The sequence below is a fragment of the Capra hircus genome, chromosome 2 (assembly GCF_001704415.2).
Source record: "Capra hircus breed San Clemente chromosome 2, ASM170441v1, whole genome shotgun sequence".
In the NCBI taxonomy this organism is placed as follows: domain Eukaryota; kingdom Metazoa; phylum Chordata; class Mammalia; order Artiodactyla; family Bovidae; genus Capra; species Capra hircus.
The window spans coordinates 10,311,347-10,364,446 of record NC_030809.1 but is presented as its reverse complement, the minus strand read 5'-3'; the positions used below and the strand labels follow the sequence as shown (position 1 = coordinate 10,364,446).

The 53,100-nt window shown below is 42.3% G+C and overlaps 1 protein-coding gene across 2 annotated transcripts; it reads right to left on the bottom strand.

Annotated features, from left to right (window-relative positions):
* FAM76A (family with sequence similarity 76 member A) lies at window positions 2,012–36,908 on the bottom strand. 2 transcript variants are annotated; one of them, XM_018056841.1, is made up of 9 exons: window positions 36,589–36,908; window positions 35,100–35,164; window positions 32,643–32,697; window positions 31,762–31,914; window positions 23,108–23,265; window positions 17,109–17,195; window positions 8,384–8,519; window positions 5,449–5,550; window positions 2,012–4,299 (listed from the first exon to the last, which is right to left on the bottom strand). In XM_018056841.1, exons 1-9 carry the CDS (start codon window positions 36,667–36,669, stop codon window positions 4,213–4,215), a joined length of 924 nt encoding a protein of 307 aa, XP_017912330.1. In that variant the 5' UTR covers window positions 36,670–36,908; the 3' UTR covers window positions 2,012–4,212. The 2 variants fall into 2 exon arrangements, with proteins under 2 accessions (XP_017912330.1, XP_017912332.1); XM_018056843.1 differs by lacking the exon at window positions 17,109–17,195 and having other exon boundaries at window positions 36,589–36,876.

Here is a 53,100-nt window from a genome sequence, read left to right as displayed (position 1 = left end):
CAAGATTTGTATGGAAATACAAAAAACCTCGAATAGCCAAAGCAATCTTGAGAAAGAAGAATGGAACTGGAGGAATCAACTTGCCTGACTTCAGGCTCTACTACAAAGCCACAGTCATCAAGACAGTATGGTACTGGCACAAAGACAGACATATAGATCAATGGAACAAAATAGAAAGCCCAGAGATAAATCCACACACATGTGGACACCTTATCTTTGACAAAGGAGGCAAGAATATACAATGGAGTAAAGACAATCTCTTTAACAAGTGGTGCTGGGAAAACTGGTCAACCACTTGTAAAAGACTGAAACTAGATCACTTTCTAACACCGCACACGAAAATAAACTCAAAATGGATTAAAGACCTAAGTGTTAAGACCAGAAACTATAAAACTCCTAGAGGAGAACATAGGCAAAACACTCTCAGACATAAATCACAGCAGGATCCTCTATGATCCACCTCCCAGAATTCTGGAAATAAAAGCAAAAATAAACAAATGGGATCTAATTAAAATTAAAAGCTTCTGCACAACAAAGGAAAATATAAGCAAGGTGAAAAGACAGCCTTCTGAATGGGAGAAAATAATAGCAAATGAAGCAACTGACAAACAACTAATCTCAAAAATATACAAGCAACTTCTGCAGCTCAATTCCAGAAAAATAAACGACCCAATCAAAAAATGGGCCAAAGAACTAAATAGACATTTCTCCAAAGAAGACATACAGATGGCTAACAAACACATGAAAAGATGCTCAACATCACTCATTATTAGAGAAATGCAAATCAAAACCACAATGAGGTACCACTTCACACCAGTCAGAATGGCTGCGATCCAAAAATCTGCAAGCAATAAATGCTGGAGAGGGTGTGGAGAAAAGGGAACCCTCCTACACTGTTGGTGGGAATGCAAACTAGTACAGCCACTATGGAGAACAGTGTGGAGATTCCTTAAAAAATTGCAAATAGAACTACCTTATGACCCAGCAATCCCACTGCTGGGCATACACACTGAGGAAACCAGAATTGAAAGAGACACATGTACCCCAATGTTCATCGCAGCACTGTTTATAATAGCGAGGACATGGAAACAACCTAGAGGTCCATCAGCAGATGAATGGATAAGAAAGCTGTGGTACATATACACAATGGAGTATTACTCAGCCGTTAAAAAGAATTCATTTGAATCAGTTCTGATGAGATGGATGAAACTGGAGCCGATTATACAGAGTGAAGTAAGCCAGAAAGAAAAACACCAATACAGTATACTAACACATATATATGGAATTTAGGAAGATGGCAATGACGACCCTGTATGCAAGACAGGAAAAAAGACACAGATGTGTATAACGGACTTTTGGACTCAGAGGGAGAGGGAGAGGGTGGGATGATTTGGGAGAATGGGAATTCTAACATGTATACTGTCATGTAAGAATTGAATCGCCAGTCCATGTCTGATGTAGGGTGCAGCTTGCTTGGGGCTGGTGCATGGGGATGACCCAGAGAGATGTTGTGGGGAGGGAGGTGGGAGGGGGGTTCATGTTTGGGAACGCATGTAAGAATTAAAGATTTTAAAATTTAAAAAATAAAAAAAATTAAAAATAATAAAAATAAAGAAAAAAAAAAACCTTTCATTCATACCATATGAAGGTCCATCCCATATTGTGAATAATAATGGTAAATATAAAATCAAGGAACAATGGCATTGTCCAATATTCTATTAAATGGGGGTCTCATGAGGAGAGTAAGTTTGTCAATTGTCTTCCCTGCTGTATATTCAGTGCCCACCAGAACTTACAAGCAAGCAACTGAATTGAATAAATATAATCACAGAAGAAAGAAATCAATTTGTTCTCTGATGGACATAAAACTCCCTATTAGCGCCATTAGGCTTTTAATTGTTTAAAGTCTACAAGCAAGACAAACTGACTCTTTTCTAGGTTGAAGGGGATTATGGAATATGTCTATTGGTGAACCAGCAAGAAATAAATGAAAAAACAAAGAAAGCAATAATTATACTTGAGTCCATATGAATTTTTATTAACACACATTTTTCAAAGTCTGTACAAACCAAAACATTCCTGTGTTTTAAAATGTCCATTATTACAAACATACAAATAAACAAAAGGTGTTACCAAAAGTTAGCTACTCAATTTTATGGTAAAACAGTATCATGATTTTTAAAAACCAAAATTTCAAGACTGAGGTTTCTTCCTTCTCTTTTTGGAACTCGTGGAAAGTTAGAAAATGTATGGATTTGCTTTATATTAAATGCCAAGACCTTAAAAAAAGATTTAGTATAAAACTAAATATGTTTTTACATTGTCACTTCAGGTAACAGAATTTCTCAAGTCTTTAAAATTAAAAAAAAAAAAACCATGACTGCAACTTTTTTCACAATCTTTTCCCCATAGTCAATGTAAATGCATCTGAAAAATATTATCTGACAGTTTGTCTTTACCTAAAATTTTCTCATTCAAAAAGTTACAAAACTATTTAGCACTGCCATTCCCTTGCTTAGAAGAGAAAATTACATCCCCTACCAGAGTGATAAGCAACATGATCCATTGTTCCTCTTATCTGAAGGAAGCCACTCATTTCCACGTCTCTGTCCAATTAAGTGCATGGCTCCACTCGTGAGAATGTTCACCAATTAGAAGCCTTTGCTCCTGGGAAATGCCTAGTAAGTTAAACTTACTGCTACACTTCTGGTAGTCTGAGGTACAAATGTCATCTGCCCTTATGATAACCTCTAACTCCAGTATCGACCCCTGCGTTAAAGGATTCCAAAGTAGCTGGTTTTACTGTTTCATGGCACACCACACATCTCTAACTTTCACAAACATCACAGAGGACCTGAGAGTATGGCTAGAAATGCAAATCTACCCTCTCACATGAAAAGTAAATCCATGTGCCTGCTGGGTCAAGAAGGGAAAACAGGACACAATTCAGGTTGGGGCCAAGCTGCTTTTGAGAAGCACCTGCTTGCAACACATTTCCATTAAAAGCAGGGAGTGTGCAGGCGGCAGTGGGTGAGGAAGAGGGGAGACCGTGCATACAGGGACATCATTCTCCCAGTCACACTCAGAGTCCGTACTTGAGCAGCTCATACGAACTTCCAAAATGCTCTGTAGTCCAAATCTTATCCCATTTTTAATCATTTAAAAAAAAGCTATCCGACAATGGCCCAGTATGACAGCTGATATAAGAGTGTTTTTTTTGTTTAAAAAGAGGTGGCAGTGTGAGAAGTTAAAATCAGTCACATAAAACAATCAAGGAAGGAGAGGGAGAGGGAAGTGTCCAGTACAACCTGGACAACCTTTCTTTCTGCCCTTACTTAGAAAGACAGACTCTCCAAATCTTTGCTACCTCCCTTAAGCATCTTCTTACATGCTCTTCCAAGAAACCCTCCAAAAGGCACTTAACTCCATACTTATATATTGAATTGTTTCACCTTAGCAATCAGTTTTTAAGACTCCAAGGTAACAAGAAAGAAAAGATCTGATTCTTTCACTAAAAGCTAGAGAGTAGTACTTTTTTTTAAAAAAGAAGCATCACTTTTACAAGAAGAACAAGCTAGGCTACCATTATTCCTTTATCAAGAAAAAGTTTCTTTTTTTAAAAAATAAATAAAACTCTGGCTATACATAGTACAAAGTTCATACATAATATACCTGGAAAAAAACCCAAGGGTATACCCTGAAGCAAAAGGTTTATTGGAGAGAAAAAGTCTCTTCCATTGTACCAAGTCTTAAGGTGGCAGTTTTCAAAGTTCAGAGGGTGGCAGTGATATGTAATTAATGCCAAATTGCTTGCTCATGGGTATGGCAGGATGCAGTGATGGACCAAAAAAAAAAAATCATTCTGCACATAACACTGAGCAGTGACCACCACAAAAAGGAAAAAAAAAAAGTAGCAAAAGAGAGACAATAGTACTGAGAGAAGGGCTGGGGGTAGAGTGGAGAGAGGGGAGTGGGAGTGAGAGAGTAAGAGAGAGAAAGAGAGGGGAGCTTGAAACCCCAAACATTCAAGCATGCAGTCATAACACAGCACAAACCAGGTGTTTCCATTCAGCCTAACGCAGTCACACAAAGAAAGATAACTGTAATAATATAGAGATTTCTTAAGGAAGCTTGCAATTCCTAGAGAACAGCCAGGTTGCCACCCTAACCGAGGAATCCATTTGCTGTTGCCGGGAGCGTTCCTGTGGTCTCTCATGGAGAGGTTATAGCTCCTGACTTCTCTGACTTCTTGCTCTTGGACAAGGCAGCTGCCTGCTTCAGGAGCTCCCGGTTTTTGGCCTTAAAAAAAATAAAAATCAGTGGGCAAAGGAAGTTTTAGCAGGATAGGATGTTTTTCATGCAGATGCTAAGGGAAACAATGTAGAGGTCAGGAAGAGGTGAACAAATTCTAGAGGCAGAAAACAATAGAAAAGCTCTAGGGTTTGGTTGAGAGGGAAGAAAGTATTTGCTGGAAGTTAATCAGAGTACTTGCATCTCCTGGGATCCACTATTATAAACGGATGCTCTATGCAACACAAACAAACCATGGAGTGCCTTAGTGGGCTAGATAAACAGAATTTACAATTTAGACATCTGGAATCACATCTGGTTTATCCAAAAATCAAAGAACACTTTTATTAATTCCACTGTTTTTTGACGTAAAAAGATTAGAACACATTCAAGAGAAAATAATAAAAGTCATCTATAAGGTGATTTAATGTTAACTGACATGTCAAATTTCTGAGGAAAAAAGAAATCTAAGAGAAGATCACTTAAAATATCAAGATGGGCAAACAGTGGAAACAGGGTCAGACTTTATTTTTTGGGGCTCCAGAATCACTGCAGACGGTGATTGCAGCCATGAAATTAAAAGACACTTACTCCTTGGAAGGAAAGTTATGACCAACCTAGACAGCATATTCAAAAGCAGAGACATTACTTTGCCGACTAAGGTCCGTCTAGTCAAGGCTATGGTTTTTCCAGTAGTCATGTATGGATGTGAGAGTTGGACTGTGAAGAAAGCTGAGCACCGAAGAATTGATGCTTTTGAACTGTGGTGTTGGAGAAGACTCTTGAGAGTCCCTTGGACTGCAAGCAGATCCAACCAGTCCATTCTGAAGGAGATCAACCCTGGGATTTCTTTGGAAGGAATGATGCTAAAGCTGAAGCTCCAGTACTTTAGCCACCTTATGTGAAGAGTTGACTCACTGGAAAAGACTGATGCTGGGAGGGATTGGGGGCAGGAGGAGAAGGGGACGACAGAGGATGAGATGGCTGGATGGCATCACCAACTCGATGGACGTGAGTCTGAGTGAACCCCGGGAATTGGTGATGAACAGGGAGGCCTGGTGTGCTGCGATTCATGGGGTCGCAAAGAGTCGGACACGACTGAGCGACTGAACTGAACTGAAATACACCAGAGTTACCATATTAAATAAACAGAGTTACCTGCAATTGTTCTGTGACTTCTTTGTGGGTTTTCTCCATCTGGTTCATTTTGGCTCTCATCTGAGATTCTTGGTATTGAAAATCAGCCTTCAACTCTGTGATCTGAGGGGGAAAAAAAGGCAGAGTGACCAGAAGAAATTTCTGTGCAATGAAAAATGTTTTGGTACCAGAGAGCTAAATAGTCCCCTAAATTAATGAAACCCAGGGCTCTCCTAAAGAGCCATACCTAAATCAAAGCCAGGGAACTGTGGCTTTGTATCCTATTTTTTTCTATTGATTTCCTGAAAATTATATAAAATTCTGCATTAGCATGTCTGCTACTGACCATTTGCTAGAAGGTTTTAGATATTTCATGTACTCGGTATAGGCAATAATCTTTCAAACTGTCAACTCCAAGTAAATCAATGATTATAACAAATATGACTGATAGTTTGAGAGAAGCCATGAAAATAACAGCTGCTGTCATTTACTGAATTTTTGCCCTGTTCCAGGCAAACTGTTTGATTATATTATTTTATCCAATCCTATGATAACCTGTGGGATAGTAACATTATTCTTCCCATTTTATAGATGGGAACATCAAGGCTTAGAAAGGATTAAGCAAAGTGGTTAGCAAGTAGCAGAGTCAGAATTCAAACTCCAAGCCTTCTTCTATTGACTATGCTATTTAAGGAGCACAGACAAGAGGTATTAAATCAGAGAAATGAGGTGTGAGCTAAGTTTTGAGATACAAGTAGCAACTAGCACATGAGGCACAGAAAAGGGCATCCAAGCAAAGGGAACAGTATGGGCACAAGCAGAGTGCAAGATAATGGAGAACTTATTCAGATGACTGATGAGTGTGTCGGGAGATGAGGCCACAGATAGGAAGGCATGATGCGGAAGAGCCTGTGTTCTAGCCAAGGAATGTGATCTTGATCCTGAAAGTTATGGGAAACAATCTACTATTTGTTTTTGCTCCTTTTAAAACCCTAACTTTGCAGGAATTCCCTGGAGATCCAGTGGTTAGAACTCGGTGCTTTCACTGCTGTAGGTAAGGGAATTAAGATCTTGTGACTGCAAAGCACTAGAGACGAGTATTCATTTTGTCTCTATTTTGCAAAAATCCTTTCTTTAATGTGCCATTCTGATCTAGTTCATAAAGAAAATATTCTTGGGTCTGCTTTCATCTGACAGTCATGTAGTAAACTGAAAAGAATACTGGTCTCTTCCCACGAACTTCTACCTTACTGGCAGAGTAGAAATGCAGCTCAGTAGAAAGAACAGGAGGGTCAGAAAGATTTGGGTTCATTCCTCTGTTCTGCCTTTCACCAGCTGTGTGATTTGGATGGGTCGTTTAATCCCTTTCAGTCCATTTCCTCATCTATAAGATGAGGCAGGAATCAGATACAAAGAATGCACATAAAGATTTTAACATTGCAGGACTTCCTTGGTGGCCCAGTAGATGCGAATCTGCCTGCTAACGCAGGGGACACTGGTTCGATCCCTGATCCGGGAAGATTACACATGTCGTGGAGAAACTAAGCCCTACCACCCTAGCTTCTGAGTCCACGGGCAGTAACTACTGAGCTCGTGTGCCGCAACTACTGAAGCCCAGTACCTATAGACGCACTCTGCAACAAGAGAAGCCACCAGAATGACAAAAAGCCCACGCACCACACCAAAGACCCAGTGCAACCAAAAATAAGTTAAAAAAATGTTTTAACATAAATGTCTTTGTTAGCACTCATCATAGCATTCCGAACACAGTGCAAAACAACATTCAGCCTCGGGGAGAAAACAGAGCTAGAGGAAGGAACCCTAAGGGGAAAAATATTGAAGGCACTGTTATCTATGAATGATGATAACAATTCCTACCTCAAAGTGATATGGGGATAAATGAGTTAGTACATATAAAGCACTTAGAATAGGGATAAGCAGATAGAGGTGTGTTAGTCGCTCAGTCGTGTCCGAGTCTTTACAACCCCCTGTACTCTTCTGTCCATGGGATTCTCCAGGCAAGAATACTGAAGTAGGTTGCCATTCCCTTCTCCAGGGGATCTTCCTGACATAGGAACCGAACCCCAGTTTTGTGCATAGCAGGCCAAAGCATCCAATAAAAGTTAACTATTATTATTAGTTATTAGAATAATAAGGTAAAAACGAGACATTCTCTAAGAATCTGAAAGTAAGAAATAATAGAATGAATCAGAAAAAGGACATAAAAAAATTCCCCTAAAGAGGGGAATATGATTCTTAGACCAGAATAAGACTTCACTGAAGAAAATAACGAGCTTAGAGAATAGGTCACTCAGGAAGGGAGCTGTCACCAATGGAAACAAAGTGATGTAGTGACTACAGGAAGGCCTACCACAATATTGTCCGGGGACGAGGCAGACTTGGTCTACATATTTTGAGTACTACTGTCCCCTAGACACAGCCATCCCAATAATAGAGATGGAGGCATCAGGTTCCCTTAGCCTGAGAGCATTAAAAATTCCAACTATGTAACTACTTCCTCTTGTCCCAACTCTAGGCTCACTCAGCACCCTCTGATTACAAGCTCCCTGAACAGCTTACGCTGAGAAGAGTAGCACTCTGCTATATGCCCCACTATGAAATAAGAGGTGGACACTGTGGTTTTACACATCATCTCTGCAAGCTTAGTGAACTTCAGTCTTCCCTTAGAAGTGCAAGCTTCTTCCAAATGAAAGAAAGAAAAATCAACCCTCTAAACCACTTGACGGAAGGGGACTGACAACAGTAATGCCATGTCACGATCCTGACAGACAGCAAGCTGCTCCCTAGGACATCCCAACCTTGCCACTGGATATCTCTCAGAGCTTCAGTGGTATGTATCCAACAAACATCCATTAAACAGCTAGCATCGTGCCCTATACCACATATCTTACCCGCTTGCCTCACTCTGACCTTAGAAGCGCTAACTAAGCAGTACCTTCTTCTCTTTCTCTAAAATCATTTGATCCTTTTGATGCAGCATCTTCTTCAGAGTGGCCACTTCCTCCTTCAGTTGAGCAATGATGACAAAGTGGTCAGTGCCTGGTGAGTCCAGAGCCAGATCTGGGGAAAAGCTGAGGGGGAAAATGGAGGGGGAAAATATCAGTTGGATGCATAAACTTTTTTCTACCTGAGGTCACATTACAGGCCACTTGACTGCAACTTCAAGAGCAGAAGCAACTAGTTGAACCCCAGCCATCAAGCACAATACACGCCCGATCTGAGAGTATTTGCTAAACTGCACAAGCAAGGTGGCCATCAGATAACTATACCAACCAAAGCCACAGCCTGCAGCATTCCTGCAGCATCTTTGCTCACAAGCATGCTGTGCATGCGTGCTAAGCCACTTCAGTCGTGTCCGACTCTGCGACCCTATGGACTGTAGACTGTCAAGTTCCCATCCATGGGGATTCTCCAGGCAAGACTATCGGAGCGTGTGGCCATGCCCTCCTCCAGGGGATCTTCCCAACCCAGGGATCGAACCCCTGTCTCCTACATCTCCTGCACTGGCAAGTGGGCTCTTTACCACTAGTGCCACCTGGAAAGCCCATCTTTGCTCACATTCGGGACTAAAATAAATGCCACCTCATAAGAGCCAAAGATATTTTGTTTCAGGTTCATTGAAGATCCCTAGTTATTGTAGGTGAGAGTTATAATTTTTTGTGATTAGATAATTTCCCTAGAATCTGGATAAATTGTAATTTCATGCATTTTTATTTAAAGATCCCCATACAGATTTTGACTCTTTGTTTTCTGCTCCAAAGCCCATGCTGTGGTACAGCTGGGGAGAAGCTATTGCTTTCCACCTCAGGTACAATCTTTTTAAAAAGTGATAAAAGAAAGAAGATGAAATTAACAGCAAAGAAGCCAACTTCCCCTACTACAACTGGCCTGTGCACTGTCACTTACAGTATCAAGAATTCTGTGATATTTAGTTAGGAAAGGAACAAAAAGGTGGCAAACTGCAAAATAATATCACAACCTGGGTCTTCAACAGAGTCCTCCCTGTGATGGTCTCTGAGCACTACATTTTGTCAAAGTGCCAGGTGAACTCTGTCCTTTTAGTCGAGTGCCTTAACCAGGAAAGTTTCAGGGAAGTTGTAAGCCCCTGAGATTGTATATCCAATTTTATGTATACATACAACAGGGTGGTTTCTAGGATGGGGATCCAAGGCTCTCCTTAGTCTGGTCAGAGGTGTCTTAGACCCATACAAGTTAAGAAATCACTGCCAAGAGAGTTCAGTCCTACCCTTCTCTAGAGACCTACCCAAAGGAAACTCTTTACTTTTCACAGGGCAACCTGTAAAGTAAAACACAAACCGGTTTTTCCTAGAAAACTGCAATACTGATTCCCAACACCCTGTATCAATATAGCAACTACTCCAGATCCCCCTTGCTGTTGGATCTTTCCTACACCTTGAACAACATCTAATAACCATCAATTTTCTACACAGGTAGAAACTCCAAATAACATGGGGAACTGCTGGACAAACCTCCTTATAGTTACCAAGTTAAGTGTTTCTATGGCAGGAATGGGAAGACAGTCCATTGATAAAAATATTCTGCCCTCAGTCTACACAAAACATATGAGAAGGATGTCAGAGGAACAATGGATCACTGCTTTGCTAACTAATAAATATGCAGAATTACTGGGTAACAAAAACAACATGTAAAATAATAAAACAAGGCATGCAGGAGAAAATATTAAAAGGATCCATCACGGTCTCCACCAGTTTTCAAACTTGCCGAGGGACTGTCTTCCCTCAACCCAACAGAATCTATTTAAACCCATGACCAGAGTGACAAATGAAATGGAGTAATGGGCTAATATGCTCCACCTGCTTTTTAAACTGAAATATAATTGACATAAAATATTATGTTAGTTTTATACATAATTTGACATTTGCATATATCACAATCACTCTAAGTCTAGTAAACGTCCGCCCATATAAAATTATTATTGACTATTCTTTATGTAGTATGTTACATCCCCATGACTTACTGATTACATAACTGGACGTCTATAGCTCTTAATCTCCTTCACCTGTTTTGCCTATCCCCCCACACCCAACCTTCTGGTAACTACCTGTTTGTTCTCTGCACCAATGTTTCATTTTGCTTTGTATATTAGACTGACATATATGTGAGATCACGCAGTATTGGTCTTTCTCCAACTTATTTCACTTAGCATAATAGCCTCTAGGTTAATCCAGGTTGTTGCAAATAACAAGATTTTGTTTTTTATGACTGAGTAATATTTCATTGTTTGTGTACACACACACACGCCACAGCTTTTTTAGCCATTTGTCTATCAACAGTCACTTAGGTTGCTTTCATTATCTTGGCTCTTGTAACTAAAGCTACAGTGAACACTGGGATGTATATATCTTTTTCAAATAGTGTTTCTGTTTTCTTTGGATAAATAACTAGAAGTGAAATTGCTGGAGTATATGGCAATTCTATTTTTAATTTTTTAAGGTACCTCCATACTAGTAGCTTCACCAACTTACAGTCCTACCAAGAGAGCACAAGGGTGCTATTGTCTCCACATCCTCGCCAACATTTATCCGATAGCCATTCTGATTGTGAGGCAGTAGCTCACTGCCATTTTGATTTGCATCTCCCTGATAATTAGCGATATTGAGCATCTTTTCAGGTGACTATAGGCCATCCAGAGAAGACAATGGCACCCCACTCCAGTACTCTTGCCTGGAAAATCCCATGGATGGAGGAGCCTGGTAGGCTGCTGTCCATGGGGTCACTAAGAGTTGGACATGACTGAGCAACTTCACTTCACTTTCACTTTTCACTTTTATGCATTGGAGAAGGAAATGGCAACCCACTCCAGTATTCTTGCCTGGAGAATCCCAGGAATGGGGGACCCTGGTGGGCTGCCGTCTATGGGGTCGCACAGAGTCGGACATGACTGAAGTGACTTAGCATTACCATAGGCCATCTGTATGTTTTCTTCAGGGAAAATGTCTATTCAGGTCCTCTGCCCATTTTGAAATAGAACTGTTTCTTTTTTTTTTTATGTTAAAATATGTGAGTTTTTTGTAGATTTTGGATATTAACCCGGTATTGGATATATAATTTGCAAATATCTCCTCCCATTCAGTGGGTTGCCTTTTCATCTTGTGGATCATTTCCTTCATTGTGCAAAGGCTTTTGAGTTTGATATAGTCCTTTGTAAAAGCAAAAGTAAACAAACAGGACTATATACCCTGAGGATACATATCCAAAAAAAACTGCTAAGACCAATGTCAAAGAGCCGATGTTTTCTTCTAGGAATTTAATGCTTTCACAGGTCTTACATTTACGTCTTTAGCCTACTTGGAGTTATTTTTGTCAGCAGTGTGAGAGAGTAGTCCAGTTTGATTCTTTTGCATGTAGCTGTCTAGTTTTCCAACACCATTCAGTGAAGGGGCTGTCTTTTCCCCACTGTACACTCTTGCCTCCTCTGTTGTAGAGTGACTGCCCATATAAATGTGGATTTGCTTCCGGGCTGTTTATTCCCTTCCATCAGTCTCTGTGTCTGTCTCTGTGCCAGCACCACACTGGTCTTCTTGTTTTGTTTTTGGCTGAGTCGGGTCCTAGCTGTGGCACATGGGGTCTTTCACTGTGGAGTGCAGGCTCTTCATTATGGCACATAGGTTCTCTAGTTGCAGTGCGTGGGCTCAGTAGCCCAGCAGCATGTGGGATCTTAATTCCTCAGCCAGGGACTGAATTCATGTCCGCTGCATTGGAAGACAGATTTTTAAATACTGCTCCACCAGGGAAGGCCCTAACCCCATACTGTTGACTACTGCAGCTTTGTAGTACAGTTTGCATCAGAAAGCATGACACTTTCAGCTTTGTTCTTCATTCTCAAGATTGCTTTGACTCTACCTGCTTCTTGAGGGAAGACTCTTCCCATACCAATAAATTGCTGACAATGTGTCTTTCCTGTGTTAGGGACTGTACTGTCTAACTCTGTAACTCCTGATGAATAAGAATCGCTGGGAATCAAAATGAAAAAAGATGGCTAGGTTACTAAGGCAGAAAATCAGATCTAATCTCTCTCTAAACACCACCAAAGACAGGGAACTTGCTATTTATCCAGGAAGCTCAACATTCAGAAAACAAAGATCATGGCATCTGGTCCCATCACTTCATGGGAAATAGATAGGGAAACAGTAGAAACAGTGTCAGACTTTATTTTGGGGGGCTCCAAAATCACTGCAGATGGTGACTGCAGCCATGAAATTAAAAGACGCTTACTCCTTGGAAGAAAAGTTATGACCAACCTAGACAGTATATTCAAAAGCAGAGACATTACTTTGCCGACTAAGGTCTGTCTAGTCAAGGCTATGGTTTTTCCTGTGGTCATGTATGGATGTGAGAGTTGGACTGTGAAGAAGGTTGAGCGCCAAAGAGTTGATGCTTTTGAACTGTGGTGTTGGAGAAGACTCTTGAGAGTCCCTTGGACTGCAAGGAGATCCAACCAGTCCATTCTGAAGGAGATCAACCCTGGGATTTCTTTGGAAGGAATGATGCTGAAGATGAAGCTCCAGTACTTTGGCCACCTCATGCAAAGAGCTGACTCATTGGAAAAGACTCTGATGCTGGGAGGGATTGGGGGCAGGAGGAGAAGGGGATGACCGAGGATGAGATGGCTGGATGGCATCACAGACTCGATGGACGTGAGTCTGAGTGAACTCCGGGAGATGGGGATGGACAGGGAGGCCTGGCGTGCTGTGATTCATGCGGTCACAAAGAGTTGGACACGACTGAGCGACTGAACTGAACTGTCTTTTCCAAAAACTTAATAGTTTTTGGAATGTTTCCAAAAACATCTTTTCTCAGGTTGAGCCAAAATCTACCTGTCAGTCTCATCCACTGGTCCTGGATCTGTCCTCAAAGGCCACAAAGAATTAAGTCTAATCTTTCAGGTATATTTTAGAGGAAGAACACAATAAAATGATAAGGAAAGGAAAAGAATGTCTTTTAGAAACAATAAACCACAAGGTGTGCCTGGAGGTCGCTCACTGTTCATTGCCCATCAAACAATAAACAAAAAAGATTAAAAAGTGCATTTCTCAGGGAAGGAAAGCTAGGAATGAACTTGGATTTTCTTCAGATTGAAGGATTTTTGTTATAATTTTGAAAAACTATAAAATATTGAGATGGAAGCTGTGAATTTTATAGGATACTAAAAAAGACTAAGGCATTTTCTAAGTATAAAACCATGAGAAAAAAAATTTTTTTTAACTCTATAAAGTAATGGGTTCTCTCTGTATGATACGGAAGGCTAATAAATAAAGAAAAAGAGAAAAAATAAATCAAATATGCCTCAATATTTAAAAAATAAATAAAGAGGACTTTCCTGAAAGTCTAGTGGTTACAATTCTGCACTTCCACTGCAGGGCTCTCGGGTCTGATCCCTGAATAGGAAACTAAGATCCCACATGTCATGTGTGTGGCCAAAAAAAAAACACAAAGAAATATGATAGTATATGGTCAATGGAAAACTGTTAAGAGAACAATCTTTTGAAGACAGGAGAGGATAAAAATGAAAGAATAGAAGCATAAATTTAAAAGTGGATTGTGATTAAAAACTGAGAGGGAGTCACAATAGATAGTAAAGAAACAAAATTGGTAATATTTACTCCAGAACTGAATTCAAAATAGATAATCAGCAAAAAAAATTTTTGGTTTCCATGATATTAAAAAAAGGACTGTTCATGGCGAAGGAAATGGCAACCTACTCCAGTATTCTTGCCTGGAAAAGTCCATGGACAGAGGAGCTTGGCAGGCTGCGGTCCACAGGGTTACATGAGTGAGCACGCATGCATGAGGGTGGAGGGAGATGGGCTGGTAGCAGTAAGCTGGTAGAACCAAAAAACATAAAGGACAGTTCAAAAAACGTCTTGGACCTCCTCAGTGGTCCTGCGGTTAAGATTCCATGCTTCCATTGCAGGGGATGTGGGTTTGATTGCTGGTCAGCCAAAAGAGAAAAAAAAATAATTAAAAAAATATTTTTCAAGTCCTGTCAGAATGTTCCCCAAGTGAAGGAAATGCAAGAAAAAGTTTTACCCTCTGAGCCACTAGGGAAGCTCCTAGTAAAAAGGGAAGAAAAAATGTAATTTACCTTGTATATAAACTTTTAAAAGAAATGTAAACAAGTGAAATAGATTAAGATTGCTAATGCAGGAACAAAAAGCCTCCTGATGAAAGTGAAAGAGAAAAGTGAAAAAGTTGGCTTAAAGCTCAACATTCAGAAAACTAAGATCATGGCATCTGGTCCCATCACTTCATGGCAAATAGATGGGGAAACAGTAGAAACAGTGTCAGACTTTATTTTGGGGGGCTCCAAAATCACTGCAGATGGTGATTGCAGCCATGAAATTAAAAGACAGTTACTCCTCGGAAGGAAAGTTAAGACCAACCTGGATAGCATATTAAAAAGCAGAGCTATTACTTTACCAACAAAGGTTCATCTAATCAAGGCTATGGTTTTTCCAGTGGTCATGTATGGATGTGAGAGTTGGACTGTGAAGAAAGCTGAGCACCAAAGAATTGATACTTTTGAACTGTGGTGTTGGAGAAGACTCTTGAGAGTCCCTTGGACTGCAAGGAGATCCAACCAGTCCATCCTAAAGGAGACCAGTCCTGGGTGTTCACTGGAAGGACTGATGCTGAGGGTGAAACTGCAAAACTTTGGCCACCTCACGTAGAGTTGACCCACTGAAAAAGACTCTGATGCTGGGAGGGATTGGGGGCAGGAGGAGAAGGGGACGACAGAGGATGAGACGGCTGGATGGCATCACCGACTTGATGCACATGAGTTTGGGTAAACTCTGGGAGTTGGTGATGGACAGGGAGGCCTGGCATGCTGCGGTTCATGGGGTTGCAAAGAGTCGGACACGACTGAGTGACTGAACTGACCGGAATGCAGCAACAGTCAAGTGCAACTTGCATATGTATCAAAATAATTTTCGTGGCTGCAGAGAAATTTTTTCCAAATTTTCAAATTATTAGGTTGCTTTCAAATATACATTATCATGTATATTTAAAGAGAAATTTATTTTTAAAGATCTTTCCCAGAGGACATTATGAAAGATCATGCGTCTGAGTTAAGGATCAGCATCCTAATCGAGGAAAACAATCATGGCTGGTAACCAGATGCAATAAAACACTGAACAGACAGTTTAAAGTCTTTGGCTTGGTGAAGTCATAGCAATAGTTGGCAAAAACAGTGGCAGTATCTCAAAAACAAAATGACCTAACAGAAGGCAAACTTTAAGGCCTGTTGGTTAGACTAAAGGCTATGAATGAGATTTTTCGGGTCATTCAAACATAGCGCACATCATCAACAGCACAAAGCAGAAATGATGAGTCTAAAGGCTGTGGGTCTTGGCTTAGGCCTTCATAAAGCAGGGCATTCAGAATGGTTCAGTCCCTGAAAAAGTTTTTACAGGATCATGCATCCTGGCAGATGTGAGAAGACAATCAGCGCCACATCCATTTTCTTCAGAATGGTCAAACTAGCTGCTCAGAGAACAAACAGTAACAGTAAAGCTAACCAGAAAGATGGTCTTTATGGTTCCTTCCCCTATGTAATTAGAATATCTAAATCAAGCATTTCTAGAAGGATCAATTCAAGAAGTTTGAGGCCAATGATACCAGAAATACAAAAAAAGTCTGCAGAGTCTCAAATCAAGTTAATGAAAAAGCCAACTTCATAGATGCTATGCATACCCCTAAATAAACAAAATTCAGCCCCAGTAAGCCTATATGCTGGTCTGCTCCCATATCTACCACTGTCTGGGAGAGAGAATGGAGAATGAGAGTTTTCAGAATGGAGATGATTCTAAGGATTTTAGGGATGAGTGTGCCAGGTGGTCTCACTTCAGAATGCCCAGCCTGGAGGAACAGGCCCCAAGACTCTGTTGAGAAGCAGCCCACTACACCAACATGGATGGGGCATCCTGGATATGAGGAGAAAATAGCTTGGAAGCATCACTAAGAAGGAAAGGGGAAAGTGAGGAATAAAAATGCATTCAGAAAGGCTTAAAATGAAACAAAAATATTCAAATGCATCTCCTTCCCTCCTGATTCAGCATCTGCAATGGGTTATCTCCCTTAATGCTAAGGAAGCATGGATTATCCCTCACAGACTGAGCAATACTGCTTTAATTCTAAGTTGTCAGGAATTCCCTGGTGGTCCAGTGGTTAAGACTGAGCACTTTCACTGCCACAGCCAGGGTTCAATCCCTGGTCAGGGAACTAATATTCCGAAAGCTGTGCGGTGTGGCCAAAAAAGAAAAATTTCCAATCTGTCTCTGTTTTGCCTCTGCAGACCAACTCCTGCCCTGCCTGGAGAAGGCTATAGGCACAGATCACAATAAAAAGTCTGTCTTTGAATTCTTGTGAGGAAGTTATTTGTGGACTGCAGAAAATTCAACTGCTATTAAATCCAGTTATATGTTCTAGACAAGATTATATTTATAAACTAATAGCAGTATTGTTTATTTATCAGGTAAGTGGCTAGTGTAGTATCACTGAGAAGTTCACTGACAACCATAAACTAGCTCCATGACACACCCTAAAATGTATTCCTGCTTCAGGAACTGTGTATGCATTTCAAACAGGAACATGCACACACACTTGAACTGGCTTACCTATCTCCATTGGTTGTGATCGACTCAAACTTGGATTTTTTCTTTGGGATTTCATTTTGAATTGAAGACGTAGAAAGGGTTTTCTGACTTTTAATGGCAAAAAAGAAAAAAGAGAGAGAGAGAAAGAGAGATACACACACTTTAGAAATCAAAGATTAATAAAACATCACAAAATGAAAGTCCTGTCAAATGGGACCAACATAATATTGTACCTATTCTATGCAAGAGCTAATTATTTTTGATCATTAAAATTCACCCAAGTCTTAACTCCATAGATGCATGGATAGCTCGTTTCTATAGTCCTTCCCCAATTTTTAGCTGTGATTAAATATTATCTGCTTTATTCATAACTATGAGAACAAGTCAATAAAACCTTAATCAGAAGCATAATCCATCTTACAATTTAAAAAGTACTTTCACATTCATTGTTCCCCACGCATCTTATAATACTGTAAGGCAGATACAAGGGATTATTTCTGTTTTGCAGAAACTGAGGCTCATCAACACTAACTTACCTACCCAGGGATATACAGCTAGTTAGTAGTGAAGCTTTATGTATCTGAACACCAAGTCCAGTTCTTCTTCCCTCTGTTTCTGTAAATCTTCTAGTAACTAAGAGTCTCATGACAACCCTAAAGATCAGTTTTAGTCTCTAAAACTCGTCTACAACCCTTTTACTTTGATGGATATAAAATTGCCAAGCCCAGAGGATTTTCAAGACCTTTTCTTATTGGCCTCTTTTCAATATTTGACACCACTGATCATGCCTTCTCCCTATCACGTCCAATTAATAACTGACAAATATAATTGTACATTAATTAAAATGTATGAGGTGACAATTTTATATATATTATAGAATAATTACTACCAAGATCAAGATAATTAATACACCTATCACCTTGCATACCTGATTTTATTTTTTGGCTGTGCCAAGTGGCTTGTGGGATCTTAGTTACCCAACCAGGGACTGAACCTGTCTCCCCTACAGTGGAAGTGCAGTGTCCTAACCACTGGACTGCCAAGGGAATTCCATTTTATTTATTTTAGTGAGCATGCTTGAGATAGCATCACCAACTCAATGGACATAAACTTGGGCAAACTCCGGGAGACAGTGAGAGCCAGGAAGGCCTGGCGTGCTGCAGTTCATGGGATCGCAGAGTCAGATATGACTTAGCAACTGAACAACAGGCTTAAGATCTACTCTCAGCAACTTCCAAGCACACAGTCACTGAGCTGTACATCAGAACTCAGAACTACTTCTAATGAAGTTTGTACCCTCTAACCTACACCTCCCCACTTCCCTCTCCTGTTGCACCTGGCAACCACCATTCTATTCTCTATATCTATGAAATCAGTTTTTAAGATTCCACACAAAAGTGTGGTGTGTGTCTTTCTCTCTGCCTCATTTCACTTAGCACATGCCTTCCAGGCTTATCTGTGTTGTAGCAAATAGCAGCATTCCCTTCTTTTTTTATGGCTGGATATTCCAGTGAATGTTTATATCATATTTCCTTCAACCATTCATCCCTCCAAGGACATTCAGGTTGCTACCATATATTAGGTACTGTGAATAAATGAATGGAAATGCTGATCTCAGTTCCTTCAGATATATACTAAGAGTGATTGCTGGGATCATATGATAGTTTTATTTTTAATTTTTTGAGCAAACACTATACTGTTGAGTTCTCTATATATTTTATTAACCCTGATTAGAGATTTGGTTTTCAAATACTCACTCCATCCTTGAGTGCTTCTATAATGTTTTCAGTTTCCAGCCTAAGTTGTATCAGTCAAGAGGATGGTTTTAACAACTATTATAGTGGGTGGAAATGATGTTCCCCTGATCATCTCCATGAGAATCATCTGAGAGGTTTATAAAACAGATTCCTGGATTCCATCCTAGATCCTACCGAATTAAACTCTGGGGTAGGGTCACAGAAATCCACATTTTAAAATTAGCTCTGCTACCACCGACTCTTTTATGCTACCATGGCTCATGTTCAAACCTCTTCTGAATTATAGCCTAAGCTCCTACTAAATAATAATCTTTTTTAATATCAGATCTTAGTTTCTTGCTACTTCCAGAACATCTTATTTTTGACTGGGCACAGACACAGAGGTTGAAGCTCTCAGAGGATTGCTTCTGTTCTTGACAATCTGTTCCTTGCACTTTTCTTTGGCCTCCCTTGTTCTCTTGGCCCAAAGTTTAGCATATTCTGCAGCCTCTTCCTTATTTTCTTAGTACACTGTTTCTTCAGAGCAATATGCTGACATTTGTGCTGCAGAACACGCGGAGTAAAAAGACGCTGAATTTTGGGTGCTTTGGTCCTGGTTTTCTCATCATCTCTGCTTCAGGGCTTCCTCACAACATACTGGTGGACATTATCTTCAGTCAGTTCAGTCGCTCAGTCGTGTCCGACTCTTTGTGATCCCATGGACTGCAGGCTTCCTTGTCCATCACCAACTCCCGGAGCCTGCTCAAACTCATGTCCATCGAGTTGGTGATGCCATCCAGCCATCTCATCCTCTGTCATCCCCTTCTCCTCCTGTCTTCAATCTTGCTGAGCATCAGGGTCTTTTCCAGTGAGTCAGTTCTTTGCATCACGGGGCCACAGTATTGGAGTTTCAGCTTCAGCATTAGTCCTTCCAATGAATATTCAGGACTGATTTCTTTTCGGATTAACTGGTTTGATCTCCTTGTAGTCCAGGGGACTCTCAAAAGTCTTCTCCAACACCACAGTTCAAAAGCATCAATTCTTTGCCATTCAGCTTTCTTTATGGTCCAACTCTCACATCTATACATGACTACTAAAAAAACCATAGCTTTGACTAGACAGACCTTTGTTGGCAAAGTAATATCTCTGCTTTTTAATATGCTGTCTAGGTTGGTCATAGCTTTTCTTCCAGGGAACAAGCATCTTTTAATTTCATGGCTTCAGTCACCATCTGCAATGATTTTGGAGCCCAAGAAAATAAAGTCTGTCACTGCTTCCCCATCTATTTGCCATGAAATGATGGGACTGGATGCCATGATCTTTGTTTTTGAATGTTGAGTTTTAAGCCAGCTTTTTCACTCTCCTCTTTCACTTTCATCAGGAGGCTCTTTAGTTCCTCTTCACTTTCTGCCATAAGGTGGTGTCATCTGCATATCTGAGGTTATTGATATTTCTCCCAGCAGTCTAGATTCCAGCTTGTGCTTCATCCAGCCTGGCATTTCGCATGATGTACACTGCATAAGATAAATAAGCAGGGTGACAATATACAGCCTTGATGTACTCCTTTCCCAATTTGGAACCAGTCTGTTGTTCCATGTCCATACGGTTTTAACTGTTGCTTCTTGATCTACATACAGATTTTTCAGGAGGCAGGTAAAGTGGTCTGGTATTCCCATCTCCCTAAGAATTTTCCAGTTTGTTGTGATCCACACAAAGGTTTTGGCATAGTTAATGAAACAGTAGATGTTTTTCTGGAACTCTCTTGCTTTTTCAACAGATGATCCAACAGACGTTGGCAATTTGATCTCTGGTTCCTCTGCCTTTTCTAAATCCAGCTTGAACATCTGGAAATTCTCAGTTCACATACTGTTGAAGCCTCGCTTGGAGAATTCTGAGCATTACTTTGCTAGTGTGAATGCACTGGTCATAGCAAACACCCTCTTCCAACAACACAAGAGATGACATAGATGTCACCAGATGGTCAATACCGAAATCAGATTGATTATATTCTTTGCAGCTGAAGATGGAAAAACTCTATGCAGTCAGCAAAAATAACACCAGGAGCTGACTGTGTGTGGCTCAGATCATGAACTCCTTACTGCAAACTTCAGTAAGTTTACATTGAAGAAAGTAGGGAAAAACACTATACCATTCAGGTATGACCTAAATAAAATCCCTTATGATTATACAGTGGAAGTGACAAATAGATTCAAGGGATTAGATCTGATAAGAGTGCCTGAAGAACTATGGACAGAGGTTTGTGACATTGTACAGGAGGCAGTGATCAAGATCTTTACTTCAGAGATTATAAAGTTTGCAGACTCTAGCTCTTGGGCCCCGGGTGGAGTCCCAGTATTACCAGTAAATCTAGGAATATCCTCTTCTCCCTTTTTGACAATGACCAAATTGAGGACACTCAGACTGGCATTCACAGTGCAACCCATGCAGATTTGCTCTTTCCTTCTCCAGTCTTCCTTGGCCTGTAACAGAATACTCTTTAACTCAGTAGTAGGTGAACACTGCCATGGGTCGACACCCTGCTTCGTGGTCCTTTGCCTGTCATTCCCACCACTGATTCAAACACATAATCCCTCCATTCTTTACCTGGAGCATCAGCAGCAACTTCCACGGCCACTAACTTCTCACAGACGGTACAAAGTCTGCGTTCACTGTCCACTGTATTGAGTTTCTGGCAGCCAGTGGCTGCGAAAGAGATATTCTGCTTCACCTTGGAGCAGCTGATAGCCTCAAAGGTGCCACAAAAAAGAGCTAAATAGTTCTTGACACTTCAAATTCAACTTTCCAAAACCGAACTTCTTTTTTCCCCTTCTGATAGTCTCTCAGATAAGGATTCACTCACTCATCTCAGTAAGAAACCTGAGAATTATCCTTTATTCACCCAGCTCCTGCCCATCTACTTGTTCAACAGATTACCTAATTTACCCATAATTCTCCTTCTGAAATATCTTCCTGAATCTACCTCTTCGATCTTTAGTGCCACTACCTGAGGGTCTCTATTAACATCTCTTTCTGGACTCTTGCCAATAAAGCTTCTTAACTAGCCCCCAGCCTCTTTTTCCTCCAGTGCATTCTTCACAATAGTCTGGGTTAATCTTTTCTTTTAAGGTAGATTTGGTCCCTGCCCAACACAGGTCCTTTCAGTGGCTTCCTATTAATATTACTAATATCAAGATCATGTTACTTACCAGGTCTGCTGGATTCCTTTCCATCCCATTTTCCAGCTCCCAATCATAAGTTCCAGCAAAATAAAAGGATCTGCTGTTCCTAAGTTCCATGTGGTCTTGTGCCCTCCATGTCTTTGCAATTGCTATTCCCTCAGCCTAGGATGTCTCCACCCATTCCTTATCTGGCGATTCTGACCTATCCTAAGATCTAGCTCCAATGTCACCTCTTCTCTGATCTCTCATTGCTTGACCTCCCCAGGCAGTTAATTACCACAACCTCTTATGCCTGTATCTTGACATGCTTTCACTGTGATACCCTCAGATTATCCTGCAATAATTTGATTACAGGTCTGTCTTCCCTACCAGGCTGCATACTCTTAGAAAACAGTGATTCTTTTTACTCATTTCTGCATTCCCTGCAGAAAATCTGGTCCATGAAAGTAACTAACAATGAACAAACGAAATCATAAAGGTAATGATAACAATGCATAACCATCATGTACTGAAGCTTCCTATATGCCGGTTATAAAACTAATCACTATTCACATACCATATAATTTATTTTCACAGCAACTCCATGAGTTAATATTTCCCTAATTTTACATATGAAAAAACTTGCCCAAGATCCCATACAGAGAACTTGGCAGACCCAGGATTCAACCCAAAGCCAGAACTCTTAACAACACAACAGATTGTCTGAAAGGAATCTTAAGACAACAATGAAGGGACATCATTTAGACTGGATCTTATAAGGACAAACCTAGAACATCTATCAATCCCCTAGCCAAATATGTATAAAAAAAGTTGCATTTCCTCAGACTGCGGAATGTCCGGTCTTCTAGGGAGATAACCACTCTTAACGGTGGGGAGAACAAGACATAACACAACCAAGTCAGAAAACCCTAATGCCTTATGGAAGTCTCTCTGGCCCTTGGATGATATATGAATTATAAAATACATCAGAGGAGACTCCCTCTGTAGATTAGTAACTAGAGAGAAAATACGAAAATTTAGACAAAATAGTATCTTCCATGACTGCTTGTGTATTACATCTGACCTCCCAGAACCTCTTGTTCTATCTCAGGCATCCTGGGGTTACCTGTTGTAATGGCTGCCGCCACTCAGTCGACTATACTGCTCCTTCTCCTGGTGGCTGGCACGGGAAGAGCTGCTCAGGTGCTTCCTCTGCTCTTTGGTCTTCTGAAGGACCCGTTTGTATGAAAGTGTGCATAGCCAGCATAGCAATTTCCCATCTACCTGAAAGATGAGGACACAAAGATAAAGAAGGAATGTGCTAGTGCGGAAGCTAAGAACTTGGGTATTAGGAGCTAGAACCCCTGGTTAAGTCTGGATCTGCCACTCACGAGCTGCGTGACCTTATGTGTAAGTCACCTGGGCACTACTGGGATCAATTTCTTCATCTATAAAATGAAGGATAATAATATGTACCTCAGAGGGCTGGTGCAAGGATTCAGTGACATAATGGAGGTAAAGCATGGTGCAAGGTACATAAAAACTGCTTAATAAAATATCCACTGGAGAAGGGAATGGCAAGCCACTTCAGTATTCTTGCTTTGAGAACCCCATGAACAGTATGAAAAGGCAAAATGATAGGATACCAAAAGAGGAACTCCCCAGGTCATTAGATGCCCAATATGCTACTGGAGACCAGTGGAGAAATAACTCCATAAAGAATGAAGGGATGGAGCCAAAGTAAAACCAATACCCAGATGTGGATGTGACTGGTGATAGAAGCAAGGTCCGATGCTGTAAAGAGCAATATTGCATAGGAACCTGGAATGTCAGGTCCATGAATCAAGGCAAATTGGAAGTGGTCAAACAAGAGATGGCAAGAGTGAACGTCGACATTCTAGGAATCAGTGAACTAAAATGGACTGGAATGGGTGAATTTAACTCAGATGACCATTATATCTACTACTGCAGGCAGGAATCCCTCAGAAGAAATGGAGTAGCCATCATGGTCAACAAAAGAGTCTGAAATGCAGTACTCGGATGCAATCTCAAAAACGACAGAATCATCTCTGTTCGTCTCCAAGGCAAACCATTCAATATCACAGTTATCCAAGTCCATACCCCAACCAGTAACACTGAAGAAGCTGAAGTTGAAGAGTTTTATGAAGACCTACAAGACCTTTTAGAACTAACACCCAAAAAAGATGTCTTTTTCATTATAGGGGACTGGAATGCAAAAGTAGGAAGTCAAGAAACACCTGGAGTAACAGGCAAATTTGGCCTTGGAATGCAGAATGAAGCAGGGCAAAGACTAATAGAGTTTTGCCAAGAAAATGCACTGGTCATAGCAAACACCCTCTTCCAACAACACAAGAGAAGACTCTACACATGGACATCACCAGATGGTCAACACCGAAATCAGATTGATTATATTCTATGCAGCCAAAGATGGAGAAGCTCCACACAGTCAACAAAAACAAGACCAGGAGCTGACTGTGGCTCAGATCATGAACTCATTATTACCAAATTCAGACTTAAATTGAAGAAAGTAGGGAAAACTGCTAGACCATTCAGGTATGACCTAAATCAAATCCCTTATGATTATACAGTTTAAGTGAGAAATAGATTTAAGGGCCTACATGTGATAGATGGAGTGCCTGATGAACTATGGAATGAGGTTTGTGACACTGTACAGGAGACAGGGATCAAGGCCATCCCCATGGAAAAGAAATGCAAAAAAGCAAAATGGCTGTCTGGGGAGGCCTTATGAATAGCTGTGAAAAGAAGAGAGGCGAAAAGCAAAGGAGAAAAGGAAAGATATAAGCATCTGAATGCAGAGTTCCAGAGAATAGCAAGTAGAGATAAGAAAGCCTTCTTCAGCGATCAATGCAAAGAAATAGAGGAAAACAACAGAACGGGAAAGACTAGAGATCTTTTCAAGAAAATTAGAGATACCAAGGGAACATTTCATGCAAAGATGGGCTCGATAAAGGACAGAAATGGTATGGACCTAACAGAAGCAGAAGATATTAAGAGGTGGCAAGAATACACAGAAGAACTGTACAAAAAAGATCTTCACGATCCAGATAATCATGATGATGTGATCACTAATCTAGAGCCAGACATCTTGGAATGGGAAGTCAAGTGGGCCTTAGAAAGCATCACTACGAACAAAGCTAGTGGAGGTGATGGAATTCCAGTTGAGCTGTTTCAAATCCTGAAAGATGATGCTGTGAAAGTGCTGCACTCAATATGCCAGCAAATTTAGAAAACTCAGCAGTGGCCACAGGACTGGAAAAGGTCAGTTTTCATTCCAATCCCAAAGAAAGGCAATGCAAAAGAATGCTCAAACTACCGCACAATTGCACTCATCTCACATGCTAGTAAAGTAATGCTCAAAATTCTTCAAGCTAGGCTTCAGCAATACGTGAACTGTGAACTCCCTGATGTTCAAGCTGGTTTTAGAAAAGGCAGAGGAACCAGAGATCAAATTGCCAACATCCGCTGGATCATGGAAAAAGCAAATGAGTTCCAGAAAAACATCTATTTCTGCTTTATTGACTATGCCAAAGCCTTTGACTGTGTGGATCACAATAAACTGTGGAAAATTCTGAAAAAGATGGGAATACCAGACCACATGACCTGCCTCTTGAGAAATCTGTATGCAGGTCAGGAAGCAACAATTAGAACTGGACATGGAACAACAGACTGGTTCCAAATAGGAAAAGGAGTACGTCAAGGCTGTATATTGTCACCCTGCTTATTTAACTTCTATGCAGAGTACATCATGAGAAACGCTGGACTGGAAGAAACACATGCTGGAATCAAGATTGCCGGGAGAAATATCAATAACCTCAGACATGCAGATGACACCACCCTTATGGCAGAAAGTGAAGAGGAGCTAAAAAGCCTCTTGATGAAAGTGAAAGAGGAGAGCAAAAAAGTTGGCTTAAAGCTCAACATTCAGAAAACGAAGATCATGGTATCTGGTCCCATCACTTCATGGGAAATAGATGGGGAAACAGTAGAAACATTGTCAGACTTTATTTTGGGGGGCTCCAAAATCACTGCAGATGGTGACTGCAGCCATGAAATTAAAAGACGCTTACTCCTTGGAAGAAAAGTTATGACCAACCTAGATAGTATATTCAAAAGCAGAGACGTTACTTTGCCGACTAAGGTCCGTCTAGTCAAGGCTATGGTTTTTCCTGTGGTCATGTATGGATGTGAGAGTTGGACTGTGAAGAAGGCTGAGCGCTGAAGAATTGATGCTTTTGAACTATGGTGTTGGAGAAGACTCTTAAGAGTCCCTTGGACTGCAAGGAGATCCAACCAGTCCATTCTGAAGGAGTTCAACCCTGGGATTTCTTTGGAAGGAATGATGCTAAAGCTGAAACTCCAGTACTTTGGCCACCTCATGAGAAGAGTTGACTCACTGGAAAAGACTCTGATGCTGGGAGGGATTGGGGGCAGGAGGAGAAGGGGACTACCGAGGATGAGATGGCTGGATGGCATCACGGACTCAATGGACGTGAGTCTGAGTGAACTCCGGGAGATGGTGATGAACAGGGAGGCCTGGTGTGCTGCGATTCATGGGGTCGCAAAGAGTCGGACACGACTGAGAGACTGAACTGAACTGAACTGGGGATGTCCCTGGTGGTCCAGTGGTGAAGACTCTGTGCTTCCACTGCAGGGGGCACAAGCTCAATCCACTGTTGGGGAACAAAGACCCTGCATGCCATGGGGCATGGCCAAATTTTAACAAGCTAATTATATTTATTTTTTTATTTTGTTTTCTTCAACTTCACACACACCAGAGCAAAGTTCCCACAAGAATTTCCAAAGACACAAATATCTCCATAGTTCTCACCAAAGAAAATACAGCAGGGAGAAGATAAAACATAAAATTTGTACTTTAGCTTTCATACCTTATAGATGACTCATAAAGTGGTATGCTGGATATCTTTTCTCAGATGGAAAGAAGGTTTCCAGAAAAAGACTGATGGGCAAGTAGCTTCCACGGCCCCAGTCCCTGGTGGTGACTACTATGGCACTTTGTTTGAATCAGAAAAAGTCGATCACTTTGGGCAGAAGCACCTTTACACCAAGGTGCAGAGCACAGGGCTAGGAAAGCAAAATGGGGCTTCCACAGTCCTCTGAAGCTGGGGCCCCTCTGTACCACACTCAGACTGCAAGACTGAGTTTGTGAAGTGGACTAGTACAAGTGGTAAGGCAGCAGAGCTATTAGCTCACACTTGCGAAGAAATGTGCTGATATTTTACAGAATTTCAGTTTGGGGCATTTTAGTTTTAGTCTTGGCAGTTTAGTTTTTAATTTTGTCTTACCTCTAAATTGGACCTTCTGCCCTATTTTGAACATGGGTAGGTAAGCCACACCATTATTTATCTGAAGTATTTTTCAATCTTGTTAGCAAAAACCTCTTTGCCCCTAACCTATTACATTAGCAACTCATGGGTCTGATCTATCCACTTCTTTCCAACTCCACTGCTTCCACCCAAGCAAAGCCATTCTTATCTCTCACAACTACAAGACTCACCCAGGGACTTCGCTGGTGGTTCAGTGACTAAGACTCCACACTCCCAATGCAAGGGGCCCAGGTTTGATCCCTGGTCGGGGAACTAGATCCCACATGCCATGACTAACAGTTCGCACGTCTCAATTAAAAACATGCTGTAACTAAGACTTGGCGTAACCAAATAAATATTTTTTAAAATGACTCACCCAAATGATCTCTCTGTTCTTCTCCCTATCAACCATTCCTACATAGGTGCCAGAGGACTTCTTAAACGTAAATCTGATTATAACTCTCCTCACCTTAAAATCATAGATTATCTTATATAAAAATTTAAATTTTTTACCATGGCCTACGTTGACTTAAATGCAGCCCTTACTTGCCTTTATAATCTCATTCCCGTGCTCACTCTGCCTCCTTATTTATTTGGCTGCCCTGGGTCTTAGTTGTGGCATGTGGGATCTTTGACCTTCACTGCTGCATGCAGGATCTTTGATATTCTTTGCGGCACGTGTGATCTAGTTCCCTAACCAGGGATTGAGCCCTGACTCCCGCCCCAGCGTTGGGAGCTCGGAGTCTTCGCCACTGGAATGTCAGGGAAGTCCCCCAGGCTCATTACTCCTGCCACAGGGTCTTTCCATAGGTGGTCTCTCTTCCCAGGATCTTTGCCCTCCAGAGATTTCCACTGCAGCTTCCTTCTCGTCAAGTTCAGTTTCAGGTCAAATGTGATCTCCCTGCAGGTCCTCCTGAATGCTCCACTGAAACTGGCCTCCCCAGTCACTCTCTACCAGAGACCCTGTTTCTTTATAGCACTTACATCTAAAACCTGTGTTCACTCAACTCCTTGTTTGTTCTCATCCATCTCTTACATATGTAGATAAAAGCTCTGAGAGAATAAAGTGTCTTTTGCTTAGTTCATTAGTGTATTTCCAATACCCAGAACAGTGTCTGATACTCGACAAGCATGTAATTATTTGTTAATGAATGCATAAATGAATTTTGAAACCAAACTTCAATGAGGTGCATTTCATGGTTATGGGATGTGGCTTAAAGGCCTGATTTTAAAATACTCTAGGAGACCTTGGCCAGGAAAGAGCTTTCATTGAAGACAGGTTTGAAAACAAAGCAACCGCATTAAAAGAGAGCATTAAACATGAAAATCAAATACTGGATCACAGGACATGTTATTTCAATCTTCCCTTCACAAATAAACTTTAAAAATAGAAAATTACCCTCTGAGAATTAAACTATCATAAAGAAATCATCATAGATAACACTGAGTACTTATCAAGTGCCAGATTCCTTCTGAAGGCATTTACACCCGATAACTCAACCTTCCTAACAATGATGACGTCTGATCAGCCTCATTTACAGATGAGGAAACTGAGGCACTGATAGATTAACTTGACCAAAGTCACACAACAAATAAGTGACAGAACAAAGACCAACCCAGGCACTCTGAGTCCAGATTATGCATGCATGCACGGTCAGTCATTCAGACGTGTACAACTCTTTCAGACCCTATGAACTACGTAGCCTGACAGGTTCCTCCATCCATGGGAGTTTCAGGCAAAAAATACTGGAGTGGGTTGTCATTTCTTCCTTCAGGGGATCTTCCCAACCCAGGGAACAAACCCACGTCTCCAGAATTGGCAGGTGGATCCTCTACCACTGAGTCACCTGGCAAGCCCACTGAGTCCAGATTATCCACCCTTATACCCTAAGATTAGTTTCCTTAAATTTGTAAATAAGTGATTGATGATACCTATAATTATGCAAACTCTAATCACAGGATTGTAACTAGAAAGCAGAAACTTAATGAATTCTAATGTAATCTAATTAATAATAATATAGGTACCATTTACTGAAGTACAGTATGTCCTAGGCTCAAAATTAAGTGTTTTATATGACATACCTATATCAATTAAATCTCCTTATGCCCTTGTGAAGTAGTCACTGTTATTCTCATTGTAAAGATGACAAAACTAATGCATAACAGGAGTAAGAACTTTGCCCATGATGATCCAGCTAAGCCAGGAGTGGGATGGAACCTACATTTGTGGGACTGAAAACCCTGTGCTCACTCCAACTATTATATGTTACCTTCTGATTACTAATTCAGCTTTTCCAGTATCTTGACTCAGGGAAGAAGTGCCCTGGTTGGCAGGCAGAAGTACTCTAGTCACTGGCAAGTTACTTCCTCCCATTGTAAATTAATGAATTGGGTTACAAGAGTCAGCTCTTGAGAGACTAAGCCAACTTTGAAAAGCATCTCTGGACACTGAGAATTTCCGTACAACACTCTTTCACTCAAACAATATTTATCAAGTACCTACTATCTATAAGAGATGGGAATACCACACCACCTGACCTGCCTCTTGAGAAACCTATATGCAGGTCAGGAAGCAAGTTAGAACTGGACATGGAACAACAGACTGGTTCCAATTAGGAAAAAGAGCACGTCAAGGCTGTATATTGTCACCCTGTTTATTTAACTTATATGCACAGTACATCACGAGAAATGCTGGGCTAGAAGAAGCACAAGCTGGAATCAAGATTGCAGAGAGAAATATCAATAACCTCAGAAATGCAGGTGACACCACCTTTATGGCAGAAAGTGAAGAGGAACTAAAAAGCCTCTTGATGAAAGTGAAAGAGGAGAGTGAAAAAGTTGGCATAAAGCTCAACATTCAGAAAACGAAGATCATGGCATCTGGTCCCATCACTTCATGGGAAATAGATGGGGAAACAGTGTCAGACTTTATTTTGGGGGGCTCCAAAATCACTGCAGATGGTGATAGCAACCATGAAATTAAAAGATGCTTACTCCTTGGAAGAAAAGTTATGACCAACCGAGATAGCATATTAAAAAGCAGAGACATTACTTTGCCAACAAAGGTCCATCTAGTCAAGGCTATGGTTTTTCCAGTGGTCATGTATGGATGTGAGAGTTGGACTGTGAAGAAAGCTGAGCACCAAAGAATTGATGCTTTTGAACTGTGGTGTTTGAGAAGACTCTTGAGAGTCCCTTGGACTGCAAGGAGATCCAACTAGCCCATTCTAAAGGAGATCAGTCCTGGGTGTTCTTTGGAAGGAATGATGCTGAAGCTGAAACTCCAGTACTTTGGCCACCTCATGTGAAGAGTTCCCTCATTGGAAAAGACTCTGATGCTGGGAGGGACTGGGGGCAGGAGGAGAAGGGGACAACAGAGGGTGAGATGGCTGGATGGTATCACCAACTCGATGGACACTGAGCTTGAGTGAACCCCAGGAGTTGGTGATGGACAGGGAGGCCTGGCGTGCTGCAATTCATGGGGTCGCAAAGAGTTGGACACGACTGAGCGACTGAACTGAACTGAACTGAACTGAACTACTATGTGTCAGACTGCTGGGAACACAGCATGAAAACAAGATGGACAAAGAGCTCATAGTCCAGAGAGGGTAGGCAAACATGTACGCAAATAAACAAGATAATTTCTCATAATGTTATGTGCTATTGAAGACAATAAACAGAGTATATGATAGAGTGACTGAGCGTTAGTAAAGGTCCCTGTGAGAAGGCGGCAACTGAGCTGAGACCTGACATGAGGAACCAGTCATGATACTGTGGAGAAGGCTGTTGTATCCAGCATACCCAGCCAGCACAAATGAGATGAGCACGTCTGAAGGACTCAAGGTAGACAGTGCGGCTGGACCAAGGGGAAAGGGGGGAGAGTAATGGGTGATGAGACAGAGTCAGGTATCGGCCTTGCAGGCGATGGAAGGAGTTTGGGATTTATCCTAAGTGCAACTGGAAGCCACTGGAGGGTTTTAAACAGACCAAATCTATACCATTTTAATTCCACCAAGGTACCATCATTCCACATAGACCTTTATCTGTATCATTTTCTTGTGATCTTTAACTTCAACAGAGAGAAACATCTGAAGAGCTAGATTGTAAAACTGGTAATACACTTACCTTGCTTAAGTCACAATCCCTACAGAGTTTTGTAGAATTTTGCCAATCACCATTTCACTTATAAGGGATATTGATCACTGTAATTTAGATTCTCGTGAAACACTAGCTAAATGTTAGAATATAAGGGTCCACATTTTATAAGTGAAGAAAACAAAGGCTGAAAAGCTTCCTCAAGGTCAATAACAATTTGGAGAGGAACTGAGAAATCAGTCTCTGTTACATGTCTTTTTAACACAGTTGGCCCATCTTAATTTCTCTGAAAGAAAAAAAGAAAAACACAGAGACTTACCTTCTTTCTATCATCTTTCCTGTCAAATGCACACTGCTGCTTGCACTGTTCACAAGAATACGGTGGTCCGTACTTCTTCTCTGAATTTGTGCAACGCTGACACTTGTTGCCAATAAAAGCTGCGATTATGTTGCAATACTGACAAGGTTTGGGCTTTAAGAGGAAAAAAAAAGGTGTCAAGTAAGTACACTATAAAATACCAGTGCATTTTTTAATGCAATGATTTCTATTATACACGTTCACTAATCAATGCAAAAATGCATTCCCAACTTTATAAATTTCCTTTTACATTGATCAAAGAAAGCCCAATTTCTCATACTATGTAAAGTGTTTTTATGCACAGGACCTATTGATTTTAAAATAAATAACAAAATCCCATTAGCATATATGCTGGAACTTCTCTAACAAATTCAACAGAACTAGCTCTTTGGAGAAACCAGCAAGCACTTCCAAATCTCTGAAAAGGCCTCTTTGCCATTATCAGTGTATAAACATGCTGGGAGAATGCCTGCAAAAACACAGTATGCTGAACCTTAACACTGGAAAAAAAAAATTATTCATCAAAATGAAAGTCAACTGTTACCAAACAAAGAGCTCACACCATAGGATTCATCTTTCCCCTTCTCTTTACATACTGGTTACTGAAGCTTCTCAAGGAAAATTATATCACAAACCTGTTATAGTGACTATAAACACAGAACTTATTAATACTAAGTATTAGCTAACTTTGAAAGCTAAAATACTAGATACATTTTTCTGAGAAATTTTTACATAACTAGGTCTTCTAATTAAAAAAACTGTAATTATATTAACAGTTCGCAGAAGGTAAGGTCCCAAGAGACCAGACTACTCACTGTTAGGTATGGAGAAACCCTACTTACCGTTCCATACAACTGCACGTTCTGAGCACATTTCTTGCATATAGTATTAGTTTTACTGTTAGGGAAGAAAGAGACACAAGGCTTCGTAAGGAGAAAAAGTCATTTGACTTAGAACATCTCAAAAGAGATTCTTCCTTAACTCCAAGGAATTTTTTCATTACTAAGTGCCAAGGTAAAAAACGGTTCGGATATTAGATTAACTGAAGATTGAGTTATCTGGCCATGAACTCTTTTAATTCTTTTGTAGTTTCAGCTCAAATAAAAAGAGGCTTTGGTTTAAGTGGAGAGTGAGCTGTTTCTGATTATGAAATTTCCAAGTATCACCAAGTAAAATTATCAGATATGGAGAGGACAATCAAAAGAAATATTATGTCAGATGAACAATGTACTCAGAAAAGAAATTAATCCTCCTTAAGTCAGATGACCAGGTGAGAAATTTGAGATGAGGAATAAAGTATTTGTGTTTGGGGTATAAACTCAGAAACTCTATTCATGTTGACCTTACTCTGTCTACATTCTCCTCTGTAAGCAAAAGTATATGAAAATCCCAGATGTGGAGAAATAGATGTGAACATTAGATATTTTTTCAATATTTCAAGTACTCTAGGAGCTAAGCACTGACAAAAATAAACACACCCTTTCCCTTGTGAGGGGACTTCCCTTGTAGCTCAGTGAAGATCCAGGTCACAGTATTTCCAACTTGCCTAAACTGATGAATTGCCTTGGAGAAAAGAAATCACCTTCAAACAAAGTCTAACCCTTCTCACAGGAAGGTACAAACAAATACCTGATGTTTAAGAACAGTTTAAACAATATTTGAGGGCTAAAAACAAAATCACATAAAAATCCAGTATATTCACTACTTTGATTTTTTCCCCCTACAATTCCTATCAAAGTGACTACAAAGTTAAAAGCCAGAAGAAATACCTCAAAGTAGAAAAAATTAAGTTAAAATGAGATATTCAAACAAAATATTTCCCAGGGCAATTTTCTGCCATTAAAAAAAGGCAGTTCAGGGACTTCCCTGATGGTCCAGTGGGTTAAAAACAAAAGGCAGTTCAGGAAGTGAAGTACATTGAAAAAGACCTCTAGAAAGAGGATTAGCATCAGTGATGCTGTGATGTTGAACATTTGGTTTATCTTAGATTACTCAAGGAGTGGGACATATATATCAATATATATAAATCTTCTTGACCCCTCAGAAAAAAATGCAAAAAAACCTATAATCCATCTTGAATTAATTTTTATGTATGGTATGAATTAAGGGTTAAACTTCATATCTCACCCTACACACAAAAACTAATTCAAAACGGAATCACAGGCCTAATGTTAAAGAGCTAAAATATAAAGCTTCTAGAGCATATTCTATATGTTTCCATTTATATGAAGTTCTTGAGCAGGTAAAACTAATCTACGGTAGAAAGGAAAATCAGAACAGTAGTTGCTTGGAAAAAAGCAAGGAGGGTGGGGACTGACTAGGTTGGAGTTATAATCTCTGGGGTGACAGTAATGTTTTATATTTTGATGGGGTTTGGGGTAAAACAGATGTATACTGTTTTCAAAACTCATCGAATGATGCAAATAGGATGTGAGCATTTCACTGTGTGCGGATTTTACCTCTAAAAAAACATGTTAAAACAATAAACAAAAATTGAACTCTAGTTAATGATATGCATGCTGAAGTGTTTAGGGTCAAGTACACTAATGTTCACAACTTTAAACTGCATCACAAATAAGATGTATCAATAAACTGATGGACAGAGAGATGGACAGATGCAAATATAGTAAACTAAACGTAAATTGTAGAATTTAAGTAGTGGGTAGATGAGTGTTTACAGTCTAGTGTTTTTTTGGGTTTTGTTTGAAAATACACATAACAAAATGTCAGGGGAAATAGTCCCAAAATTGAAACGACGCCGACTGAACTCAGGCTTCTAGGTCGGTGTATGAGCTAGCAAATAAGACCCCATCCTGCTTAAGGTAATATTACCTACAGCTACAGTTCCACAAAAAAGTTGAACTTGCTATACCACTAAACCACTCTGCTGCCATTAAAAAGTCCCCCATAGATGTGTGCTCCTTTCACACCCAGGTATTTTTCACACTTCTCAAAATGAGATTCACACAAGGTAAGTGTAAAGGCAAGTGAGTTTTTTCAAAAGTGACTAGGGCTAACAAACCCTTTATCAGGACTGTCACATTTCCAAAAGTATCTTCTTTGAGCTTATAATTTCTTCAAACTCTATGTATAACCGTACTAGAACACAAGACTCATGTTTTCTGTTGTGGGATTGCTTTCTTAGTGTCAAAAATATCCAAACCACAATATGAAATGATCGAGGATGAAAAACAAGTAATTTGTAAGCAATTAATGAATAACTAGATAACAATGTGTATTTTGCATCCATTGCCTTATAACCGGAAATGGCAGCGCCTGTGTCTGATACAATTGATTACCTCTCCTGCTGGTATTCAGTCCTACAGTAGGTACACTTCACAACAGGGTGTGCAATCCGACATTCCTGAAATGAAACGAGGATACAGCTTTAACAGGCAGTCAGAAATGGAAACAGTCTTCAGGAGGAGGCAGAAGATGGGAGTACTATTCCAAGCACAAGCACTGTGCTTGACTGAGTCACTTTAACTTTCTGGGACTAATTTTCTTCGTCTGTAATACTGGCATCACCACCCTGCATTGATGTGGGAGTTAAGTAAGAATTTACATGGAACTAGTCATAAATTGTAAAACAGAGGTATGAATAAGCCTCAGACATGAGGAATAAAAAGCCCTGAATTCTAGTCCGGTTCTGCCTCTGCCACTGTGTGATTTTTCAGCAGGTTCATTTGTGAAATCAGAGTACTGCATAAAATTTATTGCTTACATACATAAAACTCCCATAAAAGCAAATACACACGTACACACAAATATGTATTTAAGGCCAAAAAGGCACTCAACTATTTGAGTTTTGAGATCTCTCATACCTAGTTAACAAAAAAGTGTCAAATTTACGGCCATTTGAGGCAATAACGATTGCCTCAACACAATTATGAGTTATCCATAATAGACACACAAACTCTGGATTAATCTGGAGATATCTCGACATCACTCTACAGTCGTCTTAGTGACTTTTAACTGTCACCTCATTGGAGAAGGAAATGGCAACCCACTCCAGTGTTCTTGCCTGGAGAATCCCAGGGACGGCGGAGCCTGGTGGGCTGCCGTCTATGGGGTCGCACAGAGTTGGACACGACTGAAGCGACTTAGCAGCAGTAGCAGCACAGCATCTCTATTCATTTAAATAGGCAAAGAAAGATGAAGCAACTTAAACGAAAAAGAGAACTTGGACCTTCAAGGGTAAAAACTGAACAGCAGCTGGTTAGGGGGAGGACCGAAGGTCAATAACTAGACGCTGAAAAAAATCATCCTTTTGCTTTATGCGCTTGATTGCGGGGCTTTATTATGAAGCCTGTCTACCTCTGACTCTGAAATTGACTGAAAAGTGCCCATGAGGCGCCCGAGTTCGAGGCAATCTTCCCAGGCAGCACCCGACTCTGGAGTTTAGTCCCAGGTGGGGTAGGAGGTCCCTAAGTCTGAAGCCCATCAGATGCCGGCGGGGGCTGGGAGAAGCCAGCCCAAGAAGAATCTCCGGCGCCGCTGGTCCAGGGCGAGCCGGGGACCAGGTGTCCCCTCCCCCGACCTCACCGGGTCCGAGAACAATCCCTCACGGTTGCTAAGCACCCGGACACGCCGGCCGCAGGGACCTGGACGGGGCCTGGGTCTCCCCCACGTGCCCCGCCGTTTCCCGGCGGGGCGGGTGCGGCTCCTCAGCTAGGCGGGCCTGCCACGCCCTGGCCAGGGGACCCCGCCGGGCGTCCCCGCAGAACCGGGAGATCCGGGCCGCGCCTCGAGCGTCCCAGTTCCCGGCCGCCGCCCCAGCCCGCGCACCTTGCACAGCTGCTGCCCCTGAGACAGCGCCTCGAAGGGGAAGCGCTGGTGGCACTTGGTGCAGGCGTAGAGCGCCGCCATGTCCGGCCCGGGCCGCGCTCACCGCCCCGCCGGCCCGGCCCGCCGCTTTATCTGACAGTCTGAGGCACAACCTGGCGGCGGCAGGCTGCGGGCTGCGGCAGGCAGGCGGGCCCTCGGGTGCGAGCGGACCAGGGCGGGCGCGGCAGCGCTAGATGCCCGTTCACTGGTTCATTTGGACGTCTATCAAGGAGAAAGGGCCGGAACACAGAGCTTCTTAGGACTCTGATTCGGTCTGGACTGGAGTACGCCACTTATGACGCGCGCGGCCTCGATTATGTAAAGCGCAGTCACGCGGGGGCGCCGCTGGGAGGGGCGGTCTCCCGCCCGGGACCTAGGAAGCGCCTAGGGTCCTCCCACTTCTCTCTCGGCTCCCGCCCTCGCTCCTCCTCTCTCCGCCGCAGGCGCAACAGCGCCTCTCGCGATACCTTCGCAGAGTTGTGATGTTTCAGTTTCCATGGAGTTGCCCTTTGGTAGTGTGTTGTGCCGAGTGCGGTGCATTGTTGAACTAGAACACGGTCGTCACTGCGAGCCTGAAGAAGGTTGGGGGTGGGGGGAGCGGGCGGGGGCGGCGCTTGTGAGAAAACAACCCCAACCTCAGAGCCAGAGGGCCCTGCACAGCCCTCTAACTCGAAAAAGTAGCGGAAGCAGGAGAAACAACTTGGACGAATGTTCTCTGTCTGAGACTCCTAAAAAAGAGGGACCTGGTCTAGGGTCTCTGACCTCCAGAGAGAAAGAGAAGCCCCAGAGAAAGCACCCCTATTTTGTGGAAGAGGGGTGCTGACCCTTCAGAAAGGAAAAGACAGATACTAAAGCGAGGCTCTCCACTGCTGAGAGTTCTTGTACCCTCGAGGACGCCTCCAAGTGGGATGCAATTGGCCTGAGGCCTGCTCTCTACTGCGTCTTATCCAGTTGCACCCTCAGTTTATATCTCTCGAACAACCACCTGGCATTTCCTGGTTAGATCTGGCCACCGAAAAGCAAGCCCCATCCTTCCAGCTACTCTGCCTCTTTCCAGTCCCCACTTCCAGTTCCCAGCCTGGTGCGTCTAGGGGCTGTCCAAGGAACTACAAAGTTTTTATTCTTGAGACTGGCAAAGCTTCCTGCAGTGCTGACCTTTCCAAGTCTCTGTTTCATAGCTGCTCTGGGGCTATTACTTTTGACTCTGCCAACCACCTGAGCCATACTAATTGCAGTTTTACCTCAATGTGCGGATTTGTTTTCTAGTTTTAAACAACGGAGGGCACATTTATAGCTTATAAATCCCTCCTCCACCAAATTTTCCCTCTTTGTTACCCAAATCCAGCCCCCTACTTGTGATTTTGCCAAAAGTTGTGTATTTGTTTAAAACTATGTATTTATTTTTGGTTGTGCTGGGTCTTGGTTCCTCTGTGCAGGCTTTGTCTGGTTGCACTGGTGGAGCCTCCTGTCGAGTTCCTCGCATTACGGAGGCTTCTTCTCTTCCAGGGCACTGGCCCTAGGGCACATGGTTTCAGTAGTTGCAACCAGTAAACTCTAGAGTATGGCTCAATAGTTGTGGTGTAGGGACCTTTAGTTGCTCCTCACCATATGGAATCTTTTTGGACCAGGGATCGAACCCATGTTCCCTGCATTGGCAGGTGAATTCTTAGGCATTGTACTATGAGGGAAGTCCCAAATATGTGTATTAATCAACGATTTAAACTCTGGAGTCAGAAAACTAAGGTGCAAAATCAGTGCTCCATGTCTACTGGCTCTATAACCTTAACCTTCTAAACGTCTCACCATGGCTGAACTGCTCAGAGCCTTACTTTTCTCAGTTGTAGAACCAGGTCGTTGTGGGGATCAGAAATTGCAGCTGGAGGGGAAGAGGGGAAGCTGCTTCATGGGTAAGTGGTTTTCCTTTGGAATGAGGGAAATGCTTTGGAACTAGATATGACAGGGACAGAGCAGGTGATTAAATAGTTAATCCCACCAGGGGATATTAAGTGGAAAAAATATGGGCCACCCCTGTAAGTTAATGATTACTCAAGAGAGCAGATTTGCTTAACAAGAGAACCGTGCAGCAGAAGCACAAGACCTGCCCTAAGCAATAAGATAATCGTGACATTAGACCCACCTACTTCCCAGTGAGCTCAGTAAGTTAATGATCTCTAAGACATGCTCTTTGCACACGTAAAAACAAAACAAAGCAAGTTTGTGGACCTAGCTTGACCATGTAGGGACAAGAAAACTTCCATGTTCAACCTGGAGGAGGAGCTGATGATGAAAACATGATGTGTACTCAAGAAAAACAAAAAAGCTCCCCCGTCCCCATTTTTCCTTTGATTATAAAACTGTAGCCCAGTAAGTTATCAGGGTGCAGCATTGGTAAGGCTACCCACTTGTAAGCCTTGCAAGTTTCCTATTCTAATAAATCACTTCTTATCTATCACTTTGTCCTTGCTGAATTCTTTTCTGTACCAAGACATAAAGGACTATGGTTCCAGAGGGCCCCTGAAACACTACCAAATGGAGCTCACCAAACATTTTCAGATAGAGATGTTGTTCATCACAACGCATAACATTGTGAATGCATTAATTGCCAATGAATTCTTCACTGCTCACACACATACTTCACACTGGGGTATGGGCCTCGCTGTGTTTCTGTCGCCTCCAGTTCTGATCTCCACTGTATTATCTACAAGTTTTGCAACTACCTATTTACTTGTTATCCACCCATCAGACTATTGCATCTGGAACAGAAACACTATACCTGGGTCCTGTATCCTTTTCAACCAGTGCAAGGATAATCAATTCACTCAACAAATATTTAAGTATTTACTATATGCCAGGCTCTGGCTTAGGCACTGGAGATATACTGGTATATAAAACTGATGTGATCCCTACACTTGTGAAGCCAACAGTCTAGAGGCAAAGACAGCTAAATGGCAAGGACTGTGAATGAAAAAAAAACAAAACACACAAACACTGCAGGGATAAAGAACAAAATTGAGGGGGAAAGGAAGGAGGAGTCACATGGGTAGAGAAGAGGTCAGGGAAATTTTTTCTGAAGAGATGCCAAGGTCTGAAGTTTGAGGACTTAGACATATGACTTGGCCAAGAATGTTCTGGTCAGAAGGAAAGGTTATGATCTTGAGGTAGAATATTGCTTGGCATTTCCAAGAAATGGAGGAGAGGCCAGTATAACTGGAGCTTAGTAGGACAGAAGGCAAGTAGAGAGGTCAGCAGGAGTCATCAGGGGCCAGATGTGTAAACCCTGTAGACCTTGATATGGATATGATTTTTTTCTCAAAACGCAGCATATGAAGTATAATACGAAAGAACTCATAGGCAGTTTTTAAGCAGAAAAGTGACAGAATTCTCCTTTTTGAAGATTTTCCTGGCTTCTGTGCCGAGACTAGACTGTGGGGGCCAGCGTAAATGCACAGAGGTCACTGAGGAGGCTATGGCAGTCATCCAGGTAAGAGGTGATGATGACAGGTTTGAAGTGGAGATAAGTGAAAAGAGTCAAGATACATTTTGAAGATAGAGTCAATAGGACTTAGAGATGGACCGGATTTACGAGGTGGTGAGAGAAAGGGAGAGATTATAGTCTATGTGCCCGGTTGTGTGTGGATGATAGAATCATTTCCAGCAAAAGGAAAGACCAGAAGAACAGGTTTCAGAGACAAAGCCAAGAGTTTTATATATAAATAATTAAAGTTATTTATTTTTAATTGAAGGATAATTGCTTTATTGTGTTGGTCTCTGCCAAACATTAACATGAATCAGCCATAGGTATGTCCCCTCCCTCTTGAAACTACCTCCCACCTCCCTCCCCATCCCACCCTTCTAGGTGGTTACAGAGTCCCGGTTTGAGTCCCCCTATTATTATATTTCTTTGGCCACAATTTGCCTCTTGTGGGATCTTAGTTCCCCAACCACAGATCAAGCTTGGGCACCTGGCTGTGGGAGCTAGAAGTCCTAACCACTGGACCGCCAGGGAATTCCCAGGAGTTTTATTTTTGACATTCAGTTCAGTTCAGTTCAGTTGCACAGTCTAGTCTGACTCTTTGCGACCCCATGAATTGCAGCACGCCAGGCCTCCCTGTCCATCACCATCTCGCGGAGTTCACTCAAACTCACGTCCATCGAGTCAGTGATGCCATCCAGCCATCTCATCCTCTGTCATCCCCTTCTCCTCCTGCCTCCAATCCCTCCCAGCATCAGAGTCTTTTCCAATAAGTCACCTGTTCGCATGAGGTGGCCAAAGTACTGGAGTTTCAGCTTTAGCATCCGTCCTTCCAAAGAACACCCAGGACTGATCTCCTTTAAGATGGACTGGTTGGATCTCCTTGCAGTCCGAGGGACTCTCAAGAGTCTTCTCCAACACCACAGTTCAAATGCATCAATTCTTCGGCACTCAGCTTTCTTCAGAGTTGTCCAACTCTCACATCCATACATGACCATAGGAAAAACCATAGCCTTGATTAAACAGACCTTTGTTAGCAAAGTAATATCTCTGCTTTTGAATATGCTATCTAGGTTGGTCATATCTTTCCTTCCAAGGAGTAAGTGTCTTTTAATTTCATGGCTGCAATCACCATCTGCAGTGATTTTGGAGCCCCCCAAAATAAAGTCTGACACTGTTTCCACTGTTTCCCCATCTATTTCCCATGAAGTGATGGGACCAGATGCCATGATCTTCGTTTTCTGAATGGTGAATGTTATGTTTTTGACATAGTAAGTTCTAAATGTCAGTGGGACATCCACAGGGGGACATTGTGTAGGCAGTGGCTCTAGTCTGTATATCTCTAGAGGGGAGACCTGGGATGACCACAGCTTGGGGGAAAATGATCCACATATATGTGGTATTGAATGCCTGGAGACTGGATATTACCTTGGAAGCCTAGAGAGAAGATAGCAGTGCTCCTTCCTTAGTCAAGAGGAAGTTCATCCAACAGAGCTCTGGTCAGGAGATGTCTGCAAAGGAGCCATGAGCAAGAGAGTTCAGAGATGAGAGTGGTTTCACCAAAGCCCAGAGGAAAGCAGGGAGACCTCACTCAACAGTGTCATCAGCTGTTGTTGTGCTTAGACACTCAGTCGTGTCTGACTCTTTGTAACCCCATGGACTGTAACCCTCCAGGCACCTCTTTGCAACCCCGTGGACTGTAACCCTCCAGGCACCTTGGTCAGTGGGGATTCTCCAGGCAGGAATACTGGAGTGGGTTGCCATGCCCTTCTCCAGGAGATCTTCCCAACCCAGGGATTGAACCCAGGTGTCCCTCGTTGCAGATAGATTCTTTACCAGCTGAGCCACCAGGGAAGCGAGGGCAGTGACTGATGCTTCCTGAACTAATCTGAACACACACCTGTGTTTGCTGAATGTCTAGCTGGTCAAGCCTTATCCCTTCTTTCCTTTATCGAGTCTCCCTCCTTGTGTCTTTGGATTTGTCCCTGTGGGAGCAGTAAGAAAAGAGAATATTTTTAGCAGGATTGTTCACACTAACAGAAGAAAAGGGTGGGGGGAATAACCATAAACAGAATAATGGATGTCTGAATTGTGCTGTGCTTAGGGTATTATGGAAGTACACGAGAAGGGACACTTAGCTTCAATGAGGTCAGCTCTCCTAGAATGTCACTGCTTGCCTCCTATTCACAGTCTCCTGAAAATCTTCATGCTAAGGAGGTGGTGTAGGTCCAGGCTGGAAGAGGGGGAGTTGATAAAAGTTGAAACTGGCTTCTGTTATCAGGTGTAAATTCTTGATCCACAAACTCAGAAATAAAACTTTTCTAAAAACTGAATTTTAATTTTTTTAAAAGCTAATTTTAAAAATTTATTGAGATATAATTGACATGTAACATAATTTAATTTCTATATTCAGTTCAGTTCAGTCACTCAGTCATGTCCGACTCTTTGTGACCCCATGAACCGCAGCACACCAGGCCTCCCTGCCAGGGTCCAGCCCCGGTGGATCCAGGGTAGTTCAAAGCAGGGACGGCGTTGGTGTCTAAAGATTAATTGTTTAATTAATTAAAGGTATAGAGGGAGATTAGGAAGAAATAGTGTAGTAGGAAAATAAGTGGAGAAAAGAGGCTGAATAACTTGGTTTAGGCAGAGAACCAATAAAACCCCAAGACAAGGGGTTTGCACCACCTACGTAGGCCACAGGCGTCTTCCCGGTCTCCCGAAAGAGTGGAGACACAAAGTGTCCCCCCCGTTCAGATCTTAGAAGCCCAGGCAAAGTTAGTAGGCTTGGCGAGCCTCCGTGCTCCAGATAGGAATTCAGCCAGAAAAGAAGAGAATGAGAAAAGACCACACGGGGGAAACCAGTCTTTCCAGGAACTGGTCCATTTCTTTATTTTCCAGGTCCACTTTTATACTTTTTGTTATACATAGAGATAAATGGAAAATACAAAGTCATGCAGGGTCAGCAGTCCTGACCCTTATTGAAACCATGCTTTCTTTCTGCATTCCTTCCGATATACAAAGTTCTCAGGTGATTTACATCATCTTCTGGCCAAGAGGCCTGCTAACATTTTATGATCCTTTCTGATGATGATTAGTCAACCAGAAAACTTATTTTCTCCAAAGGTGATTTTTCTTAAGTCAGGCACCACCCTCCGAAGGCACCAGATAAAGTTGCATTCCTACAGGGTAAAGGTGCAATCGGCTATAATCAAAGAATTTAGCCTAAGGTCTAACATGATTAATATCAAGGTTAATACTTATTTCTCCTATATGCTAGTTATATTCATGTGTATAAGGGGCAAGGGATATGGAGGCTTAGCAGCAAATATTGGCTCAACAATGAAACCCTCCACTGGTATAATTTCTAACTAACTCACTAATACTATACTAATAATTTTCTAACTTCTCAAAAGAATCTGTTTTTAGGAAGTTTAAAGCATCTCGTGCCTCTCACAGTTGCGAGGCTGTGAACAATCACATGTGGCCAGACAAACCTGTCAGGTAGGCTAGAGAACCATCAGAGGAGTTTTTGGACTAAAACACTCTTGTCACGCCCAGGAGATTTATTAACTGGAGTCCTAAGTTAACTCCTTTTCAGAGAGAGGTGGTGGGGGATAGCCCCCTGTAATGTCAGCAGTGTTAGTGAAAGCATGATGCAGTAAGGTAGGCAGACTCTAGTTTTGGGAGTAGATGCTCGAGAATCTCCAGGAGGACCCCTGAGGCTTGATCCCGCCTTTGCGTATTGTCAGGCCTCCTTCCTCATGACCTTTGCATGGACAGAAGAGCCTGGTGGGCTACAGTCCATGGGGTTGCAAAGAGTCAGTCACAGCTGAGCAACTAACACTTGGACTTTCGATTCCTAACCTGGCCCTTCCCATCTGGTGTCATCGTCCATGTGGCTTGCTGCCATGTCCTCCTCATGTTTGCCAACAACATTGCCACTCCTACTCTGCTCAAGGCTACCACAGAAAATGTGCCACCGTCCCCTGTGCCACCCTCAAGCACAGGGAGTCACATCCATCAGCTATTCCTTTTCTACTGCTCCCGGATTGGATTGGGTGTGGGGACCTAGGGTAAGCCTGGGCTGCTGTTACAAGGAGAATGAACAATCACTCAGCACCTTGAACAAGATGGCAGTTCCTTTTTCTCTTATATAATTGTAATGGACTGAATATGTCCTCCCAAAAGTCTTATGTTGAAACCTGATCTGGAATGTGATAGTTATTTGCAAGTGGAGGCTTTGACAGGTGGTTAGCTCAAGAGGCTACCCCATCACCAAAGGGATTAGTGCCCCTTTAAGAGAGGCCCTGGAGCACTCCCTGGCTCCTTTCACCATGTGAGGACCCAGAAAGCACATGTCCTCATCAGGCACTGAATCTGCCAGCCCCTTGTTGTGGACTCCCCAGCCTACAGAACTGGGAGAAATAAATCTCTCTTGTTGACTAGCCACCCAGTCTATGGCCTTCTGCTGTAGCAGCCTGGACTAACTAAGACGGTCATGGTTAAAGGACTCACACTCCAGGTCATCTGGTGGCCGTGCTCCCTGTTGTCACGCAGGCACCCAGGTTCCTTCCCCTGTCTGTGTGCTTGAGGCTGGTTCGCGTGGGGTTCAACCAGCAGGAAAAGGATAGAGTCCTGGGAGTCTTCCCCCTTTCAGTTAACAACAGTTCAATTTTCCCAGTTGTTTGGGTCAAAAATGTCATCCTTGACTCCTTTTTCTCACATCTCACAGCTGGTCTGTCAGTAAATGCTAGGTATCCCTCACTAGTTGCATTCCTATTCTTCAAACTCAGAAACCAAAAAGACACAGATAAATATTTAGAATCTGAGCCTTTACAACTACAGCCATCCTTAGACCTAGGTCCTATGTTTTAGGAGGCCCTACATATATACCAGGTTTCCTCAGGGGCTCAGCAGTAAAGAATCCACCTGCAGTGCAGGAGCTTCAGGAGATCCAGGTTCGATCCCTGGGTGGGGAAGATCCCTTGGAGGAGGGATTGGCAACCCAGTCCAGTATTCTTGACTGGAGAATCCCATGGACAGAGGAGCCTGGTGGGCTACAGTCCACAGGGTCACAGAGTCAGATGCGACTGAAGCGACTCAGCATGCATGCATGCATATATCACACACGCACATCAAATAAAGAACATACAAGTGCCTCTGATTGTCAGGTTCTGAAGTTCAGCACTGGCACAGGATAACTTATAATCATAAATATCTGCTCTAGGACTAGCGCCATTCAGTCCCCAGGGAATGCTTCTAAAATCTCTTGCCCTATGTCCTCAAAATAAAAGTTGACTGTGTTGATTGCAGTAAGGTTTACAACTTGTGTTCCTGCCAACATCAGAGACAGACACTGCTTCAAAGTCTGGGGAAGATTGAGAGTTAGAACAACTTATGCAAGAGAAACACCAAATTGGTTGACTTGCCAGATCCTTTCTCTCTGATAGCATGAATGTAGTCATAAATCCTTGCACTATTTACCAGTAGTGCCCAAGTGTCCATTTTCTTGCATCTCTTCCAGTTTCAATTCCAAACGAGAGGTCCTCATAAATAACCTCAGCAAGCACAACAGCTGCGCGTGGCAGCAAAGGGAAGTTTTCCAACTAAACAAGTCATATTACTCATCTGGGCTTCCCTCATAGCTCAGCTGGTAAAGAATCCACCTGCAGTGAGGGAGACCTGGGTTCAATCCCTGGTTTGGGAAGATCCCCTGGAGAAGGGAAAGGCTACCCACTCCAGGATTCTGGCCTGGAGAATTCCATGGTCTGTATAGTCCACGGGGTGGCAAAGAGTCAGACACAACTTTTACTTTATTAGTCATCTGTATATATAGATAGATCTAGATCATATGTGAAGCATAGTACCAGTTCTTTCTATTAGCACTTTCACAGATACTGCACAGTAAAATGGTAGAAATTTTCTTAAAAAAAAAAAGATTTGATAAAAATCTTCCAAAACGAAATGTATCAGCTTTCAATTTTGATTTAAAATGTTATATTAATAGGTATAGCTTGCTTTTTTATTTGTATTTATGATTTAAATCTTCTGGAGTAATTTTTTTAAAGTTAAATATATAAGAAAATTTTTATTTAAAATTTTCATATTTATTTTAGTTATTTTAATGAAAATACATGCAAATTTGTGTGTTCTGAAAATAATTACATTTTAATTTAATTATTTTATATTTTCTTTCTAAAATTTATTTATTTTTAATTGGAGGATAGTTACTTTCAATATTGTATTGGTTTCTGCCATACATCAACATGGATCAGCCATAGGTACATATATGTCCCTCTTTCTTAAACCTCCCACCCCATCCCACCCTCCCAGGTTGTCACAGAGCATCAGATTTGAGCTCTGTGGGTCATCCAGCAAATTCCCACTGGCCATTTTATACATAGTAATGTATACGTTTCAATGCTATTCTCAGTTTGTCCCACCATCTCCTTCCCCAGCTGTGTCCGCAGGCCTGTTCTTTATGTCTGTGTCTCTGCTGCCCTGCACATAGGTTCATCGGTGCCATCTTTGTAGATTCCACACATATACATTAATATATAATATTTGTTTTTCTCTTTCTGATATACTTCACTCTGTATAATAGGCTCTAGGTTCATCCACCCCATTGGAAGTGACTTAAGTGGATTCCTTTTTATAGCTGAGTAATATTCCATTATATATATATGCCACAACTATTCTACCCATTCACCTGTCAATGGACATTTACGTTGCTTCTATGTCCTAGCTATTGTAAATAGTGCTGCAATGAACACTGGTGTACCTGTGTCCTTTTCGATTACATTTGGAAATAGTGGCTGTTCTCCATAGTAGCTATATCAGTTTATATTCCCACCAACAGTGCAGGAGGGTTGCCTTTTCTCCATGCCCTCTCCAGCATTTATGTGAAAATAATTACATTTTAACTTTAATTCTTTAGCTCAGAAGTTAGTAAACTTTCCTATATAGGGACAGAGAGTAAATACTTTAGGCCTTGTTGGTCGTTACAGTCTTTGTCGTAACGACTCTGCACTGTAGCAAGAAAGCCCCCATAGACAATATGTAAATGAATTAATGTGGCTGTGATCTGGAAAAACTTTATTTACAAAAACAGGCAACAGGTTTGATTTGGCCTGCAGGTTATAGTTTCCAAATGCTGTCGGGAAAACACAGATTATGTGAAAAAGAGTTTGAAAGGTTTACTCAGTTATTTTTGGCTGAACTGGGTCTTCATCGCCGTGCTCCAACTTTTTCTAGTTACAGCGAGCAGGGGGTGCTCTTCACTGTGGTTCCGTGGCTTCTCTTGCTTTGGACCACAGCCTGAGGCTTGCAAGCTTCAGTAGTTGCCTCAGGTGGGCTCAGTAGTTGTGCTGTATGGGCTTGGTTGCTCCTCAACATTTGGGATCTTCCTGGACCAGGGATCAAACCCATGTCCTCTGCACTGGCAGGTGGATTCTTAACCGCTAGACCACCAGGGAAGCCCTATGTGAAAATTTTGACTGTGAAAAATTGTTAGTAATTTTGCTGAAACAAAATCAAGAAAAACACATTCTCGGTGCGCCGGTACCCTTCAGTCCCCCAGAAACAGATCTGTAGTTAAACAAGTTGGATTTATAACTCCCAGCAGTGAGGGAGAACACATACCACTGGAAATCACGGGACGTTTCAGAGAGTGTTAGGATCCTGTTATAGGATCCCGGGTTGAATGACTTGGGGGAAGGTCTGAGAAAGTGAGGGATTGCTCCAGATTAGATGTCAGAAAGCAAAGGCAATTCTGTGGTTGGGGGTATAAATTTGACCTATAGAAGGAGGAGACTAGCACAAGGGTAAAACTAGTTGGTAAGAAGTATACTTGGACTTCCCTGGTGGATCAGCAGTAAAGACTCTGCCTGCAATGCAGAGACCCAGGTTCGATCCCTAGCTTGGGAAGATCCCCTGGAGGAGGGCCTGGCAACACATTCTGGTATTCTTTCCTGGAGAATCCCCATGGACAGAGGAGTGTGGTGGGCTACAGTCCACAGGGTCACACAGTCAGACACGACTAAAGAGACCAAGCAGCAGCAGCAGTCACTCATTGTAGCTAAGGGGGTTGTTTGATATTTTATGGATGGCACAGTGACTTTGTTGGCTATGCTTAGACAAAACATAAAGTGGCCTTGTTTTGTCTCATTTAATCATGGTCTCAGAGTAACTTCGTCTGAGACTGGTATTCAGTGTGGTCACTTATGTTCAATACCATGACCTAGCTGTGAGGGCTAAGCCCTCCTCCTCTTTCTTTTTTTCTTTCTTATATGTGCTATGCGCTTAGTCGCTCAGTCGTGTCTGACTCTTTGCGACCAAATGGACTGTAACCCACCAGGCTCCTCTGTCAATGTAGATTCTCCAGGCAAGAATACTGGAGTGGGTTGCCATGCCCCCCGCCAGGGTATCTTCCTAACCCAGGGATTGAACCCAGGTCTCCCACATTGCAGGTGGATTCTTTACCAGCTGAGCTACCAGGGAAGCCTTTCTCATATGGAATAAATACATAATAACTTATTAATTGTGTATATATATATTTTTTCTTTCTCATCTAAGTGTTTCCGGTCCATCAATAGAACACCCAGATATGTACTATGATAATTTAGTCATTTTAATAAGCTATTGGTCATATAAAAAACATAGTTTTTCCATATTTTTTTTCATTTTGTCATTATGAAACTATGTTTGTTAAAGTATGAAGATAGGAGATGCCTTAAATAATAGATTTTTGTCTTGATTTAGAGTTTTTAAATATTTAGATATCAGGTAGGTGAGCTTCCATTTACAGCATTGTCCCAGGCCCTGTAGAAGTGGGTGGTGAACCTTTTTATTTCTCCCTCATCAGACTCAAGGTGACATGACTACTATCACGTCAGAACTTACCATCCAAGCTCAGAAACCACATAGATTCAGACAGTGAGGGATAGTCAGGATACTTTCATAATTCAAGCACTTCTCACACCCCTGTTGTCAAAACTCTGGCCCAGTTAGACTCAGTTCAGTTGCTCACTCCTGTTCGACTCTTTACAGCCCCATAGACTGCAGCACACCAGGCTTCCCTGTCCATCACCAACTCCCAGAGCTTGCTCTAGCTCATGTCTATAGAGTCAGTGATGCTATCCAATGGACTGTGGCCCCAGCAATTTGCATTTCTCCTCTGGGGTGGTGGGTATTATGTCAACTCAGCTAAGCTGCAACTATGTTTCCCAGAGTTCCTTTCCTTGTATAGTTTTGGGTGACAATTAGCCCCAGAGGGAGATTTAGGCAGGCTCTAGAACGTGAAATGAAGCTGCGGCCATGCTTATGTTTGGACGGCTGGCACAAGGTCAAGTGCTGCGCAGCTCATGCATGTTTTCACTGATCTGCTGCCCACCTCTCCCAACGGTGTGAGGCTGCAGCCGGGCCACAGCTCCTCCAGCACGCCCTTCCTGCCCCAATCTCTGCCTTCAGCTTCTCCAGCTCCAGGAAGTGTTGATGAAGGGCACCAGTTTCTCTTGCTGGTCATCATCAAAATTGAAGACGTAGAGGTAAGGAGAGAGAAATGGGGGGAGGGGGGTCTACAGATTCCATTCATCTTCATGGTGCCAGTTTGACCTTGCCCTCCACCATTTTATGTCCACCTTTCAGAACACCCATCATTTAGGACTTACCTGCTAACTCCTAGCCCACGATCGCATATGCAAGCAACAGCTGTACGTAAACTGTGTAACCAGCACCCATAATTGCACATGGTCAAATACCTGTAACAAATGCCTTCTTCTTATCATTCCTAATGGTTCTGCTTCTCTGATGGAACTCTGATGGATACATCTGGATTATTGCAACTGACTCCTAACTGGTCCCCTCGCGTCTGTCCCTGCCTTCCTGGGCAGCCAGAGTGATCCTGTTAAAACTTTTCAGACATGTCACTTCTCTGCTCAAATCCCTCCAATAGCTTCCCATCTCTAAGTAAATGCCAAAGTCTTTCCTGTAGCGGCACAGATTCAGTTTAGATGTCTCCCAGAATTCTGTATCCTTGCCTCATCTCCAAACTTGATGGGCTGCCTCAGCATCATCAGGAGGCAAGCGCTAGCCTTTGTCATGAGCTCAGTTAAGCCTGCTGCAGTAGGAACACCAGAAGCTTTGGCACTCACGACTGACCCAGCTGGACTTATGAAGGCTCTGGCTTTCCCAGCAATGGGCCGGTGGAAGGAGTTAACACAATTCCAAAGCACAGACTGTTAAGACCCTGTTGGCAAGCATGAGGCTAGACAATGAAACGTTGCCGACATATAAACTCCCCACACTTCTTCCTTACTATAGACTATTCCAAGACACACTGGTTTCATGTGACCTCACTGAAGAGATTCGTGTGACTGAGCAACTGACCTTGATTTTTGTGGAGCTCAGGCTAGCTAAGTAAAGCACTTGTCTTGCATTTCTTTCCTTCCTTCTCTGTTTCACTTCTCTTTTCCCCCCTTGCTTTTGCTTCCTTGGGATTACAAACCCCAGGGAAGCATTAACATACAATCTTTGATTCAGGCTCCATTTTCTAAGGAATGCAGGCTGGCTGATATTTAGTGTCAGAAGAGGTTCTAGAAAACAGACCTCTGGGTGTGATTTTGTAGTTGAATTTCTCACCCATGTGAAAGCAAGAGGGATCTCATTGCTGGTAGCAAATGGAGTGATAATAACTTTGCCCTTCAGTTGGCATCACAATTAGTAAAGCTTTCACTTGTGGTGAAGGGAAGGCTACATGGGGAAAAAGCACAGCCAATCACGTTTAAGTGGCAGAGTTGCAAATGTCTCTACAGGTACAGTGTCAGTAGATGTCCTGTATCAGTGTCAAAGTCCTGATAGGGAAAAAGCAAGGCCCTGAGACCTGGGTTAGGAACATCAGGTAGATTAACCCAAGACGCTTTACCTCATAAGTTCTCCTGGGTGGCAGAAGCAGCTCCTGCCCTCTTGCTAAGGAATAACAGCTTCTCCTTATCTTGAGACTATACAATAATCTCACATGAAGCAGATCCCTCATAAGATATTTGTTCTCTTTAACACAAATGTCATTCCCATCACACACTCAAATAACTGGAGTCAGTTCCTAGCAGCTCCTAAGTGGAGAGATTTAAGTGCTGACCCAGGAAAATTAAGCTACAAATCAAAGGAACCGAGAGGTCTAGCAAAAACATATGTGGGAGTGGCCTTGGGAGTTTTAGACATGGCAGTAGGAGGCAGGCATAGCAGAAGATCAGACTGGCTAATGGGGAATCCATCATCATGGACCATGTTGTTCACTCGCCCAGTCATGTCTGACTCTTTGTGACCCCATGGACTGCAGCACCATGCATGCTGCGAAGTCGCTTCAGTCGCGTCCAACTCTGTGTGACCCTATGGACTGCAGACTGCCAGGCTCCTCTGTCCATGGGGACTCTCCAGGCAAGAATACTGGAGTGGGTTGCCGTGCTCTCCTTCAGCGAATCTTCCCGATCCAGGGATCAAACCCCATCCCTTACATCTCCTATATTGGCAGGTGCGTTCTTTACCACTAGTGCCATCTGGGAAGCCCTCAGCATGGACCAGTCTCAAGTAAATCAGGCTTTAATTTGCATGCAAGGATGCCTGAGCTGGTCTCTGGTAGTTTCCAAAGCTGGTAACCATTGGGACTTCCCTAGTGGTCCGGTGGATAAGACTCCATACTCCCAATGAGGGAGGCTGGGATTGGATTCTTGGTCAGGGAAATAGATTCCATATGCCACAACTAAGATCCTGTATGCCAACCAAAGAGACCCCACATGCCACGATGAAGGTGGAAGATGTCATGTGCCACAGCTAAGACCTGGCCCAGCCAAATCAATAAATAAGCAAATGTTTAAAAAAATCCAACAAAGGCAGTCATCATCAATTCCTTCCATCCCTTTATGTACACGCCACCCCTCACATCAGAAAATGGCATCTATTTCTCTGCCTCCTTGAATCTGGACTGGCCTTACGACCTGCTGTAACCCACAGAATATGGCAGAAGTGGCACTGGTCCAGTTTCAGACCTGGCCTTTGAGAAGATGGGCAGCTTCCATGTCCTCCCTCTTGGATGCCAGCTGCCATGTAAGAAATCCAGCCACATGGAGACACTCACACTGTGAGGAGGTATGAGCTAGCCATGCAGAGACACCATACTGAGAAAGAAAGATGCCTAACCAGCCAAGATGTTCCATCCATTCCAACTGAGCTGCCATTTCTGTGAATGAAAAGGACATCCTGAACATTCTACCTCCAGCAACACCTGCAAACAACAGATGAAGCGTTCACCTGAGCCTAACCCAGATTGCAGAATTGTCAGAAATAATAAATTGTTGTAATTTTAAGCCTTTAAGTTTTGGGTGGTTTGTTATTCAGCAATAGATGATTAAAATATTATCTTAATAGGTTGCAAGTGTGCTTGATTAAAACAGGATGATGACCTACAATAAATGAGGTCAAGATGCTAGAACGTCCTTGGTAGAATATTTAGGAAGAGGTCAGAAAGTTTAAGGAGGTGGGAATGTAATATCTAAGAACTCAGCACCAACATTCTCTAGGAGGGCCCACAGGACACTCTGCACCAGGTCATTAACGGGTTCATGATAAAGGGGGCACCAGAATTATGAGTAGCTCAGTGGTGACTGTTTTGGGTACCCTAGGATCAAGAGTAAGAGATGCTGCTGTAGAATTGGGATCATTAATGTCAATAGTAATGTTGGGATTCCAGAATGGCAGAGGCGGCATCCAAGATCAGGTGAACATAACTGCTGTCACGGGCAGCAAGGCCAGAGTGAAAGTAAGGATGCCTCAATCTGCAGGAATCTACGGCAAGTTGATTATGGGGATGGGATGGATGGATAGCTCAGTGAATGATCCTCTATTTTTGCTTTTATTTTTTAGCAAGAGCTGGTAAGCAGAAGAGTGACATCAGCTGCTACAATAGAAAACCACCACAGTCTGCCATCTAGATTCTAGATCTAAATTCA

Coding starts and splice junctions, on each gene's coding strand:
- FAM76A (XM_018056841.1), bottom strand. CDS start 36,669: ATGGCGGCGCTCTACGCCTGCACCAAGTGCCACCAGCGCTTCCCCTTC. Junction 35,165..36,588: donor AGGGGCAGCAGCTGTGCAAG/GTGCGCGGGCTG, acceptor GTTTCATTTCAG/GAATGTCGGATTGCACACCC. Junction 32,698..35,099: donor ACTGAATACCAGCAGGAGAG/GTAATCAATTGT, acceptor CTTCCCTAACAG/TAAAACTAATACTATATGCA.